The 72089-nt window shown below is 42.6% G+C and overlaps 1 protein-coding gene and 1 long non-coding RNA gene across 6 annotated transcripts; one reads left to right on the forward strand and one right to left on the reverse strand.

Moving 5' to 3' along the window:
• Window positions 1-544: 544 nt before the first annotated feature.
• LOC135750113 (adhesion G protein-coupled receptor E3-like) lies at window positions 545-40335 on the reverse strand. The gene is made up of 12 exons (XM_073816314.1): window positions 39820-40335; window positions 29245-29319; window positions 8981-9167; window positions 8673-8792; window positions 8381-8562; window positions 8083-8247; window positions 7687-7893; window positions 7348-7580; window positions 1107-1173; window positions 947-1038; window positions 697-859; window positions 545-586 (listed from the first exon to the last, which is right to left on the reverse strand). Exons 1-12 carry the CDS (start codon window positions 40333-40335, stop codon window positions 545-547), a joined length of 2049 nt encoding a protein of 682 aa, XP_073672415.1.
• A 6075-nt stretch (window positions 40336-46410) lies between these two features.
• LOC135750130 (uncharacterized) lies at window positions 46411-51633 on the forward strand. Of its 5 annotated transcripts, none has more exons than XR_010532594.2 (7): window positions 46411-47063; window positions 47793-47834; window positions 48387-48615; window positions 49727-49799; window positions 49902-50256; window positions 50359-50517; window positions 51117-51633. It is a non-coding gene; the product is annotated as an uncharacterized lncRNA (long non-coding RNA). The 5 variants fall into 5 exon arrangements; XR_010532595.2 differs by lacking the exon at window positions 48387-48615 and having other exon boundaries at window positions 46503-46819; window positions 46914-47063; XR_010532592.2 differs by lacking the exon at window positions 48387-48615 and having other exon boundaries at window positions 46534-46584; window positions 46745-47063.
• Window positions 51634-72089: the final 20456 nt, after the last annotated feature.

Raw genomic sequence — 72089 nt, forward strand, 5'->3', positions numbered from 1 at the left:
AAAAACCATTTTTACCTTGTCTTTGTTGAATAATGGTAGTCTACCCGCATTCACGAACATACAAAAAGTGCTAGACATGCTAAACATCTCAGTCTCATAAAAATTCCTCTTTTAGAAATGTCAGCCAGAAAACGGCCCAATCTGAAAAACTGATGCTTATGACATCACAGGCATCTCCCTGCCCCTCCACTTTAAAATAATTGGCTTCCTTTTTATGAGTGGCAGCAAAGTCAGCCAATCAGTAATGAGATTGCAAGTTAAGCCAGTAGGGGGAGCCAAATAGGTGCAAAACCACTTGTTTAAAATCCCACACCCTAATAGAGCTATCTGAGAGAGGTTTTTAGGAAGCTTCTAAGGCATTACAGACCCAAACAAAAAAAAATTGTCTACATGTCACATCACAGAACAAGGATAAATACACCGTTCAATCATTCTATGTCACCTTTAATGAATCTTTTCTATTAAACTTCAATATGTGCTTATAATTTACTAAACGTTTACAGTCTACTCCTCAATGGGTTTTTTTGGGGGGGGAGGGAGGCTGTCAAAAGACAGCTTTCATCCACTTCACATACTGCTGTCTAACCTGAACAAAGAGCCAAAGGATGTTAAAAACAAATGTATAAATGCTCTTATGCTCTTTATTCTCTATCTCAGGTTAAATACATTTCATATGTGATATGAAAGTGGATTTACCTCATGACTGAGCACACAGTGGATGAGGAAGATGAAGGTTCCTTGCTGTGAGTTCAGGATCAGAAAGAGAATCTCCATCATTTTATTGTTATCAGTGAAGAAACCCAGAATCCAAGGACAACCAATAATCACAAACTGGGCCAGAGTTTTAAAAGCCATAATCCTGCAGAGAAAGAAAAATAATCAATGTATTTTATTTTATGTCCATGTGAATCTTTCTTTAAAATGTTTCAAACAAAATGATTGTTACTTGGTTTGTTTTATCTGTGAAACTTTAGCATTGAGCTTTGTGATAGTTGACCTCATACTGATGATGATACTGATGAAGAGAATCGTGTTTATCTGAAAAAAAAATGAATAATAACTTTCTTTATCAGTAGTATAAAAAAATCTGGAAAAATTAAACATACTGCAAGAATGAAGCAAACAGGTCCCAGAAAACTCCAGATGAAGCCGTTCTCCTGTTTAATCCAGCATCTGTTTACAGGAAAACACCAAATTAAATATTCAAAAATACAATTGAAATTCTACCATTTAAAATATGTTTTCAATAGTGTATAACACTCAATAATGTTAAACATTTATTTATGTTGGAGATTTAGAAGAGTTTGCTATTTTTTTTTTTTACTTTATTTTTTTTTTGTTTTGCGTTATTTTTACAAATGGGAGTGCAAAAGATTTCTAATCTCATTTAAATGATTCCTGAATAAAATATAATAAGTAAAACACAGAAAACACAAGAAACAGACGGACATCAGTAATACAGATTTATTGTTTGGTCGAAATTATAGGGACAATTCAGTGTTTGTAAGTGATTATGTAGAAACATCTCTTCATTGGAATAGAAAGATGTGTTTCAAAGATAAGTTGAAATTGGTTGCTTTTCATGAAGACATCAAGATAATATTAAATTAAGCTGCTTTACATGATGATGTTAATTCTTTTATGACCAGTTGTTCTGGTTTGTAAATGTACTGTGACAAGGTAAACAGAAATAAATATTGACACCTTCCCCAGACATCATCACTTATCCTACAAATCTCAACAATAGGGACAATCATTAAATTAATTCAGATAAAACTTTCAACTGCAATGCATACTGGGAGTCATGAATTAGATTAGTACTATGTTGATACATAGCATGCATTGCAGCATGAAGCTTTCTTTTGTTAATCGTCACCATTGATGAGCTTCATAGACTGATTCATGATGTCAGATATTGATTCAGTAGTTTAACCTTCTAAGTATATTTTAAAATGTCAATATTTTTTCAATATTAATGGAGGGTACAAACATGATATTGATTCAATGGGATTAAAATTGACAAATCAACAATTTTAAATATTGTTTCAATGGTTACTTGCTATTTGGGTTGTATACCCGAAGAAGTTTTCATATTGTTTTATATATGTTTCGATTTGCGGTCTCACGTCTTATAACTTGTCTCTTAACTTTTCAAATTCAAACAACCTCTTTCAAATGATTTGATTTATAAACTTTAGTGCTAGATAATTCACAGATTTTTTTTAACATCAGTAATGTATAACTCTAAAAACTACTCCAAAATTGCCAATTGTGGCACATTAGATATTTCTTGTGTGATTTTGTATGTTGCTTTCTATGTTGCTATATTAAATTAAATATTGCTATATCATTTGTTTATCAAATAATGAAAATGTGTACATTGTCTATTAGTTTAAGTTGAGGGGATGCATATCAGTGGCTGATGTGACAGATTTTCTTTGCAGCTTTATTTTACTTTTATAGTTACAGTATTGTACATATGCACATACATATACATTACTTTATAGTGTTTTGGCTGATTGATTGATTGATTATTTTTTTATTTTTTTATTTTAAACTCCACTTGAGATCTTTGTGAGGAGTTAGATTCCAACAAGATAGAGTGCAGATTTTCTCTCTTTCCGATTTAAAAAGAGTTTAAGTTAAAAGAAAAATTTGTAAGACAGCCACAAGCAGTCTAAGTCCTGTGTTTGTTCTTGTGCTATAGCGAAGGAAGACACACATTTACTGTTTTGTGTGTTTGGGGGAGGAGCATGCGGTAGACTTGCCGTGATAGTCTGTGAAACGGTGATTACCGGTGCTTCAGCCTCTCACCGGTTAGATCACTTGCCCACCGCGACACCGTCTTTCATTGTCGTTTTTATATTTTCGTGTAATTGAATCATTTCAATCATTTCAAATGAAAATAAAATTCTGTCACCTCGGCAACCCTTGCATGCGGTCATGGGTTTACAGTCTGATGAGTGCGAGCATTGTGAATCATTCACAATAAAAATGCTTTGTGCTTGCCGTGATTATTTTCTGACGGCACCGTCAAATGTAAGATTTATTTCTTTGCGCGATCCCGGAGCGCACTCCGGTGCTTCTTCGGTTCATGTGGGGGATAATTATAATGATGACGTTGATGATATCTCTCTCGGTTCTGCAGACTTTGATAAACCAGCCTCCGAGAGTTCCTTTCACGATCAAAAGTAGGTTGCTGATTTCCTCGTGGGCCAGAGAACCCCAAACAAAAGCAAACTAGGGGATAGGTTTCTATCTAGTGACAAAGGGGAGAGGACGAAACATGAGCCTCTCCCCTTCTTTGAGGATCTCCATGGTGAATTAGATAAATCATGGGAAAGACCATACTCATCGTGTGTTTTCATGCCTATGACGTCATTATATTCGACTATCGTGGGTACGAAGACACGCGGATATACCGAGATGCCACAGGTGGAAGATACGCTCGTGAGTTATCTCTCGACTGGCTCGGCATCCTCATTAAAGAAGCCTACCCTGCTCACGAAGTTGTGTAGAATAACTTCAGCTCTTGTGGGCAGAGCTTATCAAGCTGCAGGTCAGGCTGGTGCTGCGCTGCATACTATGGCGATATTACAGGCATACCAGGCTGATCTGTTAAAGGATTTGAGTGCAAGCGAGACAATAGACAAAGAGACATTTGACGAGCTGCGTAGAGCTACAGATCTGTCTCTCCGTGCCACCAAGCAAACGGCTCGCGCTATGGGTCATTCAATGTCTGCTCTAGTAAGCACAGAGTGACATTTATGGCTAAATTTGTCAGGCATAAATGAGAAGGATAAAACTTTTCTTTTAGATGCCCCTGTTTCCCCATTGGGTTTATTTGGTGTTGCGGTTGACTCCATTGTCACAAAATTCACTGAAGTTAAAAAGCATGAGGAAGCATTCACACACTTTTTCGCCGCATGCTAGGGGTGGGGCTGTCAGTCATGGTCACCCGACCTCTTCCCGGTCCTTCAAAGCCGAGGGACATTAAAAAGGATAGCGAAGCGAATCGTGCTCCCTGCAAAGAGCTTGGGGATCGACTCGTCACACTCAGCAGCCCCCAGGGCGGACATCAGCACTTTCATTTATAGAAAGAAACAGTCCTGACGGTTCCACTCACTACAGTAGGGCTCGCTGGCGGGGCGAGGCGTATCATATTACATCAGATCGCTCCGTCCCGCTGCCTTTACGAAGCCTCTCCACCTCCGCCGCCTCTGGGCATGCGGGGGGCAGCGGTTTCCAGCGAAATGTTAAAGGTCCCCCTGTCTTTCTGCTGTCCTTCAGGGCGCGGGACTTTTAGCACCCCCTCAAGAGGAATAAATAAAATGAATACCATTATCAGAGAGTCTGGCAGCGTGGAAACTTCTGCCAGGCGTTTCAGCTTGGGTAATAAGCACAGTACACATAGGATACAGAATCCAATTTGTTCGTCATTCTCCGCGCCTCAATGTCGTGATATTCACTTCCGTGAGACCAGAACAAACGCACATACATTGCAAGAGATACAAACTCTACTGATGAAAGGGGCCATAGAACATGTTCCCCTTCCAGAGAGAGGGTCAGGCCATTACAGCAGATACTTCCTGGTTCCCAAGAAGGATGGGGGGTTGCGTCCAATTTTAAATCTTTGTGTTCTTCCATTCGGCCTAGCCTTATAACCCTGCACATACACAAAATGTATGGATGCAGCACTGGCTTTCCTTTCAAGTCAGTGTGTGTATTTCCACTGATTGCGCTCCGAATCCGTCACAGCTCCGGCCATCCGCAGCCCTCTGGCACAAATACGCAGAGCTTCTATTTTTGACGGATGCCGGACAGCTCCGCAGGGCGGAGCCATGACTTTATCGCGTGATCATACCTGAATACCATAATATCATAAAATACCTTTTTATTTTTTGAATTTTGGATGGATTTGATGAACTGCTCTGTCTACGCGAGATCTCGTGTTGTGATCTGGGCTGGTTTGTAAAAACGTCATAATTCAACGGCATAATGGGCAGAGACAGAACTAGGTATCGCGCGATCATCACGTGAATTTGCGAGACCTCATGGGTCTAGGGATAGTCTGGGATTCGATTACGATGCGGGCACATCTGTCTCCCGCACGAATTGGGACCATTCAGCATATCTTGAGCGGAGTCAGGCTAGGCCAGGATCTCACTGTAAAACAATATCAAATAATGTTAGGGCTCATGGCATCAGCATCCACGGTGATTCCATTGGAGCTGTTGCACATGAGGCCATTTCAGTTGTGGCTTAGAGCCAGAGGGTTTCATCCAAGGGCCAATCCTCAAAGGCTAATAAAAGTGACGCGCCGCGGGCTACGTACACTAACTATGTGGATAAGACCCTGGTTTCTTGCCTTGGGTCCCACGCTAGGGACGACTTGTCATCGCAGACTGCTAATGACAGACGCCTCCCTGACGGACTGGTGTGCGATCTAAGAGGGTCGTCCAGCTCAAGGGGAATGGGAGGGTCATCAGCTCAGTTGGCACATCAATTGCCTAGAGCTGACTGCTGTATTTCTGGCCCTTAAATACTTTCTCCCCCAACTAAGAAGCTGTCATGTCCTAGTGCGGGTGGACAACACAGCGACAGTCTCATACATAAGTCACCAGGGAGGTCTGCGCTCACTAATTTGAACAGGATAGAGAGGCAGATTTTAATCTGGGCTCAGGAGAAGTCCCTGTCAATCTCCATGTTGGGCCCCTGAAGGGTACCATATGAGGGACACGGGCTTGTCGCTTGATGTTGAAACTATTTTGAGTGCTAGGGCTTCCTCCACTAGAAAGAATTATGCCTTTAAATGGGGTGTCTTTGAAGCATGGTGCACGACACATAATGCAGATCTTGTTAACTGCCAGATTGCTAAAGTTCTGAGTTTTCTGCAGGAAAAGCTGTCAGCAGGCTTATGCCCATCCACTCTTAGGGTTTATGTGGCCGCTCTTTCGGCTTGCCATGCTTTGGTGGACGGGGCAGAGCTCAGGAGGCATCCTCTGCTCGGTCGCTTTATTCTTGGGGAAAAGTGAGGCCTCCAACAAGAACTAAGATTCCTTCGTAGGACCTAGCTATAGTCCTGGTTCAGACCCCCTTTGAACCTCTAGAGTCAGCGTCTGATAGACTTCTGACACTAAAGATGGTTTTTCTAATGGCAATAACTTCTTTAAAAAGAATTGGGGATATGCAGGGTCTGGCGGTTTCGGGATCCTGTCTAGATACAGTCCATGCTCTTCAGGTCTATGTCCACAGCACTAGCCAGTGGTGAAAGTCAGAACAATTGTTTGTCTGTTTTCGGGCCGCAACAGATGTTGGCCACCAGGCAGTCCATATCACACTGGGTTAGGGATGCTATTGCTCTTGCCTATGAGGTGGGCGGTCAAGTCTCGCCAGCAGGGCTGAGAGCCCACGCCACCAGGGGAGGAGCCGACTACTGCTTTAGTGAAAGGGGCTCCTTACAGAGCATTTGTGATGCGGTGGGCTGGTCCTCTCCGCATACATTTGTAAGATTTTATAGCTTGGATGCTCATGTCACTCCAGGTTCTCATGTCCTTGAGTCAACATCACAAGCTGGTGTCTAAACCATTTGCTCCACAAAAGGGGTATCCCCACTGCTACTATTAGTAAGGGGTGCCTGCTTATAAGTGTTTGTGAGGCGGCAGGAGCATCATTTCCGCACACATCCATATTTATAGTTTGTTTATTTATGTCTGAGATTTCCTTGCAGTCCTTGTACGCACACTTACACATCCGTAAGGGGCCCAGACATCTCCAAGCACGGCAGTGTGGTTATTGTTGTTCCCCATAGTGCTTTAGCAGCGCAGCATTGAGAGTAGATTTTGAAAGGGAACGGTGGGGTTACTTGACTGTAACCTTGTTCCCTGAAAAAGCAGAACGAAATGCTGCGCTGGCTTGCCGTACAGTAGATGTCCCAGGACTGGTCATCGGGTGCGCTTTGATGTCGTCATCAACCGAGGCTACATTACCTCCGGGTCAATTTCATTGACGTGTTTGCACACTATATTCAGCGGGTCAACAACAAAAGACGTTTCCCTGTAGCGCTTTAGCAGTGCAGCATTTCATTCCACTTTTTCAGGGAACAAGGTTACAGTCAAGTAATCCCAATGTTTTGTTTGTGATGTGCATGTGTTTTCCTGTGGATTATGTTTCAATCCAAACAAGAACAGAGGAAAATGTTTTTTATTGTGTGCTATATGAAGACCACTTAAGGACACTTAGTGCCTGCGTGGTTACTAAAAAGTCACTGCTTGCTACTGGTTTCTGCACAAACAAATGAATAACATGTATATTTTTAACGAATATATAATAAATCCTCAAACATACTGTTCACTGCCGTAGCCTTCAGGAACCAGTCCAACAGATACCCCCACTATAACAAAAGCTATTGAATAACCAATCACAATCAAGAATCTGCTGCTAAGCACCGCCCTCTGTTTGCAACTGATCTGTGATAGGTTCTTCACACAGATGAAGAGCAGCACAGCTTCAATGAACATCCACACAAAGCAGGAGAGAAAGAGGAAGTGAAGAGCTCCTGATATAACAGCACACAACTCCTGAAGAGATTTAAAGATGATTAAATAAAAAAATCATTTTCACATAGACAGCCAGCTATATCTCGCATTTAAAGATGCATGAAAAAATGTCATGAATAATTCTCACCTCATGAGGTTTTATGAGTGTCAGGAAGCGTTGTGTGAGTAAGAACAGAAGATGAGCAGAGAGCAGACTAATGCAGAGGTTGATTCGAGCTACATTGTTCACTCCAGGTTTCCATCGACAGAAAGCAAAAGTCAACAGAGCCAAACTAGTAAACACCAGACCCACAATCACAAACACTAAATTCACCAACTCCATCCGAGAATCATCCTGAGAAAATATCAAGAGATGTGTGATGAAATGATGGCATGTGATGAAATGTTTTTTCGTCTTTTTTTACCTTGCATGAACTAACTCAAGTCTCTTTTTTCTCTCTTTGTTGGTAAGAGTTGGTAAGCAGCTTGTGCAGGATCATAATATTAGTTAGATATCAGTCCCACCTATGTTAAGTTGTCTTACCTGTGATGTTCTGCTGCTGATTTGCATGATGAGAGCGAATGTTGACAGATGAAGACATGAACACACAGTGTGGCTGCTGTTGGACTGTACAACAGAACAACCATATTCAGTCCACTCAGTCATGTTCCAGTACACACAGGAAAGATTTCCTTCAGATACAAACTCCTTCACATAAAGAAAGAATATTTAAACGTCATTTAAAGAAATTTGTTACCACTGTTCTTAGTTATTAATCAGTGCTTATACTGAATAAAAGGGGATTTACATAAAAAATTCAAACACAAAATGAGTAACTCACTCTGATGTGTTTGAAGGTGAAGTTGACTGGTTTGATGAGGTTTCTCACAGGGGTTTTAGGAAGAGTAGCTGAGATGACAGTGGACATCATGGTTTTAACTGTGTCATTTGATGTGTTGAAGAAGTCTGGTTTCAGTAGGTTCTCCATTGTGTTATAGCTCATGAAAGCCACAGCAGCTGATTCTGTGGTTTTATTTTAGGTTTCAAACAGAAATTGTGATAGAGAGGATAACGTTGCAGATTGCAGCTTTTAACTCCACTTCATTATTCAAAATCACAACATTTTTGCTTACCTATACCAGGGTTGTTCTTGGCGATCCCAATGAGATCAATGTCTAGGGAAGCATTTGTTGTGTCGAGCTGAGGGATTTTAACCAAGGTGACATGTGGTCCAACCATGAAGACTTGTGCCTCTGATTTATAAAAAATACAGTGTGTGATATTTTTTAATCACTATTTTAAAACATAATAATAATTTTAAAAATATAGATTTTAGAGTTTTTAATGCATGTTAGCTCATACAAAAAAGTTTCTTTCTCACATTCTCTAGAGGACTTAAATTACATATATATTTATTTTAGTAATAGTTGTTCTCTCTTACCTACAGTATCAAGAGTTAAATTGACATTGTTACAGTTGTCTGTTGGCTTTACCAACATGGAGACGAGGTTCTCACTGACTTTTAACACACGGTTTCCATCTGACACTAGTTTTTGTGGGTCAGCTGACAATGAGGGTAAAATCTTCATTGAAGTATTGAAAACCAGCTCTAAAAGATTGGTCACGTTCTAATGAATAAAACAGAAAAACAAATTTACATAAAGAAACCATAAGAGGTCATCAACATTGTACAGTTTCTTTGACTCACAAAAGGGTTAAAGATTTTGAAGGTGTAAAATAAGTCTTTGGTGTCCCCAGAGGGCATATAAAAGCAATAAACCCCAAGAAGCAGTGGGTTACCAGTGCATTTTATAACAGCTAAGGGGTGTTGTTATAGCTGTTATAAAATGCAAAAGTAAAAAAAAGCCATTTAGACTTTAGAAATTAAACATTCAAATAAAGTCATTTGTGTCAACACATTAAAACATTCAAATAAAAAGTTATTTTTGTGAAAGCATAGCTGATGATTTATTGCCTTTTATTCACTTAAAGCGTAACTACACCCTGAACCAACTTTTTTTAGTTAATGATCTGTAAGAATGATGCTTTATTAGTGCTGTTCATTGATTTTAGTAACTTTTTTAACATTTGGATATAAAGTGTTTCAATACTACAATATATGGTGTAAAAACATCTGAGTGCTGCCCTCTTCAGGTTGAACGGTGCCTACTGCAGTTGAATTTTCTTATTGGATGTTGGGTCCAAAAATACCTTGTGATGTAAGCAGGTTCAAGCTCACCACGCCCTTGTTACGATCTCACCACACACTTGGTTCGAGTTTAGTTCGTCCCCTCTATCTCCGTTGGGATCTGCCCACTTTTCTTGCATTTTTTCAAATATTGCAGTGGGTGGAGTCAGGCTCTGACCAGGGGTTTAGTTACTCTTTAAGTTAATAATGGTTGTGGTCACAGTTTCAATCGCGGATCTTTAATGTCAGATACGACTGACCAGTTTGACTAGCCTAAAACTTGGATAAGATTTCCTAAAAGTTTGGCACCCACAGCACACATTACAGACACTGATTTACAATTGCGGATGTGTTCTACATATACCAATAAAGAACGTCTCGGTTACGTATGTAACCCTCGTTCCCTGAAGGAAGGGAACGGAGACGTCACGTCGTGACCGACGAATTGGGAACCGCTCCGCGGGTGACCTATATACTTCGAGAAACTATGAAACTATGAAATACGCCAGGTGCGTATATAAGCCGCAGGTGCACAATACCAAATCAGCTATATTATTGCTGAGAAGCCGAGCAACAGTGCCTGGCCTGAAAACAGCAATGGAACAGCAAACTGTGGCGACGGGACGTGAAGTCTCCGTTCCCTTCCCCATGATAGTGAACCAGCGAACTGGGGAAGCGTCTAAACTGAGCGGAGCTAGAACACTGCGGAAGCTATCCCCTAAGAAGGTTGAATGGATGACATAAAAATATGAAACAACCGATAGGTTGCTCATAAGAAGTCTCTGAACAAAACATAGTATGCAGAGAGATACAGAGCAGGCTCTACTAAGGAAAAACGTGGAGGATTAGAACCCCACGGAGTATACACACAAATGAACCCCACGTAGGGGACAAATGTGGACGCCTAGCCTACACAGGTTTACAGAGAATACATCAGTGATAGGCTGACAGCGGATGCTCCGCAACATCGGCTATCAGGGCGGTGGAGGAGAGCCAAAAACTGTTTTTGTGACGTTTTTGCCTCGACGGCCTTCCATAATGGTGCAAATGTGCAGCACCAAAATAGAGGCTCCAAGCCGACACACGAGCCGACCCTCGGTGTTCTTAACTAGTTAACAGAAAGAACCCGAGAGGATACCGGCTCGACACGAACACTATAGAATCTTATGAACGTATTAGGTGTCGCCCAGCCTGCAGCTCTACAAATATCCGTTAGCGAGGAACCGCGAGCCAGTGCCCAAGATGATGCCACACTGCGTGTAGAGTGGGCACGTAAATTAAATGGACAAGGCACGTCTTGCTTTTGATATGCAAGGGCTATAGTATCCACAATCCAATGGGACATCCTCTGCTTGGTGACAGCTTTCCCTTTCTGCTGACCACCGAAACAAATAAAGAGCTGGTCTGAGGTCCTAAAGCTTTGCGTCCTGTCTATATACACACGTAGTGCACGAACAGGGCACAACAAAGCCAAGGCTGGGTCTGCCTCCTCCAAAGGCTGCGCTTGCAGGTTCACCAACTGATCTCTGAAAGGAGTGGTGGGAACTTTGGGCACGAAGCCGGGCCGGGGTCTCAGTGTTACGCTGGATGCAGCTGGCCCGAACTGAAGGCACGAATCATCGATCGAAAATGCATGAATATCTCCTATCCTTTTGACAGAAGCCAAAGCAAGGAGAGTTAAAGTCTTCATAGTAAGAAATTTAACACTCACACTATGCAGAGGCTCAAATGGGGCTTCCTGGAGTGATTTCAGCACCAAGGACAGGTCCCAAGGAGGAATAGAGGGAGGACGCGAAGGATTCAGTCTTCGAGCGCCTCTGAGAAATCTAATGACCAGGTCGTGCTGACCCACTGTCCTACCGTTTACGGGTGAATGGTGAGCTGATATCGCAGCGATATCGACCTTAATAGTGGATGGTGACAGCCTATTCTCCAAACGACGCTGGAGATACAAAAGCACAACACCAATCGGGCATTCTCGGGGGTTCTCACGTTGGGAACAACACCAGACGACAAACAGGTTCCATTTAAGCGTGTAAGCCTGCCTCGTAGACGGCACTCGCGCTGCAGCAATAGTGTTAGATACCTCTTGCGGTAAATCAAATCCTCCGTGCCCCGTCCAGAGACCACACATGGAGGTTCCACAGGTCAGGGCGCGGGTGCCATAATGTGCCCTCTTGTTGAGAAAGAAGGTCCTTCCTCAGGGGAATCTTCCAAGGAGGGGCTGTCGCGAGGAGAGAGTTCTGGAAACCAACTCCTGGTTGTCCAATACGGTGCCACCAACAGCACGCTCTCCTCGTCCTCCCAGATCTTGCATAGGCTCACCGGAGGGAACGCGTATTTGCGCATGTTTCGCGGCCAGCTGTGTGCCAATACATCCACGCCGAGCGAGTTGTCGGCTAGTGAATAGAATAGGCGACAATGGGCCATCTCTGGGGAAGCAAACAGATCTATCTGCGCTTTGCCGAAGCGTCTCCAAATCTGCTGAACCGCAATGGGGTGGAGTCGCCATTCGCCGGGATGCGCAGCCCGAGAAAGCGCATCCACCTCTACGTTGAGCGTGCCCGGAATGTAAATGGCACGAAGAGACCTCAAATTCTTCTGACTCCAAGTGAGGAGGTGACGGGCGAGATGCGACAGGTGACGCGAGCGTAAACCGCCTTGACGATTGATGTATGCAATGGTTGCAGTATTGTCTGTGCGAACTAATACATCTTTGCCCCGTAACTCATAGCTGAAACGAACGAGCGCAAGATATACAGCCCACATTTCTCAGCAATCTATGTGCCAATGCAGCTGATGAAACGTCAAGATCAAAACGTGCTGCTCTTTTAGGGAAATCACTCTTTTGTGCGAGCTGGTGAAACACACAGGGAGAGGCAACGCACTCACTCGAACTCAAGCCTTAAATAAAGAGACAGAGAGAGAGAGAGAGAAGGGTGGAGAAAACACTGCGAGCCTCCGCTGAGGTGTCTTTGCCCAACCAACTTCAGCAAGCTGAGATTTTTTTCTTCCCTTCAGAGAACAGGATCAACGAAGATCAGTTTTGACAGCTTCTCGTAAGCAGATGTCTGCCGGCTTCGAAGCAAAAAGCTGATTTGGTAATGTGCACCTGCGGCTTATATACGCACCTGGCGGGGCGGCGCCGGCATTATGCAAATACCTGCATGCCAAGTTCATTGGCGTTTTCATAGTTTCTCGAAGCAGATAGGTCACCCGCGGAGCGGTTCCCAATTCGTCGGTCACGACGTGACGTCGTAGTGACCGACTGAAAGGGAATCAATAATTTATATAAAGAATCAATAAACTTGTCAGCAATCAGCAGAAAGCGGTTCCAAAGCCCAGCAGGTAGTACTGTGTTAGGCTACTGTGCACAAAAGCTTGTTTATATATATTCATATTTAAAATACAGAACGTAACTCTACAATTTATGAATGTATAAATGTCTGACCAAACAAATAAAATGTTTATTATTATGCATAACACCTTATTTTATTTATTTAACGAGTAGATTACACATTTGAATGTTGTCAAATCTGTTTTTTGTAACAAGTAAATAGTCATACAATTGTTGACTTTCAGAGCCAGACAGTAACGAAGTACATTTACTTGAGTACAGTACTTAAGTAAAATTTTGAGGGATCTCGAGTATCATTTTTGGGGAGTACTCTTGACTTTACTCAAGTACATTTGAGAGGCAAATATTGTACTCTTTACTCCACTTCATTTCTATACATAACGCTTAGGTTACTCACGTAACCCCGGTTCCCTGAAATAACGGGAACGAAGCATTGCGTCAGTTTGCTGACGCTATGGGGGAAACTCCTGTTTACTCCGTGATTGAAGCCTATTGGTTAACGTCTGTAGAAAATACAGACCAATGACGTTTGAGCCCGCGCGGGGCGTGGCACACGTCCCTATATAAGCCGGTGAAATACGTCAAGAGCTCATTATTATTCGACTGAAGCGCGCAGCCGAATAACACTCGCTGCGTAGACGTTTGTAGCACGGCCAGCGACGCAATGCTTCGTTCCCGTTATTTCAGGGAACCGGGGTTACGTGAGTAACCTAAGCGTTCCCTTTCAATACGGTTCACTTCGCATTGCGTCAGTTTGCTGACGCTATGGGGGAACGTAATCCCATCCCGCCGTGCATACACAACGGACTGAGGTGCCCTTACCGGAGAGACACTGCATGTGGCCCTAACCCAGCATATACATAGCTCTAGTGAGCGCAAGTGTAAGCACCATATATGAGACAGTAATACGCATACAGTGAAGTTTCTAAACGCACCATGATGCATATACAATAGAGCACGAGACGGCGGGTTCCCTGAGCGCGCCGCGAGCTGTGCATGATTTATTAATAGGTAGCCATGACGGTGAGCTAGCAACGCACCGTGAAGGCATACAGAAACGCAGTCGCGTGAATCATTAAGCCGATAAGACCTGTGCTTGTAAGGCAGGGACATCCAGGCTATAAAATCTGACAAACGTAGACGGCGAGGACCAGCCGGCCGCGTTACAAATGTCAACGATAGAAATCCCCGTAGACCAAGCCCAAGATGAAGCCATACCCCTCGTGGAGTGAGCTTTTAAACCAACTGGACAATGTTCATTCAGGGAGGCGTAAGCCAAAGCAATGGCTTCGACGATCCATTTAGATAGCCTCTGTTTAGTGAGCGGCATACCTAAGGAATGTTGTGCGAAGCTTACGAACAGCTGATCTGACTTGCGGTATGAGGCAGAACGGTCCGTGTATATTCTTAATGCTCTGACGGGGCAGAGCGTGTTCGGGGTTTGTTCGCCGTCCGCCGGCGGAAGGGCGAGAAGTTGAACCACCTGAACTCTAAATGGCGTGGTCAAAACTTTAGGAATGTATCCCGCTCTCGGTCTAAGGATCACTTTGCTATCGTTAGGACCGAATTCCAGACACGACGGGTCAATTGAAAACGCGTGTAAATCGCCCACTCGTTTAACCGATGCCAACGCCAGGAGTAGAGCGGTTTTAAACGAGAGAGCGCGCAGGTCAGCCTGCTCGAGGGGCTCGAAAGGGGGACCGCGCAGCGCTTTCAGGACCGTGGACAGATCCCAAGACGGGACCGCGTTAGGTCGCGGTGGGTGTAGTCTGCGAGCGCCTCTGAGGAATTTAATGATGAGATCATGTTTTCCCACGGTGCGACCGGCGATAAGGGCGTGATTCGCCGTTATCGCCGCCACATACACTTTAAGCGTCGAGGGCGCGCGACCGCTGTCCAGCATTTCCTGCAGAAAGGAGAGAATATGCTCCACTTCACAGGTGTTTGGGTTTAAGTCTTTCGTCGTGCACCAGTCAGAAAAAATAGACCACTTTTGAGCGTAAAGGCGCCTGGTAGATGGGGCCCTAGCTTCAGTTAGAGTATTTAACACTCGTCCTGAAAGGCGTGATGGTTGCCGTTCAGAGACCAAACGTGTAGATTCCATAGCTCCGGCTGTGGATGCCATATCGTCCCTCTCGCCTGAGATAGGAGGTCTTTCCTCAGCGGTACTGGCCATGGTGCTGATGTTTTCAACTGCCATAGGTCGGGGAGCCACGGTTGATTGTGCCAAAACGGGGCGACCAGAATTATCGCGCATTTCGTCTCTCTTATCCTCTGAAGGACCTGTGGTAACAGAGCCACCGGAGGAAAAGCATATAGAAGACACGCCGGCCATGTTTGCGACAGGGCATCGTGATGTCTCGAGAAGAAGATCGGGCAATGCGCGTTCTCGTCGGATGCAAACAGATCGATCTCCGCCCGGCCGAAGACGGTCCATATTCTCTCGACCGTCTGAGGATGCAGTCTCCATTCTCCCGGCGGCGGACCGTTGCGCGAGAGAATGTCTGCACCCGTATTGGCTACACCCGGTACGTGAGTCGCTTTTAACGAACGTACGTTCGCGTGAGCCCATAATAAAAGCCGTTTCGCCAGCCTGGATAGGGAGCGAGATCTCAGCCCTCCTTGGTGGTTTATGAACGAAACCACCGTCATACTGTCCGACCGCACTAGAACGTGTTGATGTTGGAGTTTCGGTCGAAAGTGTCGTAGCGCTAAGATAACCGCCCACATCTCGAGGTGGTTGATATGTAGCTGAGACAACTGGTTGTTCCACGCACCGAAGGCGAGTTCGCCGTCGCAGTGAGCGCCCCAACCCGTCGCAGACGCATCCGTAGTCACCACTTTCCTCCTGCTCACGGAGCCGAGCTCCGTGCCCGGGAGAAAAGATGAGGAGATGTCCATATCGAAAGCGCTTTCACGCAGCTGTACGTGATTTTGATTAATAAGCGGCCCGACAACCAAGCACGGGGCGGAACTTTCGCTTTCAACCAAAACTGAAGCGGTCTCATGAACAGCATTCCCAACGGTATTAGTGGGGATGCTGCTGCCATCAGACCCAGCATTTTTTGGAATCGTTTGAGAGGGAGATGTGAACCCGCTTTGAACGATGCCGCCTCGCGTCTGACCGTGAGCGCGCGTTCCTGTGTAAGCCATGCCCGCATCTTTAATGAGTCGAGCGTCATGCCTAAGAACGCGATTCGCTGCGTGGGGGTGAGCAAACTCTTCTGGAGGTTGATTTTGAACCCTAAATTCTCCAAATGCTGGAGTACAACGGTCTTGTGCGCAGTAATTTCCCTCTCTGACTGTGCTAGAATAAGCCAATCGTCGAGGTAATTCAATATGCGGATGCCGCTCTGTCTGAGAGGGGCGAGAGCCGCATCCGCACATTTGGTAAATGTGCGTGGTGCCAGAGATAATCCGAAGGGCAGAACGTTGTACTGGTATGCTGTCCCGTCGAATGCGAATCTTAGGAACGGCCTGTGACGTGGCGCTATCGGAATGTGAAAGTAAGCGTCTTTCAGATCCACTGATATGAACCAATCGCCCGGTCGAATTAACGCCATGATTCGTCTGGCTGTAAGCATTTTGAACGGCCGTTTGGCAAGAGCGCGATTCAAAACGCGTAGATCCAATATCGGTCTGAGGCCGCCGTCTTTCTTTGGAACGAGAAAATAACGACTGTAAAAGCCTGATTCGCTTTGATCTGCCGGGACCGTCTCTATCGCGTCTTTTAGTAATAAAGAACGCACCTCTTCCCTGAGGATCTGCATACGATCGTCTGGGACAGTGGTGTAGAGAACGCCGCGAAACCGGGGTGGTCTCCGAGCGAATTGAAGTGAATAACCGTGTTGGATTACGTTTAGAATCCAGCCCGGCATACCGGGGGTGGATTGCCAAACGTGAAGTTTGACGGCGAGCGTCAATATGCTTATGGACGTTAAGCCGTGTGTGTGTGTGTGTGTGTGTACAGAGGAGGAAATTTGCTCTTTTTGTGAAAAGGTAAAAATTTGTGTTTCGCTGTTACAGCGAGGGTGTGTCCAGCGCCCGAGGGGACTGAAACACGCAGAACTTTCGAGGGCGGGCCGGCCGAAGCGGGACCAGAGCCTCTTTTCCTCCTCAGACTCTTTTCAGGGAGGCGGCGCCGGCGTCGGGTCCAGCGTGATCCGAGGACGGGGACCGCGGTGTCGAGGCGGGCCAGCCGGTCGTGCAGGACGCTGGCGCTTGACCTCCGGTTCAGCTCTCTGCTGGGGCTGAGCTGGTGCTGGCTTAGGGCGTTGAGCTGGCGGCAGTTTTGGGCGGCCGGTCTCAGACGCTGAGGCAGATCGTTTTGGTAGAAAATGCCGCATAGCCTGCGACGATTTCTGTGCCTCAGTGAAGCGCTGGGTGAACCCCTCCACAGCAGAGCCGAAGAGCCCCGACGGTGACACGGGCGAGTCAAGAAGGGCAACCCGATCTGTGTCCTTGATCTCCGTCAAGTTCAGCCACAGATGTCTCTCCAGAACAACCAGGCTGGCCATGGCTCTTCCTACAGCCTGAGTGGCGACTTTAGTGGCGCGAAGGGCCAGATCAGTCGCGCTGCGCAGGTCTTTAAAGGTCGACGGGTCCGGACCTGCCTCGTCCATGTCACGAAGGAGTTTTGCCTGGTATACCTGCAGCACCGCCATCGTATGGAGAGCGGATGCAGCGTGGCCGTCGGCGGCGTAAGATTTCGACGCCAGGGTTGATGTCAGGCGACAGGGCTTTGATGGATGGTTCATCTTCGCTCTCCATCCGCCGGCTGAAGACGGGCAGAGATGGGCGGCGACAGTTTCCTCGAGCGGCGGCATTTTGGAGTAGCCGTGTTCGTCGGCGCCGTCCACTACGGAGAGGACGTGGGAGACGGCGCTCTGAGCTCAGGTGGAGTGGGGAGCACGCCAAGATTTGGTGAGCTCTTGGTGAACCTCAGGAAAAAACGGCGCCTGCCGTTGGCGGGATGATTGACGGCGCCCGGGCTGCAGAAACCACTCGTCCAACCGGCTGAGTTGAGGCTCTGACGGCGGCGACCTTCGATGTTGAGCTCCGCCGTAGCTTGCGTCAAGATGCGGAAGAGCTCAGAGTCGTGAGGACGCGACTCGGTTGGTTCTTCAGCGGCGGCCGTGTGGGCGTCGTCATTCGAAGCCGCCCAATCCTCTAACTCCTCAGAGGATGACATCATTTCCAAGTTGTCACCGGACCCAAAGGAAACCATGCCGCTAGCACTCGGCAGGGGGCGTAGGTCCTCATGGGCGAAGGTGACAGGATGACGGCGGGGAGACAGAGCACGCGGGGGATGAGCCGGCGTGGACTCGGTCTCAGGGCATCTTCCAGCTTCACGGCTCCGCTGCTGTTTAGGCGGGAGAGCACGGGAAGCCTTCCGTTTAAAGATATCGAGGCGGGAGCGCAGCACCGCGATGGGAAGGAACTCGCAGTGGGCGCAGCCCGCCTCGGTGAGTACGGCCTCGGCGTGGGCAGGACCCAGACAGATGACGCACTCCTTGTGGAAATCCTCCACAGGCAAAGGGGCTCGGCAGGAGCCGCAATGCCGAAGCGACATTATCTCAACGCGCTTCTGCTCTTTTAGACAAACTCTTTTTAGGCTCACCGGAAAGCGGCAGGGGAACACGCTGGTGTGTTGTAGTCCGCTGCAGTGCTTGGATCGACGGCGAGTAAGGGCTTCTTCTTCGGAGCAGCGAGAAGGTTCGCGCTGAAGGAGAAAAGTAATGAGCTCTTGACGTATTTCACCGGCTTATATAGGGACGTGTGCCACGCCCCGCGCGGGCTCAAACGTCATTGGTCTGTATTTTCTACAGACGTTAACCAATAGGCTTCAATCACGGAGTAAACAGGAGTTTCCCCAATAGCGTCAGCAAACTGACGCAATGCGAAGTGAACCGTATTGAAAGGGAACCATAAGTACCCGTTACTTCTAAAAAAAAGGAAAAAAGAAAAATCTCAGAAACCCTCAATTTGTTGTTTCCCTCTCAAACGTGATTAGATTGTGCAGGCGCCACTGATTGGGACAGCCTATCAGCAATCACCTTTACTTTTCCGCCAAAGTCACCGTGGTCCAGGCCCGGATTAAGAATTCGGAGGCCCCTGGGCACAATTTCTTGTAGGCCCCCCCACGCACACAATCAAAATATATATATATTATATGGTTCTTTTTGTTAGAAACACCTCGAGTTTTACAGGATTTACACTGACACATTACAGCCGGTGATCACTTCCTGTAGGACAATATCAATACATGTAGATATTTTTGTTGCAAGCAGGGACCTGCACAGAGACCTGCACAGGGGGCAGATGCTCAAGTGAAAAAAGGGCACTTCTCTTAGGCCTAATTCTTTTTTAAACAAAAGATTAAATATATTGACACAACTTCCTTATTTTATTTCCTTCACACACACCCAACTGTTTCATACTCTACAAATTTCTACAAAATAGAAAATAATCAGTTCACATAAAGTGTTTAACACAAGAACAGAAGACAGCAAATGATACTGCCAACAATGTGCATGTTTTCTGTTCTACTAGTTTCAAATATATTTAGAATAAATGACTGCGCCAAGGGGAGGGTACAGTTTCACTAATAATGTGTTTGTTTATTTTGAACGTGGTAGTAAATCTTTTTAATTATTTTGGTGTTAAAATAACACATCTTTAACATAAACTAAAAAAGGAGGGTTGCTGCTATATTGTTAATTTCCTACCCAGTCTCACAAAGTTTCGTGATATAGTCACGTATTTTTTTATTCTTTTTTCGTGCTATTATCACGAATTTTCGTGTTTTTTCGTGATCGTATAACGAATTCCTGTTTTCGTGTGATTATCACGTATTGGTTACTCAACTGCTTTTTCCTATTTTTAAACCATTGTCGCTTCGGTTTAGGGTTAGATTTGGTGCTTGCATTAGAAAGTCACTTTATATATTGGTTTATACTATTTTTTCTGATTTATTTTTTTATATGTCGCCTGGCGTTAGGGTTAGAGTTGGGTTTGGTTAGGGATGTCATTTTATGTAAATCTAACCCTAAACCGAAGCGACAATGGTAAGAAAATAGGACAAAACAGTTGAGTAACCAATACGTGATAATCACACGAAAACATGAATTCGTTATACGATCACGAAAAAACACGAAATTTCGTGATAATAGCACGAAAAAAGAATCAGCAAAAAAGTGGGGAAAAAACTACAGATAGATTGACAAAATAAAAAATAAAGCAACTGAAACTTTTTCAAAAAGTATTGAACTTTAAACTAAAACCTGTTACTATTGGCTTATCTACACTTTAGAAAACGTATCATGAGTCATGTTAGCAAGACAACAATTGTCTTTTGGATAATGAGCTGTAAAACTGAGGTACTGGTAGTCATTTGATCTCCAGTGACTTCCCCACAAGTCAAGAAAAACACAGCTGGAATACGACCTGTGTGAAGAGCTCCTGCCTACCTGTCTGTCTGTTGGCGATGTGTGTTTCACTGTTGCGCACAGATGCAGAGGAGGAAGGGCAATCTGGGCAAATACGACAAACTTTCCCCGTCTGTCTTTGTCGCGCGCGCGTTCCCGCGCAGCTTCCAAACCACGGACAAGCGCGGACGGCTCCGTTCGACACATAAGCAGTACAAATGATTTATACAAATGATTACTTTACCAGGCTGTCAGAGCAGCACTGATTCGCGTCATTTAAAGGACATTCACCTATTCAGGATAAATGAAGAAGAGTAATGGATTGTCTGATGCTTGGCTGGATAAATCAACTGTGCGCTGCTGCTTTTCTCACTCATTCCGAACTTAAACTATGAAGACTACTGCCACCCACAGTCCGCTCGATTCAGCGCGGGATTATTTGCGCTTAAATAGTTAATCTAAATAATTAACAATTTGATTTTACATTTTATTTTCTCCCGTTGCTTGGGCCCTGACTGGGCGTGGGCCCCTGGGCACGTGCCCATAATGCCCATTGGAAAATCCGGCCCTACCGTGGTCAGATTTAGATAAGAGACGAAACAATGTATGAAGAAGCAGCAACCCGTGGCCCCACCTCGCCAGACTATTTCAGTTTAGTATAAGTTAATAAGTTAATGATAGTTTTCGCTTCAAGTGTTTGCTGTGTTTACCAAAACAGAACTTCATCACCGTCTACAAAAATGTAATACCGTTATATTTTCCGTTCTTTGAAAAGATTTCTGTGCATGACTCGGTGAAGTTCACTTCCGGTCATCTTTGACTCATCAGAGAAATGAGAAGCTTGCCACCAGCAAGTAGCCTAACTTACTCAAGCCTGAGTCTCTAATGCATAATCATAAGAGGTAAATATTGTAGGCTACCAAGTATCTCAAGATGAACCAAAAACCGGAAACGTTAAAATACTGTTTCTGTTCGGAACGAACCAATTGGGAAAAAAATCTGGGTTAAAGCCCTGGTCATACAGAATAACATTTCTTTTCAGTTTCCACTAAATTATGCGATCTGAAGAGTTCAAACAGCGAACGGAGCGAGATGTGTGTCCTCTTCCAGATTTGCATCAGATCTGACCTCGCTCTTTCATTTGCTGTACAGATTTCAATCATTTCATGTGGTTCAACGTGCACTGTGGCAGTAGTAATGCAATATTTAATTAAAGCTGCAAGCAACGATGGAAGGGCCCTCGCACGCATGTGAACCGCCACCCTATGGCCTTAGTAAAACAGTAAACCAGGGGGATTTAAATTTAAGTGGGTAAATATAGGTGGATATTCAAAGGAACTTTGATGTGCCACACCTCCTGTCTGCAGCAGGTGGCGCAATGATTGTAACTGATTGTTGTTACATTGATGTGTTCAGGCCAGGACCCTTGTAAAACATATGAAGTCTGTGACAGGTCGGACATTGCATGCCTGAGTTACAACAGCTTTCTCATGGTGAAACATCAAACTTTGCCAGGCCACCACTGACACGCCCTTTAACGAAAATTCCAGATCTTCACAATTTATCATTGTAAAGTCCTTAAGTTCAGACTGACCAAATAGGATGATGATCTGAATAAATTTCTACGAGCAGTAAATCACAGTGTAAAACATGGCATTTCCTGCTGCCAGCAGGTGGCGCTATAACTTTTACTGAATATTGCCATGTTGATGTGTTCAGTTCAGGGCACTTATCAAACATGTGAAGCGTGGGTCAGATTGGACAGTTTAAGCCTGAGTTAGAACAACTTCCTGTTCATTGCGAAATACAGAATTTTGCAGGGAACCACAGACACACCCTCCATTGAAACGTCAAGATCTCCGCAATTTAGCATCGCAAAGGCCTTTAGATGACATAGATCAAATATGGTGATGATCTGATTACATTTCTTGGGGGAGTTTGTTAAAGTATGAAGCCTGAAAATTCAAAATGGCTGACTTTCTGTCAGGTTTGTGCTCCAAGATACTTTTTAGGTCTTGGGGTGATACATGATCCTACCGCATTTCGTATCTGTATGTTTTGCGTGGGGGGGGGGGGGTGCTGCTGTTTTGAATTTTTGCAGGTAGTGCTATCGAGCCTTTTTTACACCCCCCAGGTCTAAAGCCTATATCAAATGAAAATATTCACCACATTTGACACGTGTGCAACGTTTCATGACTTTTTGAGCTTGTTTAGGCTGTCAAAAATGCAATTAGTTTAGCCATACTTTGCCAGGCAGCCATGGACACGCCCTTTAACGAAAACTCAAGGTCATCGCTATTTATCATGACAAAAGGCCTCAAGATTAGTCTGACCAAATATGACGTTTATATAGTTAAATCTCTAAGAGCAGTGAATCACAGCTTAAGACATGGTATTTCCTGCTGCCACTAGGTGGCGCTATGGCTGTTACTGAATAATGTCATGGAAATGTGTTTAGGCCAGGACCCTTATCAAACGTGTGAAGTCTGGGGAAGATCGGACAATGTATGCCTGAATTGAAACAGATTCCTGTTTCATGGCGAAACATCAGATTTTGCCAGGCTGCCACGGACATGCCTGTAGTGGCTATTTGTCCTTAAACTTAAGCAAAACTAGTAATAGCAAACTTTTCAAATGGCCACTAAGGCTACATCATGGGTTAGGCTTTACACATGGTTAGAGGTACAAAAATAAACTAATGTCCATAGCCAAAGATGAGTTCGAGGAGGTTTATTTACACATATAAGCAAGCTCACAGACATTTCCTGCTGCCTCTCTCACGCTGTGGTAAAAAACCATATGCCCTCGCAGCCTCTCTAGTTCCTCCCACCTTAACCTATTTATGCAAATTAACATAGCACCACGTGACCAAACTATAGACTATATATACTAGACTATAACTTAAGCCTAAAATAAACAAAATGCAAAAATTGCTCCAACAATGCCCTTCAACGAAAAGTCAAGATCTTCACTATTTATCATCACAAAGGGCTTAAGATCAATCTGATCAAATATGACATTTATATAGTTAAATCTCTAAGAGCAGTAAATCAAAGCGTAAACAAGACATTTCCTGCTACCTTTAGGTGGCGCTATGCCTGAAGCTGGGTATTGGCATTGAAATGTGTTCAAGCCAAGACCCTTATCAAACATGTGAAGCGTGGGTCAGATTGCACATTGTATGCCTTAGTTATAACAACTTCCTGTTTCATGCGAAAACGGTAAAATTTGTCAGGCCGCACAGAAATCACAGTGAAAATTCAAAATGGTCGACTTCCTGTGGGGTTTAGAGCTTGGTTCCAAGGGACTTTTTTATAGATCTTGAGGTGATAGATGACCCTACCAAATTTCTTATTGGTACGTTTTTTCGCAGAGCAGGCCCAGCCACTAAACGACACTTGCAATTGCAAAGGGCCCCGTGGCCAGCAGAGGGCCCCAAAGAGTCACTGCCAGCTAGTGGTTGAAAAAAAATTATACATCAAAAGTAACATAAAATAAATAAAAAAAATGGATCTACAGCGCTCTTTATCGGGCATCATATTAAGCACAGTTGTTTTTATTTAGTTCTTTATTATGCGAGTTCCCCGCTAATCTTGACCCTGACTGACCCTATGATGTCACTCATCACCTGATCATTGTCAGACTAGGCTTGTTTGAGATGCAGCTTGCCTTGCCTGGAATTTAGACGAGCACAGACGGCTGCAGTAAGGGGAGGAGTGAAAAAACTGCAGGCAAGCCGGATGCTTCATGAATCTCGCTTTGTTGTGGACTGCAAACATCAGCAATGGAAGAGATCGCGTTCGCGTATTTTATTGTGGATTAAATAGATGCAACTGAAATACCAACAAATGCATTTACATTAAGATGTTTATAAGGAGAATCAACAAAGGTGAACTGTTCATTACTGGAAGGCTACTTAGTAAATGTTGGGATGTAATCTAAGTCTAAATTCATTTTTGTGTAAAATATAAACAGCTCACAGTACAACTAATCCAACACCAATACAAAAGTTTAAAGGAATTAATAAAAAATATGAATGTCATAAGTCAAGAACAAGTTAAAAAACGCATCTCGCGCTGATCACCGGTTATGCGCAGATTTAGCTCATCTCAAACAAGCCTATTAACTATTGTTATGCTATTTACATAAGGGATAATATATAGTGAGGCGTTTGTTATAGCGAATGTTAGCTACTTTTAATCTTGTTTGTGGTGTTTAAGATATTATGGTTAATGTTGTTTATTTGAAAAATTTAAACATTTAAGTGTTCTATTTATTATTTTATATAATATTTTATTTAAATGTTATTCTATTTACTCTATTTCATTTAAATTATATATAGGCTGTTGTTTGTGACTCTTAAACTCTGGTGTCAATTAAAAATGTTTCTTTGATGGTCAGTGAAAATCACTTTATCAGTCTTTTTATTCAGCAAGTTCATCAGGGTGTGTTCATTGCACTGCACTGCCATTCAGTTTAGTGTTATCATATTTTTCCTGTTAGACATCAAACATGGAACTCAAATCAAGAACTCAAGGGGCAGTTTCCCTGACAGAAATTAAACTAGTCATGGACTAAAATAAAAGTAGGCTAAGAGCTGTCCAAATTGAAAAAAGCTTGCACTGACATATCTTAAAATACACCAGTGCCCTTTGTTTTGCCTCAAAATGCACACAAATAATGTTTTTAGTAAGGCATGTTTGTAAAAATTGGTTATGTTTTCTAATTAAACTAAGGCAGAGTCCTGGCTTAAGATAATCCCTGTCCGGGACCACCCCAAGGTCTTTAATTGTCATTCTGTAGGCTACATGTTGCCACATAAGAACGTACTCAGGACCAGCAGCGTAAAAAAGATCATTAACATACAGTATAAATAGAATAATTAAAAAACATAATTTAAAAGACATAAATAATATAACATAGTAGATATAATATGTACAGTATAGTTATAAGGTAGTCATTTCTTTTCTTTGGCCTTACTTAAAACGGTCAAATGGTCCCCCGACCAAATTGTGCTTAGGGCCCCCGAAGGTCTAGGGCCGGCTCTGGTTTTTCGTAGCGTGAGGGTTGTTCTTTTGAAATTTTGCAGGTGGCACTATCGAGTCATTTCTACACACCCACTTCTGAAGCCTATACCACATGTACATTTTCGTCACTTCTGACGCGTGTGCAAAGTGTCATGAGTTTTCGAGCATGTTTAGGCCCTCAAAAATGCGATTCATTTCGGAGAAGAAGAAACTGAGCAAAAACAATAGGGCTTTGCACCCACAGTGCAGGCCATTCTGTCCTGCTCCTCGATGCTCGGGCCCTAAAAATGTACTCTTGTACTTTTGATACTCAAGTATTTTTGAAAACAAGTACTTTTTACTTTTACTTCAGTAGACATCTGACTGCAGTACTTTTACTTGTACTTGAGTAACATTTTGCAAGTGGTATCTGTACTTTTACTCAAGTAATAAAGCTGTGTACTCTGTCTGCCTCTGTTGACTTTAGACGTAACACATAAGACACTCTTTTTTGCCCCCTCCTGGCTAATATATTTTTGTTTTATTGTCACCACTTTGTGATTCATACTCTAATTCTTGATGTTTGTGTGTCTACGTTATACAGTGGTTAATTTTTAAGTGTCAGTGTTTCAATTGTTTCAAAATTCTTTAGAATGATAAACTGCTATTAGAGTGCTGAATCTCATTCTGTAGTATCACAGTATTGACAAAAAAAGATACTTCTAGTAAGTGTGCAAACACTAAACATATATTTTCTAGATGATGATGTTTACACTTAATGTACCAACCACCACCAAAGAATTACACTAGTGTCTTTTCTTTGTCATAACAAACATGTATTAAACACACAAAGTTATTAGAATAAAAAAAAACTAACATGCTAAAGGGCTCGTTATAGTTGTGCATAGGTCCTATGGCGTAGCCGCGACGGCGTAGGTTCCGCGTCGGTTTTTATTTATACTTTTGCGTTGTTGTCCGCGTCTACGTGCAAACATGCGCGCAGACCGCCGGTAGGCAGTATCCACCCACACGTGTAACCACAGTAGCAGTGCGACCATCAAAGAAGAAGCTAGGCAAGTTAACCCACAAACGAAGAAGAAACCGCAACTTGTTGTGTATTATTTGAGAAGACCAGCAATGATGGAAATAAATAAATAGCGACTTTTGTTGCAGTTTGATTTAAATCACTCCTCAACTTGGTCCGTCTTTGTTTTCATCGTCGCAAACGGAAATACCCATGACGCAGTTTTTTTAACCTGACGGCATAGAACCTACGCACGACTATCAGGCTTAAGAGTCAAGAGTCAAGTCCATGGCGTTTGGACCAGAGTGAAAACAAATAACATATCACTGTATACCACCATTACCGGTTAAGTTATGTGTGAAATCACTAACTGTGGCTTTTTAAATTAATTGTTATTCATTCCTAGATTTATATCTGTTATTTTTCAGTTGTGTCTGAATATCAAACTAGACAATAAATATATTTTTAGGTTGTCACACGTAGATTAATATGAGGGGGATAATGTTTTTAAACCTTAGTGCACAAGTATTTTGTTTTAGACATTGTAAATGTAATGGTTCAATTAAAGGACTGTTAAAAGAAAAGCTGTTAATTAACAAACTATCAATAAACATACCATATGTTGTAGGGATAAAAGTTATAAATTAGGAGATTTGTCATTTTGACAAAGGCTTAAAACGATACCCTGTATATTCACATAAAACCATCCCGCACTGCTGCTGTAGCCCACCTTTTGTCCTGTATTTTATAGTGACAGTTGGCAACCTTATATGCCTTAGGAGACTTCCATATGGCATTAATGGCAAAAAATTGCTTGCTTGCCATTAATCAGAAGTAAAAAGGTTGGCAAAAAAAGCTCTCAAAATTCATCAAATTGATGCCCCCAGCCCCCCCTAGAGGGGTAATATCCTTCTCACCTTTTTCACCCCTGACCCGTTTTCATGCCTGAAAGGTATATCCAAAAAATAATAATAATCTTTTTGGAGTTAGTTGAACCAATGTTAAAATGATAAAGTTATTTTACAATAGACATATTATTGTTTTTTTGTGTGTGAAAAAGGGTGGGTGGTGGCAGCGGAGCTCATTGGGTGCTCAGCAACCCTAAAGCTCCAACTAGGGGTGTAACAATACACCAATGGCACGGTTCGGATCGGTTTACGGTTTTGGAGCCACGGTTCGGTCCGCTTCGGTTCAGTTTGCTGTAGGAGTAGGGTTCCTGTCATTTTACCAGCAATGCTAAGGAACAATAGATTAACTTAATTTGATATAATAACAACAAAAATAACTTGACTTTTTCTTTATTAACTTTGGCAAACAAACTTAAAATCAAACTTTAACTGTAGTAATGCAGGACTAAATAGCTGTTTATCTGGCAATGAATATCCTTAGCTAAAATGGTGAAAATGTTACTGTTGAAGTCAACTAATGCATGAAATAAATGTACTATGAATCTGTAAATCTGAGTTTAATGTGGGTTTATTATCAGTAATGAACTAATCAAGGTAATCATCACACACACACACGCAAGCACACACACATACACACACACCAAAAGTCGCGTTTTCCGCCATCACTTATTATCCGTTATTTCATGCTTTAATGATAATAAGTGTTTTTGTTTACATATTCATTTTTAATCATGAACTTACAAAACGAGCATACAAGTTAAAATGTGTTTATTTATTTGTGAAGAAGAGAACAGATGAACAAAGACCATGCATCACTTTACATGTTTAACATCATGAAACAGATTTTTTTTCTCGCGCAGTGACATTGGAGGCGATTAAACACGCAAACTTTGTGCTGAACAGGCAAATATAAACAAATCAAATCACTGTTGTGATTAAAATAGCAACAAACGTGTAAACCCCGTGTTTTTACCTCAGGCAGACGACGTCTTGTTACATTTTTACTTTTGTTCTGGAGAATGATCTATGCTCTTCAATTACACTTCGGTTAACCCGATCTGACACGCACACGCACAAGGTAAGCACGCGAACGCAAGCACACACACACACACACACACACACACACACACACACACACACACACACACACACACACACACACACACACACACACACACACACACACACACACACACACACACACACACACACACACAGTTACGACAGATTGTGTGTGTTTTGTCTACGACACGAATTTCATTCCTGTACTCCACTGGAAACCCAAAATAGTCCCACATAAGAGACTTAAATGTGTCCGGGGATCTGCAATCTCAGGCGGAGCAGCCAACCTGTGACCAACGCTCACTCCCAAGTCAAATGACATGACATGCACTTGGAAAACAGTAACTTTGGAATACACTATTTAGAACAGCATTTAAAAAGCTCTTATTAGTCGTTACTAATACAATTTAAACAAATGTATGCAAATATTTTTTTTTTATTAATAGACACGCCACGGGAGTATCACGATTCATATTGTGAGTGGTGTATCGCGATCGGTCGGTTCGGTTTGTAATATCGTTACACCCCTAGCTCTTACCCTAGAATCACCTCTGGTCAAGTCCAAATAAACAAACACTGATCACTATAATGGTGAGTTTAAATGAAACAGCCAACATCTAAACCTAAGTTAAGAAAATAACTCTACAAGTAAGATGCAATTTTAGGTTTCAAACAGAACATGACAATATTTGACAAATATTTGATTCTTTTTATATTTTTCTACTGACTTACATTTAAAGGGAGCTCTTTTACTGTTATGCTGTCTATCTGGTCAAGAAGATTTGTTAAACATCCTGTGCTTTGATTCTGAAATCACAATTAAGTTTTTCAATTAATGTTTGAAATGTATGCTGTATTAAAAATATATACATTAAACACTACAATAAATCACACATACAGGCTATAAATGTATAATGAAATAAAATACACTATATGAATCATTATTTAAGTGTTATTGATAGACAGGCAAATCCCCAGTGTTAAATGAGCACTACCAGTGTTAAATCAACCCTGATTGGTTTATATATAATCCACACGCAAATGGGTGAAGTGATGATTGAGTCATTAATGGTGAACACCTGCTGGGTCATTCTGTGTCAAATCAAATACATTTACAAGTAATACTAAAATGATGAAGAAAGTCAAAATATTAAATGCAATCGATGAATACAGCAAAATTCCCAATTAAATGAACACTGCTGGTTTCTATATTATAGGCTGACCATACGTGCCATTTTCTCCGGACACTTCCTGGCTAGGATTTCGGGTGTGTCCTCCGGAAGTCACATTTGTCGACCGAATACATCATCTGGGTACTCACTTTTCAGTTAAAAACAATATAGCATTAAGATTTATTTCTCTCAAAGGGGACACATCATGAAAATCTGACTTTTCCATTTATGGAGAGACATTGAAAAGCAATAAGACTGTTAACCCTCAGGCGGGGCTGTTGACATGCGGGCTCCGGACGAGGTAAGTATCTCTTCCCTGGACTTACAAATTGTTGCTGGGTAAGTTTAGCTTTAGCTCGTGACACAGTAAGTATCTTCCTCTTTACAGGTTTCTCTAGGGCGTACGAGTTGTGCTGGGTGAGTTTAGATTTAGCTCGAGGCACAGTAAGTATCTTCCTCTTTACAGGTTTCTCTAGGCTTACGAGTCGTGCTGGGTGAGTTTAGCTTTAGCTCGAGACACATTAAAAATCTCCCTCTTTACAGGTTTCTCTGGGCTTACGAGTCGTGCTGGGTAAGTTTAGCTTTAGCTCGTGACACAGTGAGTATCTTCCTCTTCACAGGTTTTTCTGAACATTACAAAGTGAGGCCATACATCACCATCACCATCTGACGTAGGAGGAAGCGGGGGGTCCCTCCTGGCGCTAGGTTGTGGCCGACGCGACGGCGCCTCGATGAATGTAAGTTCCGAATCGCAGAGACACGTCCTCTTCCATTTCTCCTAGGGCAGGCGAAGATCTAGACGAGAAAGCAGTCTTTAACATACACTTGCCACATACAGCGTATATATGGCGCCCGGACCCTCTGTCCCCCTTAGCAGCTCCTGCAAGTCTTTCTCATATATCAGTGATTTCTGTTACTCACGACTGGGATGTCTCTAATCAATCTCTCTTCCTACTCCCTCCTCTTCCAGGCGTCCTCCAATGCAGACAGCCCTGCTGATACGACTCGCCCAGGCCTTCGTGTAAACACAACAGCAACAACTCCAACTTCCTACAAACAACAACGCCTTCCTTTCGCCCGGACCAGCCCCGCACTCTTTCCGCCCGCTTCCTAGCGGTCACCGGATCAACGGGGCCTGCGGACTCTTCAGAGGCTGGTCTTTGTTGTGCTGCCCAAGGCGGAAGTTAACTCGCCCGAAATCGACTCCCTTTCTGCATCTTCAATCCACCTTTTTATGTCCCTATCAATTATAGGGACTGCCCAGTCAGTAATCGCTCCCTCATTTGCGCACCTGCACCGAATTTGGCTTAATTTTGTCACCATGGAGAACCAGGAAGTAACCGGGTGTTTTAAAAATTTGGTCCGGGCGGAACCGCTCCTCTCCATTTTTGGTTCCGCCCTAAAAGTCACTCCGTGACAGGAAGTTTTAAGATTCTTTGTCTCATCTGTGTATATAAGGCGGCTTGGCAAAAGACCCTGGGAGCCATTATTTAGCAAGAATAATGCACTCTGTTTGTGTATTCAAACATAATGGAAGAAATCTTTAAAGGAGTCATAGCATGAAAATCTAATTTTTTTCATGTTTAAGTGCTATAATTGGGTCCCCAGTGCTTCCATCATCCTAGAAAATGTGATAAAGAGCAACTTAGTAACCTAGTTTTGGTAAACCATTCTCTGCAAGCATGTGATAAATTAGGTCGTTCAGATTTCAAATGTTTTGTGATGTAGGTAGCAAGTCGAATTACAATAATACCGCCCCTTAATCTTTTTGTGCTAAAACTTCACATACGCAATCTGGGGACACCAAAGATGTATTTTACATAAAATCTAAAATCTCATAATATGACCCCTTTAACATAGATGCATCCTAGGTTTTCAGTAAGCTTAGAGAATACCTCAGACTTTATTTTAAGTTAGGAGGAAAATGCCTCCCAGCTGTATGGAACTTATTCTCTATATGAATGTAATTAATTCAAAATAATTAAGAGAATGAAAATATTAAAATAATAAATATAAAAATTGTGATGAACAGCAGAATAATATTGATAAGTTATAAATTGAAGTCAGATTATAATTAAAACACAGAGGTTAACAAAATAAATTGAAACCTAATAAACGGAATTATTCTTAGAAGGACTATGGAAAGAAGGAACATAAAATCCCTTCACAACGCCATTGGATACCATTGTTGGCCCAATGGGTGGTCCCTACAAACCATTCTTGGCAAGCATGTAAAAACGTTCAGATTTCGCCTGTTTTGTGATGTAGGTAGCAAGTCAAATTGCAATACCTCCCCTTTATCTGCAGTATCCAACCACGACACTACCATTTAGTGCAGAGAGAAAAAGAGAGAGGGAGATAAAATAATTGACAGCACAAGTGAGTTTCAATTTTAGCAAACCACCATTGTGGCGATCAGTGTTTGCATTTTATCAGCACACCCAAAAACAGCATATTTTTGCTCACACCTACAAATTGGCGATTTTAACATGCTATAATAAATGATCTGTGAGGTAATTTCAGCTAAAACGTCACATATGCACTCCGGGGCTCAACAGACTTATTTTACAACTTTAAAAAAATCTCATACCCTTTAGGGCTATATGGATTTTTACAGCACTGTTGGATTTTACAGGAGCATCACAGAACATAATATTATAACTTACATTTAGTGATTATTTTTTTGTGTGAGATATCACAATACTTATGCTCTCATAACAATTAGTGTAGCAGACACATCTAAATATTTTCTTTATTTTAAATTTAATTTGTTTAAATAATATTTTGACATTTTTTGAGTTATTGGAGCTATGATAATGTTCCGGTTTGGTATAAAGGTGGGACTATTTTGAAAAGCGGCAGCATACATTGCAGTCACGGTTGTGAAAAGCATATCTGCACTACGGTTCATCAGCTCCTTAAGTTTAATATTTTGTTAGCACCCCCCAAAGGGCATAAGGTGTGTATGTTCATATTCATATTTAAAGGAACATATTTAGAGGTATGTTGATTTAAAGGAACAGTATGTAGGATTGTGGCCAAAACTGGTATTGCAATCACAAAACTTGTGGCCAAAACTGGTACTGCAATCACACAACTAGTGGCCAATACGCAAAATGACAACATGAACATCAGTTGAGAGCTGCAACTCCACTTTTTAAATGACAATATCCTGACCAGACCACTGTTGTGAGTGATATAAGTATTTGAAATTAAAATTATTTCTTAATGTCTAGTGACATATCAGGGCCATTTTATGATTAATTGATATACATTTCTTACATACTGTTTCTTTAAGTAAATGCTGTTTTATATTTTTCACGATAATACAGTCAAAGTGTTAATGAATATAAAGGCTGATACGCATTTTCTACTTGTTTGTTAGCTCTTACGGTGATTTGTTGGAGTTATCAAGGCTCAATAAAACTTCATTAAGACCATCAGTAAAGTTTTGGCCATTATAAGGATGGGGTCTGCTACAATTAGTATATCAACAGTTTAACAGATGTGCTTTATAAACACACTGTCACAATAAACAAATTTCAAGACCCAAGTGCCCAACTAAAGGAAACAATGATCGTCACAATGGTGACTTACTTTATTAATCAGATTTACAGCAGTTGTTTAGTTAAACTTATCATCCATATAACTCTGCAAACAAATTAAAAAATGTAGGTTTCAAACAGAGATGGTGATAGAGAGGCAACAGTGAAAGATTAAAGTGTTACTTTTTAACACAGCAGTGTTCATTTGTCAATTATATTTAATATTTTGGCTTTCTTCATCATTTTAGCATTACTTTCTCCAGAAAAAGAGTCATCAAAATAAAAAATTAAAGACAGGGAAATTTCCCAAATGTACTTGATTTGACACAGAATGATGCAGCAGGGGTTCACTATTAATGACTCATTCATCATTCAGAATTGAGTGATTCAGAATGCAGCTGCAAGAGCGCTTTAATGAGCCTAAGAGGGCGCACGTCACTCCTCTCTTTGTCAGGTTACACTGGCTTCCTATAGCAGCTCGCATCAAATTTAAAGCTCTGCTCCTGGCCTTTATAACCACCACTGGGTCAGCACCCCTTACCTTCACTTGCTTATACAGCCTTATATACCCCCTCGATCCCTGCGCTCTCTCACCGAGCGACGGCTTGTGGTGCCATCTCAAAAATGGAAAAAAAACATTATCTATTCATCACCTGACCACCATCACCTCACTTCCTAATATAGGGCTTAATATTTGTCTCTATTTTCCTTTTTTCTTTATCTCTATTTGTACATTCTTACATACATTCTAAAAAAAACACTTACTAAACAAATACTAACCAACCCTTGGCTATGAGTATATTGTGTTAGACTTGATGAGACTATTTCCAGTGCACTTATGTATTGCTGTTCTTGTGTCTATAATTGCTTCTATTGTTTACCTCATTTGTAAGTCGCTTTGGACAAAAGCATCTGCTAAACGATTAAATGTAAATGTCATCACTTCATTATCTCATTAACTTTAACACTCATTCAGTGTTCCCATCTGAGTGTGGATTATATATACACACAGAGCAGTGTTCATTTAACACTGAAGATTTTGCTGTAGCGAACTCAATTTCAGAAACTCATTCCAACTTACCATGCATTCATCTGACAGTGTGATATTCAGAGCTAAAATGAGAGACTTCATTATCTAAACAGCAATTAATTAAAAGTGTTAAAAAATAACATTTTATTGTGTATGTAATGTGCTTACCTGGAGCTGTAGGACTATTGACAAAACCAGTGCAAAAGCAGGTGGAGTTTCTACTTTGAAAGCATCTGCATTCATACTTATTACCAATGCATTCACAGTCGTTATTTGAGCAGTGATTGTGGTTTATCCAGTAATGAAAATTGTGCTTATTTAGATCACAGTACATGCGGTAGTGAACACCAGTGCAGATGTAAGTGTTGTTTTTATAGAGCTCACAGTCATAGCGAGGACTAACAGATGAACTAATAGCGATGCTGTTGATACCATTGCTGCAGAAACAGGAGGAAGTGCTATTGGTACATGTACATGTGGTCAAATTACCAATACAGTCACAGCCGGAATTACTGCATGTGTGTCTGGTTTGATTGAGATATGTTGAGTACTCAAAGAAATGTACACTTGTGTTACAGTACAGTTGATACTGAGCACCAGTACATATGTAGGTGTCTTCATAAAGCCCACATTCTGGACTAACTGATGATATTTGGTTACTGGTGGTTTTAAAACCTTAGGATTAGAAAGACATAAAAAGTTAAATACAAAAATTAAGAGACACAAAACAGTTAAATTACTGCAATACATTATACATGTTAAGCATGGCTCTCAAGTTTTATGAAACGTTTGGAGTGAGATTGCATGTTAGGGGAGGGGCCACTCAAGTATTTGCAGGAGCGTCCCCTCTGAAAAACTGAAAGCAGCTGAACTCGACAGAACTGCCCTGAATTTGTCTGCGCCTCGTCCATTAATTGTATATAGCAGGAAAAATTCTCTCTTACTTCTCAGCATAAGAAATACAAGGTGTGGCGTGTGAGGGTGTGAAATGCATCTCATGGTGAATGCGTGAGACTTGAGAGCCCTTTAACTTCTGAACATGTTCATTTTCAAAATAATGTGCTGTAAATAACAGTAAAGTACTGGCAGCTGCATTGTAAAAAAAATGCTGTTAGAACACATGCAAATTTAACAGTATAATTCTGTTTTTTTTTTTACAAAAACAGAAATATACTGTTAAATTCTGCATTCTGTAAAAACGGTGTCCCAAATCACACCCTCATTCACTATTCCCTACATTTGTTTCCTAATGATCCACCTGAAAATAAGTCAATTGCTGAGTCAGAAACTGCCTACTTCCATACTATAGTATGCGAAAAGCAGTAGGCGAGGCGAGTAATATGTCCGAATACATAGTATTCGAAAAACAGTATGTGAAAGTACCCGGATGACCTACTACTTCCGGTTAGATTTTGCAGTGTGCATACGATGGACACTTCACTTTAACTGTTTATCAATGCATCTCTGATGTGAAATCATTGTGAATTTCAGTCAGAGGTGTCAAGTAACGAAGTACAAATACTTCGTTACCTTACTTAAGTAGATATTTTGGGTATCTATACTTTACTTGAGTAATTATTTTTCAGACGACTTTTTACTTCTACTCCTTACATTTTCACGCAATTATCTGTACTTTCTACTCCTTACATTTTAAAAATCGCCTCGTTACTTCTATTATTTCGGCTTGTTTTCTTTTTTTTACATTCCGGCTTGTCATCGTTAAAAAAAACCTATCTTGATAAATTGCATAATCCAGATGAATGCGATTGTGGTTGGATGAGAAGTATAAACATACACCATTTCGACTCCCTATTGGTTTGTACACAATCCCCGCCCCCCAGCTGACTGCAGATGATTAAAAGTTTGTTCGCTAGTGCTGCAAAGATAAACATAAACGAACCGCGAGAGCGATTGAAAGCATGCGGAGCAGTTTGCTCTCGCGATGCTTTGATATCATCCGCCATCCGTTTGTACAGTAACAGAACGCGGCATTCTGTCTTCAAATGGAAAAGTACGAAATTAAACTCGCGCATCACTTTCAGGTCAGTTCACATTCACAAGCCTGTGTAAATATATAGCTGGCTGCTGACACCAACTCATCTGTGTGATTTAAATAGTGTAACAATACCAATTTATATCATGTAACTTCAGTAGTTCAACTTAAATGACATTGTGCTGCGTTGCGTTTTGAAGCATGGCAAAGATATCTATGCTAAAGACATTGTTGTTTTGTATATGCTAAAAACTGCCCTTCACTTTTTTTTTGCATTAACAAAACTTACTTAGCTGAATGCTTGAGTGTTAAATCAATGAAACACATAACCATACATACATACCAACTTTTGCTTTTGTTAATAGACATCAGCTGTTTCCTTAAACCTGACTTTTAATTTGCTTACAAGAAAGACATTTAGTAATTCTCCAAAATTGCTTGGATTTATACTGACTAAAGTAAAGTATACTAAAGTCCATTAGCTAACACAAGTACAGATGCAGAAATATAGGCTATAATATATAATTGCATATTTGTAGTTTGTGTTGCTGTCAAAATACTATTATAAATGAGAACAATAGCATATTTCTATTCTCACACATACTATTGTGTGTGATTTTGTTGTTTTTTAACTAAAGAGGGCACCACTTTAACCCCGGATTTCCACCGACTGCGGAATGGCTGCGGATCCGCTGCGGAACGGCGGCGGAGTCAATCGGTTTCCATTCAAGTCAATGTGTGTATTTCCACTGACTGCGCTCCGAATCCGTCACAGCTCCGGCCATCCGCAGCCCTCCGGCACAAATACGCAGAGCTTCTATTTTTGACGGATGCCGGACAGCTCCGCAGGGCAGAGCCATGACTTTATCGCGTGATCATACCTGAATACGCGAGAACTCGTGTTTTTTTATTAAATATTTGCAATACAAACATTACAAACACACACAAATAAAGTCATTAATAGAGAAACAACAAATAATAGACAAGAACAGAGCCAGGGGCAGTTTCAAATAAATACATTAAAGATAGAGCATAAATAAATGTTTTAGCAGCCTTCTTATTTGAATTTTGGATGGATTTGATGTACTGCTCTGTCTACGCGAGATCTTGTGTTGTGATCTAGGCTGGTTTGTAAAAACGTTATAATTCAACGGCATATTGGGCAGAGACAGAACTAGGTATCTCTCGATCATCACGTGAATTTGCGAGACCTCATGGGTCCTCGTCACTTCAGCACGCAGCCGCTGTGCAACAAATAAGGATCTGGTGGGTATTGGCGGACGGCGGAGTGCGGAGCCGTAACGCAGCGGAGCTGATCTGCAGCTGCTCCGCAGTCGGTGGAAATCCGGGGTAAAAGTTTGGCACTGCTCTGAAGTTTGACTTTTTGCACCATTACAATATTTATAGGCAACTAGTCTTCATATCTTCCTCTCTATGGAACACATGTTAATGCTCAGTAGTACACATATATGGTTCTTTAATGCAGTGGTTATCAAACTTTTTTTTGCGGCCTCCCTTGTGTACAGTGGATTCCTTCGCCCCCCCCCCCCCAAAAGAAAATGTATGACATAAACATTCTAAAACTTAAAATTTGAATTAAACAAAACAAATTAAATTATACAATGTATTGCTTTTGTTTAGTAGCCTTATTTTTCTGAGGTTTAATTACACAGAATTTATAATAATGTATTTCATAAAATATTATAAAACTGGGGCCCCTGGCAGTTTGAGAACCACTGCTTTAATGTATTTGCATTGTACTAAAATGCGTTCATTTTTAATGTGCATATACCGTATGTGGTTGAAACAGATAGCCTAGTGCAGGGGTAGGCAACATGGAGTGCCGATGTCCTGCAATGTTTAGCTCCAGGTCTAAACAAGCAGACCTGAACAAACTAATAAAGGTCTATAAAGTCACCTGAAACTACAGGTTACCAAGGTTTTATAAGGGTTGGAGCTAATCTGCAGGACATTGACTCCAGGACTGACGTTGCCTACCCCTGGCCCTAGTGGATCCCAAATTTTTTAACATTTACATTTTTAATCTAACACTATAGTTATTATGACCTTTAGAAACATTTATTAGAGGAGATAGGGTAGTGCACAAAAGGCCCCTGTGGTGCGGCCTAGGCTTTTGTCTCTAATGAGAAACGGTGGGGGTACGTATTCTGATGTGGGTGTTTTCCTGCCAGAAGCCAACATTGACAATGTCTTTGAGTCTGTAGATGTTGTGTGACTCGATGGGCCCTATTTTAACGTTCTAAGCGCATTGTCTAAAGCGCACAGCGCAACGTCTAAATGGGCGTGTCCGAATGCACTTTTGCTAATTTAACGACGGGAAAAATGGTTTGTGCGCATGGTCGAAAAGGGTAGGTCCTATTGTAATGGGAGTATTTTGGGCGTAACGTGCAGTAAACCAATGAGAGACTCAGCTCTCATCCTCTTTAAAAGCATGTTGCGCTGGCGCTATGTCTAATCCCTATTTAGATGACGGACTTTGTAAACTGAAAAACTAAGCGGAGGAAAAAGATCCCCAGTTTAAGATTTATGTTAAATAATTGTGTTTGTATTGAAATTGTTATTTTTTATTAAAACCTTTAAATCCCGTTTTCTTTTAGTCATGGAAGTAAAAAGCAGGCTTGTAATTGCTTTAAATGTATGGCTATCCAATATCATCAAAACATAATTTACAAGTATGTAAGATAAGGTTTGTACTCTAAAAATACTTCATTTGTAACAAACAGGAGATAAAGAATTTACAAACGGCTCTCCTCATGTTTCAGCACTTTGGACAGCGGTTTTTTAGCAAAGAGTTTTTTTAAGCATAACTTAAAAATGTTTCTCATATCACCATATCCGCAGGTACAGAGTCATCCATAAATCTGTGAGGTAGCATTTAAAAAAAACATTTAAAAACAGATGCATTTGTTTAAAGCAAAGCATTTATTTACTTACCAGGCTGCAGGTGAAGCAGCTCTTTGCGCCTTCTAACGTCTCATAATTAGTCCTCATTTATGTCCAAGAGACTCAATAATAATCTTTTACATTCAATCCTTTAATCTTTCATATTTAAAAGCGTTTTTGTGCTGCTGCCCATTCATGTATGTGTTAAGGAAACCCGCGTTGTCGTCCCGTTTAGGCGCATATTACTAATGCGCTCTTTAAATAACAAAAAAACATATTGCGCCATTGACTTAAGACTTTAGACCAGGTTTTTGTTGGTCAATGGCGTAGTCTATTTTAGTCTATTTTAGCCAACAATGCGCCTGAACACACCTTGTTTTCAGACCAGAACGCCCATGGGCGCAAATGCATTTGCTATTTAAACAACGCGGCGCTAAACGTGAAAATTAGGGTGGAAACTAGCGAAAAACCCTTGCGTCGCGCATTGCGCTGCATTGCGCCGGGTGTAAGATAGAGCCCGATGACTGGCAGGTTTATCAGAAAAGCAAGTTCGCCTTGTTCAGGGGCTATGCTTAATGGAATTGCGCTACCTAGGGAGTAGGCACAATGCGCCTGCAGAGTGTTTGTTGGGCCTGCAGTGGCAGAGGATAAAATGGTCTGTACCAGGCTTAGGGGTATCAGGTAGGGTGGAATTCTACCCATGGCTAGACTGTCCACAGAGGAGCTCACCTCGCGCAGCATGTCTGACATGAGAGCTGTGACCAGTTGAGAATAGGCGTGATCGACCTGCAGTACTGAGAAAATCTGTTTCAAAGAGTTCACTGTTTGTTTCAGCTCAACACTGTGTGTGTTGAGAATTACTACAGTATCTTTTAAGGATTTGCCCATGGTTTGCAGTGATTTGCTCTGAGCTGTCAGTTGTTCTCTCAGTTGAGGTATTTCCTCCTGGATCTCATTCACATGTCGTCTCACTGTGGCTAGGCTGACTGCATTGACACTGGTGACTCCAATGTTGAACAAAGTTCCGACTGCTGCGGCGGCTCCGAGTAGGGCCCCCAGGAACCGCTTGGGGCGCTTGGTTTGTCGCTGAGATCTGCTTGTGTGACAGTCATCTTCTGAAGTTGGTACAGCATGTGTTTGATGTCGGCCTTTGCGTGAAACATAGCGTTCTGCGCCCATCGTTCTCCTTCCCAACTGGTTTCTGGTGCTGATGCTGTGTAGTGTGCTCTGTAGACATCATGGGGGTTGAGTCGGACGTAGACTTTTTGGCTATGTGTTCTGCAGTTCGTGATCAGGAGTCCAGGTTGCTCTTTTAGGACGATGCCTGAGGCTGGACCCGGCGACACGATTTCAGGTTGCGACCACCCCCCCTGTAGGCTGATGTACAGAACAGTGATCCACAGCAGCATCCTGGTGACAGAGAGAGAGAGAGAGAGAGAAAGAACAATAGGTGAGCGCTACAGGTCCTTGTTTGGTCAGGACAGTTCTCTTTCTTTTCATTAGCGGCTGTTCCCTAGGTGGCAGAGTTCTAGTGATGAGGCAGTGTGGAGGGAGTTTGGCCTGGTTAGTGCTAGTCCCCCCTCTACTGTCATGCCACAATGTTGAGTGTCTCTTGACTTGGTTCCGGTGGACCCTTCTGAAAATTGGTTCCTTCTGACTCCTGCCCATCTTGATCTGGTATGCAACGGGAGGGAGTTTGTCCACAATCTCATGAGGTCCTGTCCAGTGTGGCAGAAATTTCTTTGACAGCTGACGGTGAGCTGTCTGAATTGCCGGGGCGAAACTGTATTACCAGATCTTGGTCTTTTGAAAAGCGAAGGTCGTTCCCAGATTTAACATAGCTTGGATAACAATGTTAGAGGCTTGTAGATCCTGACGATCTACATCATCCTGCATGGCATCTGCATCTTTTAAATTTTGTTGAACTTGTGCCTCAAATCCTGGGTATGGCTCTGAGTCTTTGGCTGGATGCAGAGTGCAGAGCAGTGAACTTTTGGAGTTTTGGTCTGAGACGAAGTTCCCACAGCCGGCTGGGGGGTCATCCATGACCTGTGTGACCTGGCAGTTTACCTCATATGATCTGGCTGATTGAAAGGGTAAAGGTTCTCGCACTTGAGCCCAAATTTTTAACTGTGTAAAGTCCATTAAGGGTTCAAAGCGGTCTAGCAGGTCTTTGCCAATGAGGAGAGGGTATGAGTCCATTGGTGAGATGTACACAGGGTGTCTGATGCTCATAGGACCGATTGTCAGGTGGATGGGAATCACCTGTTGCAGTTGAACTTCAGTCTGGCTGTAAGACTGCACATTCAGCATACACCTTTGGGGTTTAAGGGTCAGATTTTGGAGTCTGGTGTTCTGGAGTCTGGTGAAAAGCTGGGATGACATCAGCGTTAGACCTCATTTTCCAAGGTGATGGATAGATATAGCTTTTTGGCTTCTCCTCTTTCGATCAGGTTTCCCAGGAGGCTTGGTACTGGGGCTGTTGTATTAATGGGAAGGCAGTTAAGGCTGGTTTCCTGTGACTCTGTAGGGAAGGAGCCAGTTAACACAGCACTCTCTGGTACTTGCAGGCTTTGGTTGGTTGGTGTCTGAGATATTGTTTGTACGCCAAAGTCTTTGGTTTGTGAAATGAATAAGGAGTCAGGTTTGTCTTCGTGGTCCTCCATGTGGGGCCTCTTTTGGATTAACTCCTTCAATATTCCCAGAATCTCTGCTGATTCAGACGTGTCTGTGTCACTCTGTTTCTGGGGTAGTTCAGACTTACCCTTGCTCTTTGTGTATCGAGACTGATCTCTCTGTTGACTGTTTGGACTGTTACCAGTATTTGATCTGCCAGGTGCAGGACGGTTACCTCTAGGTCGTCGGCCAGGTTCCCACGAGCCGCCACCCTTCTGGTTGTCTGAGTTTGGCCGGCTCCATGACCTCTCGGCGTGTCCCATTTGGTGCTTGGGACGAGCCCCTTCATGGCCGTACCATTCCTGGCTGGCTGTAAAGTCTCTTGACCCTCTGTTGAAAGGTCTTTCACTTTGGCGCTGTTGTGCGCCCTCCAGTGGTAGTTCAGGGTACAGTTCAGAGACAGGGAGAATGACAGGGTTTTTAAATGTCTTTTCAGAGGCCGCTCTTTGTTTACCATAAGCTTTATGGGCCAAGTCCCACAGCTGCCTGGCAGGGGCGGGTCTAGAGAATTTTTCATGGGGGGGCCGGACTGGGGCACAGACTTAGAGAGGGGTGGCACATTTAAATACATATAAACAGTGAATTAGTGTAACTTGCCCTACATTGAAGGTAATAATACTGTATACTGTATCCTGATACATTCAGTACATTTAAACCTCCTGATGTGTTTTTGTTTTAACCTCCCTCTGGTCTCTGCATGTAATACACATACCTTGGTTTGCAGAAAAGTCAGTGGACTACTGCTGCGTCTTCCTCTCTTCCCTCTCCTCATGCCTTTCTGCTTCTATCTCTCTTTTTTTTCTTCAAAATGAAGAAATTCTGAATTTTTTGAGACCTTTTCATTGGTCCTATTGCCTGTATCTGACTGTCTGTCTGTCCCTAAAGAAATAATAATGCATTTTTCTCAGTTACTTTGTCAAGTCATAAACTAATTTATTTCCTAAAGTTGAATGTTGTCCGCATATCATCTTAATAAAGATATTACATTTGGTAGGGATGTTAACCGATGACCGTTTGACCGATGGTTGACCGTATCAACGTTAACCGGTCAAAGTTGTCGGTTGTCGGTTAAAAAAAGGGATCTGTAAATTAGGCTATTATAGACAGTGGACTAAACCCTACTACAGTTAGTCATCTCTTTCTTTCCAAGATATTTTTGTGTGAAGTGAACAAATCCCTCACACTCAGTTTTTCATAACTGGTCTGTTTGTACTTTATAAACCAATAAAAAAACATTTGGCGCGAGGTCACTGCTTTTGGTTTCGCATGTTCACAAGGTTTGAGAAAAGTAAATGCTACAGGCTATTTTTTGATAAATTCCTTTATTCGAATAGTAAATAAAATACAGTAATACAATAATTAAAATTAAAGTCTCTCCTGGTTGTGTTCCAAATTATTAACATTTATGTATTTTAGGCTAACAGTAAAGTGCAGAGTAAGTTTTGTTTCTGTAAATCCTCAGCCATGATTTTTACCACTTTATTAAGTTTTGCTTTGTAGAAAGCATTTCTTTGAAGTGAATTTCGTTTTGTATAAATTGTATCTTAATTTTAATAAATGTTTAATCAACCAAATGCATGTATTTATTAAATAAAAAGCAAATATAGCAGAGTATATAATTACCGGTCCATGCATGAAGGCGCAGGCACTGCGCGTTCACTTGCATTGCATTGTTAATTAGAACGCACCTCATCATAAATAAATAAAACTCAGCGTAGGCCTATATGCCTCATACAAGCATTAAATATCTTTGCTGCATTTGTTCTAGAACAAAAACAGTGCGAGACCTGCTTTGGCCGGTGCTTTTACACATTCTGAAGGTGCCCGTTTAATCCATTGGTTTTATCGTGTTGCAGTCTATTAGGCAACATTCCGCATAAGATGGGTTTAGATTTGGAAATACATTACATCTATATTTCAGTGGTAACAGAAAAGGTGATGATGATCATCCTATGTCTTTAATATTACTACCCCAAACTAAAGCGCAGTCTCTTGCTGAGCTGTCATTTTATTAAATGAGCCGCGGCAATTTTCAAATGAGCTTCACAAACGCCTTTATTTTCAAGTTCAACGCGATCACCTAGTACCTAAACTATTTCGAAACTAAGCAAGGCGCCGTTTGCGGGACTCATGTTTCGCGCTGTAGGGGATTTAAAAAGTATTGTGAGGTCTGTGTGTGTGTGAGCCGGAGGCAGAGCGCAGAGAGATGCGAGTTGAGAAATTGCAGGCGCGGCTCGAAATGGCTGTTTATTTTAAATAGCATAGCATATTTTAAACTAATAGGCCTATCAGTTAACCGGTTTCAACCGGCCAATGAGGCTCGGTGGCCGGTCAAGAAAATTTTTCGTTTTCGCCATCCCTAACATTTGGTTGTATTAAATGGCATATTGCACAGAGCCCCAGTGAGTTAATGTATAGAAAAAAATAATGTTTATGTTGTTTTCTTTAAATATGCTTCTGAGGCTGTGGTCTGTTGCATGAAGCTATTTGAACAACAAACTCTTAATTTTCAAAATTCAGAGTAAGTTTGGAGTCGACAAATCCAGATAAATCCAAACTGGTTTAGATCAGGATCAGATGTTGGACAATGCTTGGTTTAAACTTTGTGTTTTATCTAGAGTTTGCAAAGCCTGTGCACCTGAAAGTGAAACCTGCTTCATGCAACAGAAAATGTACTTAACAAAAGGAAAACAGTTAATAGCAATGAAAGTTTAGAGGCTGAGGAAATTCTAGACGTTTATTCATAGTCGTATGACATGTTAATGTTTTTGCATGCGCCGAATCAACGCAAAGCTCTCTCCGTGTGTCGACTATTGAGGGCACTTGTCGTCTTAAATAAACCCATGCACACACAGACGGCGCAGCTTAAACAGTCACTCCACATAAAAACGTTACGTTTTTTTTCATTGATCTATTCCATACACTATGAGATACAATAGCGCAACTCTCCCTAAAGTTTACACATCAATATTTGAAGGATATAGGGAGGATTACGTCTGATTGGAACGGGACCGGACACATTCAACCTGTCTTTGCATACAGCTACTCACTTAGTGCCTTTTTAGTGTTAAATTGCTTAAAAGCACTTGAAGGTTAACATTTTAAAACACGTGTAAATTATAAACTATCCTTGTTTAATCCGCGATCGAATCGCATGCGGGTTGAAACGTGGGTTCTGGTCCGTATGGATAAACTGCGATCTAACACACCACTATTTATTACAAACGCAAAGGCAAACGTGACTTTATATATTCTTTTAATGTACCGTTAGGTTGTCTTCAACTTTAGTAATGAGCATTCTCGACAGTAACAGAGAGGACTTAGCTCTAACTTACTAATCGCAGGTTTCCACATTTAAGGAAACATATCAAAACTCAGCTCACTCACCTATGACTTTGTTGTCCTTTTTCACTATCTGCATAAAACTCCTTTCTCCGTCCTCTGTGTTTTTCCTTGTTTTTCCTTGCTTTTTATTGGTGCCACCACCGTTCGTTACTATAAGTGTGCGCCTACTAATTGACTCCGATAACAACATGTCACGGTAGAGTGGTTCCTCGGGTCTAGACAATTTTTCATAGGCGGAGCCTCCACAAAAATGTATATTTTAATATTTTAAGCTAATAAAAAAAATGTAATATAAATAAATCAAAGCCCTGTAAAATATGAAGTTTTATTTTAAGAAAAGCAAAACCACTAGTACATAATTAATACTGACGAGACTGATGGTGTGGGAGGGGGGGCACTTGGGGTGGCCAATCAAATTGTGGGGGTGGCCCGTGCCCCCCCTGGCTAGAGCTGTAATCGGGCCTTAAAAGTTAGGCCCGAAATGTCCGGAGCCCGACAGAATGCAGCCCGAACCCGAACGTACATTTAGATTGACAGCTTTTTAAAAGCCCGAACCCGTTTACAGCCCGACATTATTTAAATGTGCGCACACACACAGCTTTTGTCAAGAATGAGAAATTTACACAGGTTTTAACATTATTTATTCATGACTAATAATCTACACGCCACTTGGAAGTTGAAACAAAGAAATAAGTAATCTGTAACATTGTAACATCTCATTCCCAGCTAGCATGTATAATCGGCCCGAGCTCGGCTGCCCTGCGGCAGCTGCGGCTCAGACTCGGCATCGGCGTGTGTTAACCGAGCCGACTGTGCCCCGCAGCTCGCTCTGGCACATTCATTTTTGTTCTGGCTGTAAGCACTGGGCCGATTCATGTTCACCGTAACTGGTAACCCAGCTCTGGCTATATGATCTGGACCACTTTTGGAAATGACTCGGCTTATGTTAAATCAAGGATGGTTTTTATGGATGCCATTCAATGTAGGCGACTTTCTTTAACACAAATGTAGATTTTTAACTCCAACCGTTTTAGTCTGTTCATAACAAAAGACAGTAAAAAACAAAACATGGTCAGACAAATCCAAATTAAACCCTGCTGCTCGTTGATGTCCTAAGACACGAAACGATCGGTTTCTGTGAGAAACCGAACTGTATTATATAATTTATACCTCTAATACGGCGCCTTCTTCTTCTTTTGAGTTTTAATGGCGGGTTGCGAAGCAACGTCATAGTTGCATACTGCCATCTACTGTATCGGATGCACGGCTTGAGGGCTATACAGGGACACCCGAAACCGTAGGTGGCGGTATGCACCTATGAAGTTGCTTCGCAACCCGCCATTAAAACTCTAAAGAAGAAGGTGCTGTGCACGGGCTCATTTGACTACGCATAGTACTGTATTAGAGGTAAAAAAAAATTATATAAATACTGTTCGGCTTCTCGCACAAACCGATCGTTTCGTTTCTTAGGATATCAATGTGTCGTCACGAGCGGCAGGGTTTAATTTGGATTTGTCTGTGCATGTTTTTACTGTCTGAGATTTTGTTACTATTCACATGCATACAGACTGAAACGGTTGGAGTTTCTACATTTGTGTTGTACTGAAGAAACAAAATCACATACATCTTGGATGGCCTCGGGGTAAGCTGATAAATACAAAAAATTCATTTTAAGATGAATCCCGTACGTTGGCGGCTGTTTTAAACTGGGTGCTCGGCTCCGACCCTTTTGCCAGTATGAAGCCGATTTCAACGGTAACTGCAGAAAGCGTCAGCACGCTCAGCTCATCACTGGAGTAACGTCTGTACAACGGGTGAGATAAAACTCAACGCCTGACTGAATCATCCATTCCCTTTTCGATCCTACGCCATACGTTAAACTTGAGGTAAGTCTTGTGTTCAGTTTCCTTAAAAAGCATCAACATTCACGCTAAGCATAGTTTCAATCGAGTTCCCGTCACATCATATATTAACTCTATTTCGAACTGTTGCTGATTACATGTTGGTTATTATTGATTCGTTCATGTTCCTTTGACATGTTCATGTACTTTTTTCCAGATGAAACAAACATAAAGAATTCATAATTCATTTAAGAATTATTAATTAGGACAACATCAAATTATTTATCATGTCTGAGAAAAGTAGTGCAAATTTTGGATAATATGAAAGTGGCTCCAACTTTTATGGCGCGAACGAAGCTAGCATTGACTAGCTGGGATGTTAAATAATGGGACGCAATTTTTATTAAATGCAATTTACGTGATTAATATTTACAAGCATAGTGTTCTTTGGAAGAAAATTAAGTGGAACAAAATGTTAGCTGGTAGTGCTGTGACAAATCGCAGTTGATCCGAACCACGGTTCGGCTCGCATGTGATTCGCGGATTAATATATACCAGTGTATGGAATGTCACAATTATAGATTTGTATGTAAACTTAAACATGTCTTGATGGACCCTAATTTATGCACTGTGCAGTTATGCTGGTAGTTGGGTAATGTCATAATGGTTATTGGGTTGGGCTTGGACTAAAAAAGGGAAATTGTAATGGTTTAGTATAATAAGACATTATGTATGGTTTTGTACAATGATAATCTTTTTTTCTTTTTTCCTCAGGTAATCTTGCTTTTGCTGTTCTAAAATAAACACTGCTCTTAGGTAAGAATGGCTGATCAAATGCATTATTTTAAATCTAATCTGAGACACAAAGCAGTTAAATCGTTGTCTAATTTGCTGCAAGGTATTAAGAACGACAGTAAGCTTGTTGAGGATGATCTGACTGATGACTGATATGTGTGATGAGATTAAAACTATGGCTGTGCAAAAAAATCGATACAGCTAACTACCATGATAGTTAGCTGTATCGATAGTGTATCGATATTTCGATCTCTACTGTCGATATTTTAAAAAACATCAAATCCCTCTGTGTGCGTCAAACGACCTCCTCGCCGCTGCTATAGTTGTCACTGTCCAGTTGTCTGCCATATACGGCCATTCGGCCAATGTCTCAGAAGTTAGAGGGAGTGAGAAAATGGCAGAAAATTTAAAAACACCTGCATCTTTCAAAGAGCTGCAGGTGTTCAGCTCTATTTTTTACATTTTTGATTGTATTGTGATACGTATCTTATCATGACCCATGTATCGTGACACGTATCGTATCGGGAGGCCCTTGCCAATACCCAGCCCTAATTAAAACAACTTTTCTTTTAGCACACCACCCATACATGGCACACAAAACAGGTCTTGTGAGGGGGCTGTGCCCACAGGTAGAAATTCTGTGGGTCCACGGGCTTCTCCCCTTTCAGCGAACATCACAGCGCTTAGTTCACCATCGTGGTCTCCAATCTCCATTACCAACAGCCTGAGTGCTACACCTAAAGACACCCCAACCCATGCAGCAGCTGGCAGAAGTCAGACATCAGGCCAAACTGGATTTCAAGTAAGAAGGGCGAGATAGCCCATGGAGAGAAAAAAATCACTTTGGTATTAGGGCTGGGTATTGTTTCAGATGTCTCAAATCGATTCAGATACATTAGATCTCAAATTGATTGGATTGCGCGATTTTCGATTCAATGATTACATTTTCACTGGCCCCACCACAAAAAAAGTAATAAATGAATGAAATAGTTTTTGTAGTTTTTACCCATTTATTCTTGTAATAAGGTTATGACACCCAATATTTTAAATACCAGTGAAAATTAACAATTATCAATTCTATTTTTGATACTACAGCTAAAACTACTAATATAAATTTCATAGATTAAAGACAAGTTAATAGTTGTTAATAAAAATTAAATGCAAGCAATGCAATATAAGTACAATAGAACAAAGATACAAATGAAGAAATCTGTGCATTTCAGGTAGGTCTAACAGTATTTTTCAGATACAGAAATTGAAAAAGTAATCAAATGTAAAATAACACTGCATATCTTCACTAATTAGGATTAACCTTTATTTAATCTGCACAAAGTTACAAATCGTTATTCAGTGAAAAGCAGGGAGTGACTTCCTCTTTTGTAGTTTGATTAACATTTAAAAACACAGACAGGTGAAGGTTACTACCACTTTAAGACTAATGCACGGATCAAATTATGATAGGCAATGAATGCATTCCTTTTCTACTTCTTCTCATAACCGTCTGTTTACTCGCAAAGGCCGGCATTTTTAAAAAAATTTGTGAATTTGCAAGTAGAGAACTAGAATTAATTTCGTAATTTGCACGCTGTCGCACAGCTGTAAGCGCTTCCAGTGTGTGCTCTTCTTACATAGCGCATGCAAGTTCTCTTTCGCTTGAATGCTTAAATTGACAAGGCTTAAAAATGCGTGCAAAATGTAAACTTTTATGATCATGCAGCACTGGCCCAATCGGGACATTGACAGTTCCTTCAACCGGAATGCTTTTCAGATATAATGTAATGAAAATAAATACAGAAAAACGATGAGAATTGATATTGAATTGACCACATTTAAAAAAAAAATTTTCACTTTTTTTTGCCTATTCCTATTTGGTATATGTGATGAGATTAAAACATATTTTTCTTTTCTTTTAGCACACCCCACCCTTACATGGCACACAAGTATATGACACACAACACAGGTCTTCTCAGGAGGCTGTGCCTACAGGTAGGAATTATACAAAGTGATCTCTCTCGGTTTACTCTGACATATCTACGTACAATGTTTTGCTAGTAATCTGCTATGCCTGCTTTTTCTTGTGTTCTACAGCAATAGGCTTTATGCCCAGCTGCACTACTTCCTGAACTTCAGCCAGCTCCTTGTTTCCTGTCTGCCATTATTGGACAAACTGATTAATCCAGGTGTGCCTGAGCTTAGTAGTCACAACAACAATAATCAGACACACCTGGATTTATCAGTTTGTCCAGTAATGGCAGACAGGAAACAAGGAGCTTAAAGCCTATTGCTAAGGAGATCCTCATCCAGCTCGATTTTATTTGAGAGCAGCAGTTGCAGACTTCACCCCAGACCCAACACATTTTGGGCTCCCACTTTCAACTATTGAGGAGCTACAATGTTTGTAGGAGACATTAAATAATCCAGATGAGAAGAAGAATTTGGTGAGGTAAATTATGGTTTAATCAGATCATTCCTAAAAGTCAGTCCTCATTTTCACTCTTGCTATATTCCTTAAATAACTAATAAGGTACATGTCTTTTTGTTTCAGACTGTGTTTCCTGCAATGGTCGGAGACAAGACTCTTAAAGACACCGTGGGGTGGGTCCTGAAAAAAACAATGAACTCTTCGTGGTGAGACTCATCAATTGAAGTGGGGTCAACTGAACGCCTGCATTCAAAGGGCTCACTTTGAAAAGTGTGGTTTTGGGTGAGTGTCAGTGCTGGAAACGGCACTGTAGTGACATCCCAGGGCTCTACAGTGCGACTGACTCGATCAGTGGCTGGTTGCATAAACCTTTAAGACTAGTCTTAAAAGTTAGTCATTTTTTTTTTCTTCAAGACTGATCATAATTGTATTTCTATACTCAAACTCTATTTAAAACATTAACATCATAACATTATCATAAATTGAAATGCATTAATGCTACTTCTGAGCCTCATTAAACAGTCTGTAAATATAACTAAATCCCACATTTCTGTTATATGCCACCTCTGCAGTGCAAAGATGAATTGTGTTGCTACTGATTTCATTTGATTGGTAACTTATTCTTCCTGATTGCCTCTTATTATTCTAACTCAATTTATGAATTTGAAATTTAATAAGGTTAAAATTTTATAGTCAAATATCTCCTTATAATGGGAAGGTGATTTTGTCATTGATCAGAATGTGCTCCTAAATTTTTGAATGTGCTCCTAAACTAAAAAGAAATGTAAGCGTAGAGCCCTGCATCCAAAATAAGTTTTGGTGGTTTTATGAGTAACATCACATGGTCATGCTGACCTCTTCTATCTTTGTTTTTTTTTCAGATGCAGTCCGCCGGAATGCCCTGACCAAAGATAACACAGAAAAGGAGATAGAGCTCCTCATCACCAGGTGGTCGGTGCTAGCATATGACAGGGATGGTGGCCGAATCCAGACAATAGACAGACAATGAATTAAAATGTTTTAAATTTAAAAATGTTGATTTTTGGAAAATTCGTATTTGAACTGATTGTGTGTGTGTGTGTGTGCACCTGGTAATTATCACGTTGTGTCCCCACAAAGATAGGAATACCAGTATTTTTGTGACCTTGTGTCCCCATGAGGAAACAAGCTTATAAATCAAACAAAATGATGTTTCTTGTAAATGTGAAGTAGGAGAAGGGTTTCTGTGATGGTTGGGTTTAGGGAATGGGGTAGGTAAGGGGAATAAAATATACAGTTTGTATGGTATAAAATGCATTACGTCTATGGAATGTCCCCACAAAACATGGAAACCTGTTTGTGTGTACGAGAGAGAGAGAATGTGTGTTCAAGTGAATAAAAAATGCATTAAACGTGAAATCCTTGTTCTTCCTTGTGTGTTTTATTTTCAGTTAATGTTGCATAATGGTTGCTTAGCAATTTTAGTATTAACCAATCAATAAAATCAATAAATTAAACAAGCCCAAATAAGGAACAGGATTGGAGGGGAGCTTACGTCCTCTCACTCGGGGTTCCGCAATCGGGCCGCGTTAAAACTGAGTGCTCGGCCGTGTCCTCGGGGCGCGTGAAAACCGAGCGCTCGCAGAGCAATCGGACCTAGATTCATGCCGAGGATCGGCCGAGTGTTCCAGCATTAATCGTTCCGATTTCGGCCCGCGCAATTTTTGCTAGCTGGGTTCTAAATAGGCTTATGCAATACACTATAAATATGCCAATAAAATTATTATTTCTTAACGAATTAAATTAAGATAATACATTCTGAATTAAGATGGGTATTTGGCAATAACGAAATTAAGAGGCAGGCTCCGCGGGATTTGCGTCGGCACTTCTATCCATTACTGCCAACATTAGTCTATCCTCTGTCTAAATTATGTAAGACTCGATTCATATTTAGTTATACATTGAAAAACCTACTCACCAAGATTAGGCTACATGTTTTTGATGAGGAAAATCATTAAATCCATTGTAAATGAATTCAGCGCGATCCTGCGCTACTGATTTGAACTTGACCGCTCATTTACCTCACAAAGCCGGAGCGGAAGCCCGAGCCCGCCCCGAGCCCGTGTAAAATGTTAGAAATGAAGCCCGAACCCGCCCGAGCCCGTCGGGTCCCGACGGGTCCCGTCGGGTTCGGGCAAAGATCTTCAGCTCTACCCCTGGCCCCCCCCTGGCCCTGCCCCTGCTGCCTGGTTGTCATCGTGCGAGGGCAGGCCATAACCCCTAAGTGTTGGCTTACAGTGAAATGAAGATTTCGCAGGAAAAGGGTCCTGAAGTTAAAGTCCTCCTCCATTCCTGACTCATTCCGTGAGCCAAAGTAAGCTCGCCTGAGTCTGTTGTAGTAGGCCTGTGGAGTTTCGTTTCTGCTCTGTTTGAGGTCCATTGCTGTAACTAGTCCTTGTTCTGATTCTGGATCCGAAAACTCTTCTATTAAAGCCTTTTGCAGCTGCTCGTAATCCATCTTGACGTTTTCTGGCTGCCGGTCAAGGAAACTCCTCACCTCACGACTGGAAGTAACCCGTAGCAGATACAGTTTGTCTCTTGTGGTTACATTTGGCAGTGTTTGCACATAAAAGTCAATGTCCTGCAGGTAAGAGTGGATATCATGGCCACCTGCAGGCTCCGGGGTAAATGTTGGGATATTTCTAGCCAGCTTGGCGAGGTCTTTGGGTGCCACGCCGGGCATGTCTGCAGGTGACCTCGGGAAATTTGTTTGTCCCCACCCTGTGGTAGTGAGAGGTTCTGGGATGCTGGCTGATGTCTTTAACAGTGGGCTCTCGCCCCCCTTTTCAACAGAAAAGCTTTGGTGGGGGGCTGCAGGCTCACTGGTTGAATGAAAAGGAAAGGTTGGTTTTTCCCTTACTTGTTCAGCTTGCAGTTTATATGCATAAATAAGTTCTCTTTGGGCAGAGTCAAGGTCGTCCCTAGCCTGGTCTCGTTGTTGAGCCAGAGCTTGACCTTCATCTTGAGCCGCTCACAGGTGATTCTCACAGGCCTTCAGCTTGGCATCACGTTCCTTCAGTTCTGCCTTTGCTGTCACCAGAAGATGTTTAGCCTGCTGGAGCTTTCCAGACAGCTCTTCTCTGGCTGTCTTTTCCCGTTGCTCTTTGTGCTCTGTGTCTGTGCGGAGTTTTGACAAGGCCTCTTGGAGTTGTCCAATCTCGTCCTTTAGCCTCCTGTGCTCCTCCTCCGTTGATGGTTGTTGTATATATATGTGGGCTATGAGCTTATTATCTGGGCCTTTCTCCAGCGGCACAGATAATCAGTGTGGGGGAAAAAAAGGGAAAAAGTTTAGTAATTTGTCGCTTTGTTAAAACCTATAGGTCGCCTTGGACATTTGGTTAATCGAGCGTATTACTAATGAATTCTCCTAATGGTTTGTGCAGTTTTGCTCTTTCAGCCCAAAAGTGAATCAAAATAATTAAAATTAATTAATTATAATGATAAAAATAAAATAAAACAAAATAAAATAAAGAATGAGGAGGATAGGTTGCTGGAAATGAAATGAAACAGGAACAGAAAAGAGAGGAAAGATAAACAAATAAATAATAAAAAACTAATAAAATGAAAATAATAATAATAAAATAAACTGAAAATGGGAATTGAGACAGCCAACAGACAAAGTACTAAGGCTGGGAAAATGAAGAGGATAGGAGGTGGAAAAGGGGTTTCCTGTTTCAGCTTAGCAGGTTCTCTACCCTAGATTTGATGACAGGGCCTTACAGGGAGAGGGCACTATGGAGTCATGCGGGCTAGGGGAGTGGCTTAGCTAGATTGGCTGGGCTAGACCCAACCTGAGAGGGATCTGGTGCCTCTAGTGGCTACAGAGAGGAGAAAAGTGCATCTCTTTTACACTAACACTTGTTGACTATTTATTTAAGACAACCCAGGGTGGAACACAGAGACAAGGCGCTTTCCTGAGCACGCAGCCAAGAGTGCCGGGCCTTCTGCCCTCCCCACCTCGACCGCTCAACAATCACGCACTTCGCACCGCCGGGCCGCACTCAAAGGTGTCACCCACCAACTGGCACTGTCGCTAGGGCTTTGTGTGTCAGCTGGCACGGTTAGCGATTGGAGTGCCCGGTGGCGGAGGTCGCACTGTGTCTTGCTGCCTAAGGTGCTAAAGGAGGGAGCTACCGCAGCACCCCGACTGTAACAAACTCGAGTTCAGTGGGACTGGTCTCTTGTAGAACTCACCGCTGGCGAAGTCCTGATTTATCTATCAAGTGTTAGCTTTCAAGAGACGCACAGGGGCTTATCCTATTGCACCAGTTAAAAACATAAATGAATTCACTGAGAATGGGGCTGAATTCTATTCACAGTAAAGAATTGATTCAATTAAAATTTTTAATAAATCAAACTGCATTAAATTTAAATTTAAACTTAATTAAAATACAACCTCTACAATAGAAAAGAGAATAGGAAAGTAAGGAGCGGGAGAGAACAGCAAAAATAAAATAAAATAAAATAAATCAAAATAAAATAAAAATTAAATAAATAAATAATAACTTAATAAAGACATAGTAATATTAATTATTATTTATAATTTAAGACCATAACATTCAATATGTAGGAAACAAAACTACAAAGTAGTAAAATAACCTAGATATTGAAGTAAGGTCAGAAATCCAAGTTTGACACTTCCCAAAAGAGTTTATGAGAGGGCCAAACGAACTTTCCCCACCAGATGGCGATATTTCGCCCAACAAACAAAGAAAGCGGAAGTCAGGCGTAAAGTAAAGGAGAAGGAGAAGTGTTAGACACTCATTACTGACATCTAGTGTTAGAACTAGGTAGTACGCTTTAAACTGACAAAGATTCGCTTCTATTCAACAATTACATTGGCAGCCGCTGTGTTGCTAAGACGACGAATTTGCTCGTGTTCGCATTGCCTATTTTAATTTTGGCTTAGTTACCGGGACACGCAATAAACAAAGAGTCCAACGTGCTTTATCGTACGTTGTGACTATAAATACTTGATCAAGTTTTCATCTGCAAAAAAATTGCAGTCTTACCCTCAGTGCTTACAATTTTAAAAATCCACGTACGTGAATAAAATGGAAAAATACAATAGACAGCTTCTCTAATTGTAAATCATTTCCTGGAGATTTAACAAAAAGGCCTTATCAGATGGGAGTACTCACTCGACCACCGCTTCGCTCTAAATAAAGGAATTCTACTCTTTATTAGGAGGAATCGGACGGTAATGCAGCGTATCAATACGGTTACCTTAAAGACTGCAGTTAACTATACATAACAGGGGCGCGAGTCTGTTACGTCCTGAAAATGATACATGAAATTACATTTTCATTCATACAACTAAATAACGAAATCAGTTATAGCTGATAGTTCTTTTTCATTCACACAATGCAAAACACATTTGACTAGTAACTGGTTTGCTCAGAAAATAATGTTTAAATCTGCCTGCGCGTTCTCCACCATTAAAATTTAGCGATTCAGTGGGAGGAGGAGAATGGCATTATTTAAAACACTATAAACCTCCAACCGACACACTACGGGGATTCCCAAGGGAATCTTAGATTTTAGCTCAAAAGGGAATATTATGTATAATTAACTGTAATTAACTATACAAATTTATCAGGTTTTACCTGGCATAGCAGAATTAATAATAACAATTAATTAATATGTTCGTCCACCGAAGACATAAATCCATAATCGTATATTAACATCTGAGAAATGTTAATTTCATGGCCTTTAAAATTAACTTTCTTACTGATATACAGTGCTACTCGCAGCTTGTAGCTGGATCAAAAGGCAGAAATAGTGACTTTAATTTCGTGAGCATTGAACACAGAAACAATTCAATTGTGAAAATGCAAAACCGGTTTATTAACTACAAACGAAGTACACAAAACGACAAACTAAACATACACACATACAATAACATAAAACATAGATGAGAAAGAAAAGCTGGAAAAAGCTAGAGAGAGAGTAAAAGATTGGCAATAGCACTATTGCTTAACATCTGCACAAACCATCAGAAAATCTCTAAGGATCGCCTTAATTTTCATAAGGGGTAAAGCTTAAACATCAGCGAGTAAAACATTGCTTTGGCTCTTTGTGATGTAGTGCGACGTTTCTGATGCGCGCGGTGCGAGCAGGGAGAGAGATAGAGAATCCAGGTGTGTTCGTAAGATGAAAGAGTCCGTTAAGTTGTTTCGTAGTGCGGATTGGTCCGCTTGGTTTTCCGAACTAGCGCAAAGCCAGGAAATTACTGTCCAGAAGAGTAGGACAGGGCTCAGAAAAAAGATGATGAATCCGAGGGACTCTGGGTGAGTCTCATCGAGTTTCCAAACTGCGCTGACGGGTTACCTGAGTAACCGAGCGACCGAGCGAACTCAGTGGTCTGAGCAGTGATGGCTTGGGCAATAGGCCGTTTTGACCTTTCATGCGCCCAGCCCATTTTAGGTGAATGACCCATGTGCGAAGTGTTCGATCGCGCAGGAAACAAGCCTTTGTTCTTTCAGACATCACATTTGCGTAATTGCATAATGATAAAAGTTTGTTTCCATAACTCTTCAAATATATTAAATGACATTGATGCAGCTTATGGTAATATGATACATAGCAATGATTATGAAATAAAAAGTAGATTAATTTGATACTAGACAAGACATGGGTTTAAGATCACGTTGAATAATAATTTCATACCTAAGATATGAACCATGCTACAGTGAACAAAATCTAACTAAAGTGTTAACACACAGTTACATCATATATACACCATCATGCAGTAAAGGGATATAAAATATATATTGCTGTGTCTCTGGCGATTGTCGTTCGATCGGCTCTCAGGTTTCTCTGGTGGAATTCCTTTGAACCTCCTTTGATGACTGCATTTGTTTTATCTGTCGCCCATTTTACAACCTTGATAGGTGATAGAGATCTCGACAATTGTCACAAAAGGAGACAGGGGTTATCTAATTATCACAGTTTTAGGGCTGTTACGATCCAGACGCCAAATGGCCTTGATCTGACTCCGAGCCATCTGTTACAAATGAGATCCTCAGTAGAAATGGCCTCACAACATTTGGAATGGCCCAGCGAGTACATGAATGGGGTTTTCAAAAAGACCAACCTCCCCGTGCACAGTTTCATGAACTGATGCGCCTGACAAAGAAATGGCTACAACCTGAAAAGAGCACTGCAGCAGCTGTGGTCGAGAAGGTGGTGGTAGATAAGTATTTAAGAGCCCTTCCATATGAAGCAAAAAAAGTAGTCACCCAGAGCAACCCAATAACGGCAGAGGAGATAAGAGTCGGTTGAAAGATATCAAGCTAATGTGAAAATGTTAAGTTTCCGGACACAAGCTAACTCTCCTCCACAGACAAGGAAAACACCCAAAGGTCGATCAACAAAGTGGTTTAACCAGAGGAAGGGAAACAGTAGTCCCTACGAACAACAAAAAGCATTTGCAGATTACAGTCCTCGAACATGTTACAAATGTGGGGAGCTTGGTCATATCTCTTGGCAGTGTGACAAACCAGATGAACCCATGCCAACAGCAGATTCTTCAGGGAGCAAACAGACTAACCTCTTTGCTGCATTGATGGGATCCACAAACTTCCCGGCCATTGCCTGCCCTGTGACGATAAATAGCCAGGATGTTGAGGCCTTATTAGACTCAGGGAGCATGATCACTTTGGTCCACAAGTCACTGGTCAACCCTGCAGAGATTTCTCAGGAAGATACCGTGCCGGTGTCTTGTGTGCATGGAGACACTCAGAAATACCCAACAGCTGCACTAACCCTCATCACCACCAAAGGGAGATGTGATATAAAAGCAGGAGTAGTGGGCAAGTTGCCAGTAAGTGTGCTCATTGGCAGGGATTGCCCAGTGTTCTATGCTTTGTGGCAGGATATATCGGGGGGAAAGGATGAGGGATACCCAAAGACCTAGAGGTAAAACCAAATATAATGAAGACCCTTCCCAGGGGAATCAGAATGTAAAATAAACAACCAAATGTTGTTTTCCAGTTCAGACTCGTGCAGAACCAAGAGATATTCCAGATGAGACTGAGACAGCTTCTGAGAAGGAGTCATCACTGGAGAGCGGGGGTGAAACCGGAATCAAAGAGACTGTGCCGTTAAGTGGACAATATGGTACGTCACAGTTAAATGACCAAACATTAACTAATGCGCTGAGAAATGTCAGAATGGTGGAAGGGGTAGATAAGGAACAGGGACACCTTACATATCCTTACTTTTCAGTAAAAAATGGTCTGCTTTATCGAGTAAACAAAAGCAGAGAGGACATCCAGGAACAGCTTCTGGTACCTAAGTCTCATAGGTCAACAGTGTTGCATCTATCTCACACCCACCAACTTGGAGCCCACTTAGGGGTCAATAAAACTAAGGAGAGGATTCTTCAACGTTTTTTTGGCCCGGAATTCACAAAGAGGTAGAAAACTACTGCCGCAGCTGTCCAGATTGTCAACAAGTAGCACCAAAACACACAGAGCGTAACCCTCTAATTCCCCTGCCAATAATTGAGACCCCATTTGAAAGAATTGGAATGGATATTGTGGGTCCCTTTCCCAAAAGTTCTAGGGGACATCAATACATTTTAGTGATGCTGGATTATGCTACCCGCTATCCTGAAGCTGTTCCCCTGCGAAAAGCCACAGCCAAACAGGTGGCCAAAGAGCTCTTTCTCCTCAGTAGTAGGGTAGAGATCCCAAAAGAGATCCTAACAGATCAGGGGACCCCCTTTATGTCAAGGGTTGTTAGGGAGATGAGTAACCTGTTGAAAATCAAACAACTCAGAACCTCAGTCTACCATTCCCAAACAGATGGACTTGTAAAGCGCTTCAATAGAACGCTCAAGCAGATGCTGCGCAAAGTAATCGATAAAGATGGACGAAACTGGGACCAGCTTCTACCCTACCTTCTATTTTCAATGAGAGGGGTACCCCAGGCCTCAACGGGATTCTCCCCTTTTGAATTGCCTTATCCACACAAGCCAAGAGGTCTTTTAGACATTGCCAAAGAATCTTGGGAAGAACAGCCATGTCCACACAGGACTCTACTTGAACATGTGGAAACTATGAGAGAGAGGATGGCAGCAGTGTTCCCCATTGTCAGAGAGCACATGGAAAAGGCCCAGAGGGAACAACAAGCCACCTATAACCGGACAGCACAGCCTAGGGAGTTCCAAACAGGAGATAAGGTGTTAGTGCTCATACCCACGGCAGAAAGCAAGTTCCTCGCCATCTGGCAAGGGCCATTTGAAGTAGCAGAGAGAGTTGGAGAAGTAAATTATAGAGTGAATCAACCAGGTAAGAGGAAGTTACAACTAATTTACCATGTTAACCTTCTGAAAAAGTGGCATGCAAGAGATGCATTGTTTGGTGGTGGCCTAACTACAGAGAAGGTTAATGGTCCAAGAGAAGAAGTCCAAGTCAGTCCAGACCTGACACCACAGCAGCTGCAGGAGACATTGGAGTTAGTAGAGCAGAATAGAGATGTTTTTTTCCACAAATAGTAAAGCAGAATAGAGATGTTTTTTTTCCACAAATCTCATAGTAGCTGGAGATTTTAATACTGTTCTCAATCCATCACTTGACCGTACACACAACCACAGCAACACACGAACCGGTCACTCAACAGAAGTAATTAAACAATACATAATGGACTATGGCCTTAGCGATAGCTGGAGAGCAAGGAACCCACTTCTAAGAGAATATTCCCATGTTTCTTCAGCACATCGCTCTTTCTCTAGATTTCTTTCTTGTTAGCAACTCACTAATTCAACAGATATCAGAAAACACTATCCATTCAATTATTATCAGTGACCATGCCCCTGTATCTTTAACATTAAACATCCCAGTACAGAAGAAAACCTCCACAAGATGGCGCTTCAACACCTCTCTCCTAGAACACCCCAACTTTAACACCCTTATAAAAAGAGAGTGGGCATCCTTTCTGGAAATCAATGACTCATCAGAAATCTCACCATCAACACTTTGGGAATCAGGCAAAGCAGTCATGAGAGGCATCATTATATCATATTCATCGCACGAGAAAAAACAGCATCAACTATTGGAAAACACCTTTGAGCAGAAAATTAAACAGCTAAGTAATCAACAATCTACCACCCCATCTGAAGAAGCACAAACTGAAATACAGCAACTAAGGACCCAATTGGATAATATCATAAATAAAAAAACTCAGTTCTGTATACAACAACTCAAATATGATAAATTTCACCTTAGCAACAAAGCAGGTAAATATCTGGCAAATATGCTACTATACAAAAAAGACAAGTCACTCATCCCATCCATTCTGGACTCTACTGGTAAAACTACACAGGACCCTCAAGCAATTAATAACATCTTTCGCCAGTTCTACAGCTGTTTGTATTCTCCTGACACTCAACCTCTACAGCCTGAAATTGAATCCTTTCTCAACACCCTGGACCTTCCCTCATTAACCACAGAAGAATCAATTTTTTTAGAACAACCCATCACCTCCGAAGAACTCCGCAAAGCATTACAAAGCATGCCAAATAACAAATCACCTGGACCCGATGGACTACCAGCAGAATTCTACAAACACTTTTGGGATATTTTATCACCAACTTTTAATAGATTACTCACCGAAATTCAAACTACATCTACCATTCCCACACATATGAATACAGCACTTATCACTGTCTTCTTGAAACCAAACAAAGACCCAATACATCCCTCTAGTTACTGTCCACTATCATTAATTAATACTGACCTGAAAATTATTACAAAGACTCTAGCAACAAGGATTGAAACAGTTATGCATTCACTAATTCACCCAGACCAGACAGGCTTCATCAAGAACAGAAATGCAACAGATAATATTCGCAGACTTTTCAATCTTATCAACATTGCACAAAGACAGCCACAGAAAACCATAATTGCATCACTAGACGCAGAAAAAGCATTCGACAAGGTCAATTGGACATTCTTATTCACCACCCTCCATAAATTTGGTTTTGGAAAGTCATTTATACAATGGATTACTACCCTATACACTTCCCCTAAGGCAACAGTCATCACAAATGGGATCACTTCACCAAGCTTCACCTTGCACCAAGGAACAAGACAAGGATGTCCACTCTCTCCATCTCTTTTTGCCCTATTCATAGAACCACTTGCAGTAGCAATACGCCAAAATTAAAAAATTAAAGGAATCCAAGTCAACAAATCTCAACACAAAATTAGTCTATATGCAGATGATTTATTGTTATATTTACAAACTCCATCCCAATCACTCAGCGAAACATTAAATGCCATTAACCCTCTGGGATCTAAGGGGTTTTTAGGGCCCTGGAGAAGTTTTGACCTGCCCTGACATTTGTGCTTTTTTCAGTTGCTTAAAAACATAATAATGGCAAAAGTCTTATAACACTGCATTCAGCACAAACTGGGCTACCATATTATATGATTATCATGTATGTACATCTTTGTATTTTTGAGAGAAAAATGTTTATGCATGGTTTTTGAAAAATAAAAAAATTTAAGTGACTGATATAAGTCCACAAAACTCATTCTAAACATGTTTTCCCAAGACTTTTCAAAACAGGATCTAGTAGTCTAGAGTTTTTTCTTTAAAATGATGTGAAAATCATTCTGCTTACTCCTTCACATAACACAATATATTGATTTACAATTTCAAAGTCACTTTTTGGTTAGGAAGGCAATATGCAAGGAGGCTGGAAGCTCTTGAATAATCTGTGATTGACAGCTGAAGAACAAAACAATTGCATAATGAGCTGCATAATGAGCCTTTAGGCAGGAATGTGAAGACGCCATTATTGTTACGTGTTTGTTTGTGAAAGCAACACAAAAGAAATGCCTTCACATGCATGATCCTGCGTTAAATAAACTTACTGTGCAGAGATATACGCGAATAAACTGGGTTTTAGATGTGTTTAGATGCGTCTTAATACAAAGTGGGTCAAATATGAGGCATTGTGTGTTTGTGTTTGTGTGTGCGTTTGGCCGTTGATTGCGTCTGACGGAAGCATAAAGAAAACATAAGCGCATGGAGATAACTTTTATTTACTAGGCGAGAGTAACCAAGTAGATGTGATGTTTGCAATCGTCTTTTATAAGAATACCAAAAAGCGCGTCAAATGCGGCATCGTGTCTTTGTGTGTGCATTTGGACATCGCGTCACACAGACGAAGCACACACACTTGCATCTTTTATAAGAATACCACAAAGCGCTTCAAATATGAGGCATTGTGTGTTTGTGTGTGCGTTTGGACGTCGATCGAGTCACACTCGCATCTGGAGATAACTTTAGTTACAGTCACGAGTAAACAAGTAGATGTCATGTTTCCAGCACTCAGATTAAAACTCAACACAGCAGTGAATGGCTGCAGAGACGGAATGTCCATTGACTGTGGGGTTGACTAATGAATATGGATGATCTCTGCTCTTCTCTTCAATGGAGCGGGGCGTGGCTCATTATAGATAATGAAGCAACAGAAGAAAGACGGTACATCTCTCTCTTCTAATACAGTTAACAACGAATTACAATATTTGTTTTCGATTTCACTTACATCTTCCAAAAGCAGACAATCCAAGCATTATGTAGACATTTATCTTTTGTTTATATGACAAGTATTCGTTAAGTTACAGTTCATTTTTCTGACGTGTTTCTGAAAGGACTTCACTGAGGGAGAGAGAACAAAACGCGCATCATGTTTATTTTCTTAATTTTGCGAAAAGCACAACATGCTGTTTTTATTGGGAGTGGACATAAAAAAACTAGACAATTTAACGTTTTAAATGATGTATAAATCATATCTGTATGTCCAAAATCAGCAGAGTTATCTAAGTCTCTTTGGGGAGTGATTGAAAAATAAAGAGTTTGCGGCGCCAGCTCCGCAGCCGACCCCAGAGTGTTAATGAATTCTCCAAAGTATCTCTTTATACAATCAATTGGAACAAATCAACTATACTTCCGCTATCAGGAGATGGTGTGGTCTCAGCAACTCATGATCTTTCCCTCCCCCTCAATATAGGCAACATTAAGTACTTAGGTATCTCAATCTCACCCAAGATGGCAGAACTATACAACCTCAATTATGCCCCACTACTCAAGAGAATAGAAGATGATTATAAACGATGTAACAAGCTCCCACTTACACTGATAGGCCGTATCGCAACAGTAAAAATGAAGACTCTCCCACAGATTATCTATTCTCAATGATTCTGACTACTCCAACAGACAATTGGTTTAAAAAACTAGATTCACTCACCACTCAATTCTACTGGAAAGATAAAAAACCGAGGATAGCCCTTATACACTCCAAAACTCAAAACAGTTAGGCGGACTTGAAGCACCAAATTTCTTGCACTACTTCCTGGCAAACCAACTACAGCACTTATACAAATGGACTCAACCACATACATACTCCAACACATGGCTGGATCTTGAGCAACATCTGTGCTCCCCGAACGCAATTGCAGACCTCCCCTTTTTACCACAGTCAATCAAAAAACTGGAGTTTTATACTAACATTACAATATCAACAACTCTGGCAGCTTGGTGGAAAACCAATAAAATTACAAAATCACTATTAGCACCATGTAGATACACCCCAATTTGGCACAACGCTGACTTCCTTCTTCACAATGAACCGATCCACTTTCCTAAATGGCAGCAAAAGGGCATCACCCATCTTCACCACATATTTGAAAACCACAAATGTATGCAATTCACCTCAATTATCCAGAAATTAGAGATCGAGAGAGACCAATTTCTCCACTACCAACAGCTTAAATCTTTACTCAAAAGCAAAATAACTTTAACTAATACTTTACAGCCTTCTAGAACTAGTGAAAAGTTAATGGAAATAGCCAACCACCCAAGAAAACTCATATTTAAACTTTACAGACTCATCACTTCATCTAATCCCACAATTAGCCTGCCTAAGGAAAAATGGAATAATGACCTCACGCTACCTTCAGACCTGGATTTATGGACACAGATCTGTGGAAACATCTTCAAAATGACCACCAACACCAATCTACAACTCATACAATATAAAACCATCCACAGAACCCACATCACTCAGAGCAAACTATTTAAAATGGGACTATCTGACACAGATACCTGCTCACAGTGCACCTCTGGCAACACAGACACCTACCTCCATGCCACCTGGCTCTGCCAGCCCGTTCACTCCCTCTGGACTACAGTAACCAACACACTGTCTTCAATTCTGGACTGCAGAGTCCCACTGTCTCCTACACTCTGTCTTCTAGGAGTTATTTCTGATACACCCTCCCAAATATAAAACTCCAGTCCTTGTCTCTCTAGCTGTCGCTAAGAGAATAGTCTTTCAAAACTGGAAATCTAAATCATCTTGTCATATCAACCATTGGACTAACCCAATCACAGAATTCATTTTGACTGAAGAAACCATAGCGCATAAAAACATCTCGGTTACGTATGTAACCCTCGTTCCCTGAAGGAAGGGAACGGAGACGTCACGTCGTGACCGACGAATTGGGAACTCGCTTAGAGAGACCAATCTGCTTCGTACTCTACTAAAACGCCAATGAACTTGGCATTGAGATATTTGCATAATGCTGGCGCCGCCCCGCCAGGTGCGTATATAAGCCACAGGTGCAAATATGGAAATTAGCTTCATTTCGCTGAGAAAGCCGGAAAGTTTGACTGGCCGATAAACAGCAGGGAGCAGCCCTGTGGCGATGGGACGTGACATCTCCGTTCCCTTCCTTCAGGGAACGAGGGTTACATACGTTACCGAGACGTTCCCTTTCAGTTGGTCACTACGACGTCACGTCGTGACCGACGAATTGGGAATCCCTACCAAAACGCCACTGAGGGCTGACCTCTTCCAGTGTCTGCATAAAGCCCTCCGGTTCCACTTAAGGATAAGGAGAATTAGGTTTTAAGGCAGAAGGCTGGGCACTAGATGTTCCTTTAACCCCACAGTAGTGCCAGCGACTGGGAAGCGCCCTATCTGAGCGGTATAGGGACGCTGCGGAAGCCACCGCCCCGTTAAGGGCTATTGGTGGGCGAAAGTCAACCGTAGTTGAGGTATAAATGACAGCAGTGGCTATGTAAGCAAAGCAGTGCTCTGCTGAGGGAAACGTGGGCTAGTAGGATTAACCCCACGGAAAAATACTCACAAAGGAACCCGGTGGGACGCAATGTGGATGCCCGAGCCAAACACAGGTTCGCGAGGATGCAGCTAGTGAGAGGCTGGCAGCGGATGCTCCGCAACATCAGGCTGCCAAGGCAGCGGAGGAAGGCAAAACAAATTATTACGCGTTTTTGCCTTGATGGCCTTCCATACTGAGCTCAGTTTGGAGCAGCAGTCGGAGGCTGCAAGCCGACCTGCGAGCCTGTTCTCTGTGCTTCCCCTAACGAGGAAAGGGCACGAGAGAAGACAGGCTCGACACGAACACTTAAATCTAATGAACGTATTAGGTGTTGCCTAACCAGCAGCTCTGCAGATGTCTGTTAGCGAGGAACCACGAGCGAGTGCCCAAAATGAGGCAACACTTCTAGTAGAGTGAGCTCTCAAATTAAATAGACACGGAATGCCCTGCAGATTATAAGCAAGGGCGATAATAACAACTATCCAATGAGACATCCTCTGCTTAGTGACAGCTTTCCCTCTCTGCTGACCACCGAACAAACAAAGAGCTGATCTGAGGTCCTGAGGCTTTGTGTGCGATCCACGTAGAGGCGTAACGCTCGTACGGGATATAATAAAGCCTTGGTTGGGTCTGCCTCCTCCGGGGGCAGTGCTTGCAAGCTCAACTCCTGATCTCTGAAGGGAGTGGTGGGAACTTTGGGCAAGTAGCCTGGTCTGGGTCTCAGTGAGACAGCAGGACCAAACTGAAGGCACGAATCGTCAACAGAGAATGCATATAAATCCCTTACTCGCCTCACGGAGGCCAATGCTAGTAGGGTCAGAGTTTTCATTGACAAAAACTTCAGACTCGCAGACTGCAAAGGCTCGAACGCGGGATCTGTAGGGCTCCAGCACCATGGACAGGTCTCAGGGAGGAATAGAGGGAGGGCGCGAGGGGTTTAGCCTGCGAGCGCCTCTTAAAATGTAATAACCAAATCATGCTGGCCAACTGATATGCCGTTAATAAATGAGTGATGAGCAGAAATAGCGGCGATATCAACTTTAATGGTGCAGGGGGACAGCCTACCATCTAACCTATGTTGAAGACATAAAAGCACAATGTTAAGCATTCTCTGGGGTCCTCGCGTTGCGAAGAGCACCAGGTGACGAAAAAGGGTTTCATTTAAGCGCGTAAGCCCGTCTTGTGAACGGTGCTCATACCGCGTCGATGGTGTTAGATACCGCTTGCGATAAATCACCTAAACCTTGCGCGCGCTCAACGACCATACATGGAAATCCCACAGGTCGGGGCGCGGGTGCCATAATGTGCCCCTTCCTTGAGAAAGAAAGTCCTTCCTCAGGGGAATTCGCCAGGGAGGGGCTGTCGCGAGGAGCATTAACTCTGAAAACCAATTCCTGGTCGTCCAGTACGGGGCTACTAATAAAAGGCTCTCCTCGTCCTGCCTGACTTTGCACAGTGTCTGTGCGATTAAGCTCACTGGAGTGAATGCGTATTTGCGCATCCCCCACGGCCAGCTGTGTGTCAGCGCATCCACGCCGAGGCTGCCCTCGGTTAGTGAATAAAACAGGCGACAGTGGGTATCGTCCGAAAGGGGACCTCAGATGCTTCTGACTCCAAAGGAGGAGATGACGAGCGAGATGCGACAGGTGACGAGAGCGCAAAAACCGCCTTAACGGTAAATAACGCAACAGTCGCAAAGTTGTCGGTGTTGGCTAATACATCCTTCCCTCGTATCTCCATAGCGGAGCGTACAAGTCCCAGATATACAGCGCACCGCTCGCGGCAGTTGGGGTGCTATGCACACCCCTGAGACTGCAAGCCCGTCATACGTGGCTGCTCATCCCGTGCTGGGGGCATCGCATGTGCTACAGAATGCCAGGAGACCCGACTCAGAGGCATATCTTGCTATCAGAAATGCTGGGTCTGACCACGGGGTAAAATAGAAATGACTCGCAGGTGTAATGGTTACACGGTGTATGCCATTGCGCCACGCTCTCCTCGAGACTCGATCGTAAAACCAATGCTGAAGCGGTCTCATATGAAGCAGCTCGAGCAGTGTCACGCCGCAGCTGCTGCCATATGTCCAGGAGCTTCTGAAATTGTTTCAGAGGGACCGCATACTTCCCTCGAATTAAACCGAGGCAAGTCAGAACTGACTGGTTGCGCGCTCTTGTAAAACACGGCAATTAGTCGATCAAGTCTATTTCCATACTGAGAAGAGGATCCTCTGCACGGGGCAAAGTTGCTCTTTTCCCAGTTGACCTGATGACTTAACGAGCGAGATGCTGAAGCATTAAATCTCTGTGTTCGCGTATGTCTGCCAAGAACGAGCTATTATAAGTTGACGTAAATATAAGCAGAATGCGAACAACGCTCTCTCTCTCTGAGATTTTAATGCCGTGACTAGCACTTTCATGGAGACACGGGGAGAGAGAGACAGCTCGAATGGTGTACTTAGTATTAATATGTCCACTCCATGAACGCAGAGCGGAAAACGGTCTAAGGCGAGGGGAGATGGACACATGAAGTACACGTCTACAGGTCTATGCTGCAAACCGATCTGAATATTGAAATACGAGCCTCGGCGTATCATCCTAAAGGATCACATTTGTAGAGCCGGTGCGTAAATAAATCGGTCGTAACCCACCGCGTATTTTGGGTACTATGAGATAAAGGCTGGAAAAACCCTATCATCATTCTCGGTCAGAGGGACCGGCTCGAAACGTCCTTCGCCAGCAGGACATCGACTTTTGCACGCAGTACATGTGCATCGGATGCTTTCACTAAAGTGAAACGAATGCCCGAGAATTTGGGGGAGTGCCGGTAATTGTATTTCGTAACCGAGGCGGATAGTGCGTAAAACCCAATGAGACGGGCTGGGAACTGAAGCGAAGCATCCAGGGACCGTACGTGGAGAATTAACGACACTACCGAAGTACCCGCAGTGGGGCAGCGAAGCGAGACAGGTAGGACTGATGGTGCGTCTGCTGTGACAGCATAAACATCTACAGTATGTGTGTGTGTGTGACACTGACTTGAGCCCCCTGAGGGTGACGGTCGTCTGGTCTCCTCTGCGGAGAGCGCAGACTCCGATGAGGGTGCTGGTGGTCCGATCTCCTCAGTGGAGAGCTCGGACTCCTCAGGACACCCGCTGGCGATAGAGGAGAGGTAGGGTGAGCAGGTGTACGCTCACGGCTCTCTCGATCCTCCGGAGACCTGGAGAGGAAAGAGGAATGCACTCTTATGTGTGGTTAAGTGGGTACCGGCTGGACAGCCGGTGGAACATATGCAAACCAAGGATTTTCCACCCGACCCTCTACCGGGGGAAGGAGCGAATCACTGTCTCCTGAAGAGTGATCCTCTGCCACTCCGGGTCGCCCGTCTCTGGCCACTTAAACTCCCGATTTTCACGGGAAGCGGCTAAGCGGGCGGGGCGAGCTGCTGACGACCGGTTCCCCTGCGCTGCCGAGATGGGGTCCGAGGAGGGGAACGGAGGTGGCCACCGCAGGACGCCGACGGCGAGAGGCAGACTGAGGAGCCGGCGTTGGTGGACCAGGCCAGCTCTCTTCCGCTGGGGCACGACCTAGGAGATCGCCTCAGTCTGCGCAGCGGAGCTGTACGACTCCCCGGGCTCGCCGAAGAGGCCGGTCTGTGAGACAGGAGCATTCAGGAAGTTGTTCTCGTCTGCGTCCGTCAAGTAAGCCAGACACAGCCAAAGGTGGCGATCTTGAACCACTGTGGTGGACATCGTACGACTGAAGGTCGCGGCCTCCCTTGTAAATTTCTAAAGTCGCTGCAACGTTATTATTTCGTGCAGGGCTGAAGCCGCGTCTCTGCATGCCTGATGGGCAGCGCCCGTAACCGGACGACTGTCTATACAAACACGGGAGGGAAGAGTTGGGTGGTCCCACCAGGAACGCAGCTGCAACGCAACCCCCCGCTCTACTGAAGGGATCCCCGTCCTTATAGCGGCTCCGTTGGTGAGGGAGGTGAGGGGTGAAAGCTGAACGGCTGAGACGGCCGCAAATCACGTCAGCTCTTCGTGCCGTCGGAAAAGGCAGGCACAGGAGGTGAGGACCGTAGAGGCCCGGGCAGCTCCGAAGTACCAATCATGTGGGCGGGACGGTTCGGGTGGAGAGGGGTTAACCCCTCCAACTCTACCGTTTCCGCCGCTCGAGCGGGCACGGCCGCCATCTCCGGGACGACTCCCCCTCGGAGGGAAAAAATGGGCACCCCTCTGATGCTGCAGAAGTGACAGGATCAGAAGGAGGTCCAATGGATTCGGCAGAAATCGCAGAACACGACTCTGCAGTCTCCACCGGAGCCTCAACCGGCTGAGGATGAGAAGGCCGGTAGGTGAAGGACGCATCCTCCGTCCTACTCAGCGTAGTGATGCGAAGAGCGTCCTGCGAGCGGTTGACAGCCGCACCATGGCGGCGTTCAGCACTGCAAAGGCACGGACGTCGTTCGTGTAGAAACGACAGTCGTCTCCGCAATCCAAGAGGGTTATGCTCTCACAGAGAGAGCAAAAGCTCTCCACGAACGCAGCCTCGGAGTGCTCGATGCCCAAGCACGAAGACAGCGCTCGTGACCGTCACTGGAATCCCTGTACTTCTCGCATCCAAGATCGCACGGGGGAAAAGCTATCCTGAAAAGGACGCTGATCTCCGAATATACGAGAGAGTGGCTGTCTTTAAAAAGACACAGAGCTCTCACGTATCACTCTTTAGGGAAATCACTCTTAGGTGCTCAGCTGATGATGCGCACAGGGAGAGGCAACGCACACACTAAACTCAAAACAAAAAATATGCAGAGCAGTGGAATACTGCGAGCGTCCGCTGTGTCAGTACTGCTTGTCAATCAACTTCAGCAACCGTTCCCAGAAGAGCAGAGAGTAGCTTCTCAGTAGCAGATAATGCCGGCTTTCGAAGCGAAAAAGCTAATTTCCATATTTGCACCTGTGGCTTATATACGCACCTGGCGGGACAGCGCCAGCATTATGCAAATATCTCAATGCCAAGTTCATTGGCGTTTTAGTAGAGTATGAAGCAGATTGGTCTCTCTAAGCGAGTTCCCAATTCGTCGGTCACGACGTGACGTCGTAGTGACCGACTGAAAGGGAACAATAATATATCTGCCTTTAAAGAAACCTAGAAACCTTTCATAGTTTTTCTACAAATTCACAAGTTAATGTGAACCAAGTTCATTCCCATCAACCCCCATCCCACCCTTCACTCTAACCACCTCTATCTTCACTCCCCAACAACACCTAATAGACACACGCACAGTTATACCAATCCTACACTCATAAATCCTCGCCTGTATGTTTCTGTAAGTCTGTCTCTGTATGTTTGTCTATCTCTGCCTCTCTCTGCCTGTCTGTCTGTCTGTCTCTGTCTGTCTGTCTATCTATGTCTGTTTATGTCTGTCTGTATATGTGTCCCTAGCTGGTGTGTTACCCCCCAAATTCCTTTTTTTTCGCTCCTTTTCTTGTTTTCATCCTATGTATATGACATTCGGAGTTGGTTTCTTTTTTTTTCTTTTTCAGCTGTGTTTTTTTTTAAATCAATATATGTGTTTGTCAAACCTTCATATGAATAAAAATAAAGTTGTCCTCTGAAGTCGGGGGGTGGTGGCTGGGCAAAAAAAGAGATGTTTTTCTTTTGAACCTGTGGCCGGTTGCATGAACTTAGCCGTGACGTTAAGACTGCGTCTTAAGAATGATTCTGACTAACTAGCAATTAGTTAGGGCTAATCAGTCTTATTATTTGAATTTAAATTAGACCAATCTACCTTTCTATGTAACATGCTTAAAACAGTTATGATCAGTCTTGAAGAAATAAAATCATGACTAACTTTTAAGACTAGTCCTAAAGTTTTATGCAACCGGCCACAGGTCACACCCACTTGATCCAACATGAAATCCGCACGATACCTTGCAAAATCATACACCAACGTCCATACAGAGTCCCTGAAGCACGGCGAGAAGCTATCAAAGAGGAGGTAAGGAAAATGCTAAATCTTGGGGTCATTGAAGAATCTCAGAGTGCCTGGTCAAGCCCTATTGTGCTGGTTCCCAAGCCAAATGGAACAATAAGATTCTTTAATGACTTCAGGAAACTAAATGAAGTGTCACAGTTTGATTCTTATCCAATGCCACATGTAGATGAGTTGATCGATCGCCTGGGCAAGGCCAGATTTATTACCACCCTTGATTTAACCAAAGGATACTGGCAGGTTCCTCTTTCTCCAGAATCCAAAGAAAAGACAGCCTTCGCTACCCCAGAGGGGCTATTATACCATTATGTTTTTCTATCTTTTGGCCTGCATGGGGCACCAGCGACTTTTCAGAGACTGATGGACCGCGTCCTCCAACCTCACCAAAAGTATGCTTCAGCGTATTTAGATGATGTGGTCGTGTATAGCCGGAACTGGGAAACCCACTTAATGCAAGTACAGAAAGTGTTGGATTCAGTAAGAGAGGCGGGCCTCACTGCTAACCCTAAAAAGTGCAAACTAGCCTTTTGTGAAACAAACTACCTGGGATACACTATAGGACGAGGCCTAGTTAAACCCCAAGAGCCCAAAATCAAGGCCATTCAGGACTGGCCTAGGCCGTCCACAAAGACACAAGTTAAGTCTTTCATAGGCCTGGCCAATTACTACAGAGGGTTT

This window comes from Paramisgurnus dabryanus, chromosome 12 (genome assembly GCF_030506205.2).
Source record: "Paramisgurnus dabryanus chromosome 12, PD_genome_1.1, whole genome shotgun sequence".
Taxonomy (NCBI): domain Eukaryota; kingdom Metazoa; phylum Chordata; class Actinopteri; order Cypriniformes; family Cobitidae; genus Paramisgurnus; species Paramisgurnus dabryanus.

Coding starts and splice junctions, on each gene's coding strand:
- LOC135750113 (XM_073816314.1), bottom strand. CDS start 40,335: ATGGGCGCAGAACGCTATGTTTCACGCAAAGGCCGACATCAAACACAT. Junction 9,168..29,244: donor TAAAAGAGCTCCCTTTAAAT/GTAAGTCAGTAG, acceptor TTTATTCATTAG/AACGTGACCAATCTTTTAGA. Junction 7,581..7,686: donor CACTCATAAAACCTCATGAG/GTGAGAATTATT, acceptor AAATCTCTTCAG/GAGTTGTGTGCTGTTATATC.